Below are 72,089 nucleotides of genomic sequence, written 5' to 3'. Positions count from 1 at the left end.
AGCTGTGAGCTAGATAGGGGCAGACCAGTGGATTAATTTATAAAATAAGGTCTGCAGGTATCGACAGCAGGGTTTGCTCTTGGATACGAAACTGGCTTAAAAGCCGTGTCCAAAGGGTGGTAATAAACAGTGCATACTCAGACTGGTCTGAGGTAGTAAGCGGGGTGCCCCAGGGCTCAGTCCTGGGACCAACCTTGTTCAATTTATTCATAAACAGTATTGAGGTCGGGGTCAGTAGTTCATTATCAGTTTTTGCAGATGACACACAATTGGGCAGGGCAATAACTGCACAGCATGAAGCAGATATCCTACAGAATGACCTGGACAAAATTACGGAGTGGGCAGCGACATGGCAAATGAGGTTTAACGTGGAGAAGTGTAAGGTTTTGCACTTGGGGACTAAAAACATAAAAAAACACAATAAACGTTAGGAGGGGAACCCTTGGAGGAATCAAAAATGGAGAAAGATCTGGGAGTCTTGGTTGATGATAGATTAGATAACATCATGCAATGTCAAGCGGCAGCTGCCAAAGCCAGCAGATTATTAGCATGCATAAATAAAGGGATGTATTCCAGAGATAAGACTATAATCCTTCCACTTTATAAAACTCTGGTCCGACCACATCTGGAGTATTCTGTCCAGTTCTGGTCGCCAGTCCTCAGGAGGGATGTGTTGGAGCTGGAGAGAGTCCAGAGAAGGGCAACTAAACTGATTAGGGGGTTGGAGGACCTTAACTATGAAGAGCAGCTGCAATCGCTGAATTTATTCTCCCTGGAGAAGAGATGTCTGAGGGGGGACATGATAGCAATTTATAAATATCTTAATGGGGATCTCAGCTTAGAAAAAAAGCTGTTCATTCGAAGGAGTTGCATGAGGACTCGAGGACATACAATGCGATTAGAGGAGAAGCGTTTTAACCTCAGGCAACGAGGAGGGTTCTTTACTGTTAGGGCTACAAGATTGTGGAATTGTGTACCACAAGAGGTGGTTTCTGCGGGTAGTATGGTGGCTTTCAAAAGACTCTTAGACTTACATCTCAAGGATCAGGACATTAAGGGCTATGTTAGATGATTACAGCCACACACACCTACACAGGTTGAACTGGATGGACTATTGTCTTTATTCAACCTCACCTACTATGTAACTATGTAACTCTGACGGGGACACGGATGTGTCCCCGTCAGAGTCCTCCTTTACATCAGTGTCCCCGTCAGATTGCCCCTTTACATCCAGTGTCCCGCTCAGAGTTCCCCTTTAATATTTTAGTCAGAGTTCCCCTTTATTATTCCAGTCAGAGCTCCCCTTTATTATTTATTACATCGTGTCCCCAAGAGAGTGCCCCCTTACATCTTGTCCCCGTGAGGTTAGAGTGCCCCTTTACATTGTGTCCCCGTGCGGGGAGAGTGCCCCTTTACATTGTGTCCCTGTGCGGTGAGAGTTCCCCTTTAATGTGCCCCTGTGCGGTGAGAGTGCCCCTTTAATGTGTCCCCTGTGCGGTGAGAGTGCCCCTTTAATGTGCCCCCTGTGCGGTGAGAGTGCCCCTTTAATGTGCCCCGAGCTGTGTGACTGTTCTGTAATCAGATAATATTCTGCCATTTCTCACTATGAAAATCACAGAATAATAATCCGCTCCGTCCCCTTAGTGCAGAGAGCGAGGCAGAATCTGACATTACATTCTCTCCCCTCTGCTCTCTGACTATCGATGGATAATACATCCAATACACTGCCCCGCCCCACCCCGCCTCCTCTCAGTGAGTTCTACGGTATGTAATGCTTTCAGTCACTGAGAGGAGGCGGGGCAGAGGCAGGGCGGAGCACGGACTGAATGCAATACATCCCCGAGCACTGGAAATCACACGAGATTTCGTCAGTAGGCGAATTGCAAGGGCTGCAGGGATACATGTTCCATGAGCCCTTGCGAATCACTGAGTGACGTAATCGCCGAAAGCATCAGGACCCGGAAGTGCAGATGAATACAGAAGATTTAAGGCATTTCCTTAAAAAAAAAAAAACCACCAACATTGTTTACATTGGCATTAGCATATTTAAAGGGGATTACATAGGGCTCAACTTGCAAAAATGGGTGGAACTCCACTTTAAGACTCTCTCTGCCTAACTAACTTCTATCAGAGTTTGACAGCTCTTTTATAGGGCTCCGACATCACCAGTGCCCCATAATCCACTGCTCAGATGCAGTGAATTACTGATATCAGTAATTTATTCACTGAACCTGAGCAATGGATTATGGGGCACTGGTTAATCAGCTGGCTCAGTGGCGTAGCTGGTCCAGCGGGTGGTCAATATTAATTATGGATTTTAATTAAAACCTATTAATTTTCCCCGCCCCTTCTGACGTGACATCAGTCATTTATTCACTGTACCTGAGCAGTGGATTATAGGGCGCCGTTGACATCAGAGCCCTAAAAAAGAGCTGTCAAACTCAGATAGAAGTTAGGCAGAGAGAGTCTTGGGTTAAACAGCTGGCTCGGTGGCGTAGGTGCTAGAATAACGGGCTTGCAAATGAGAGGCTGTGGGTTTGATTCCCTGGCCAGTGTATGATTGATATTGATTATGGATATTAACTAAAACCTATTAAAATATGGATGCGAGGACTCTAAGTTCCCATGAAGAAGCCCATTTGTTCGCCATTTGGCGAACGGGCGAACAAGCAGTGTTCGAGACGAACTTAGGTTCGACTCGAACACGAAGCTCATCACTACTGGCCACACTGTAGCAATCATTCTTCTATAGCACAGTCAGCAAGTGGTTCAATTAAATGGAGGGATGTAGGGCAACTATGGGTGGAAGTGAGACATAAATAGTTTTGATGACAAAACAGGTTGAAAGTGATGTCAGAAACCAGAAGTGACATTATTACGTCCACTGGAAGTGCCACGGCGCCTATTTTAGAAGTGGTTACAATGCGTTTTTTCATTGAATGTATCACTGAAAGTGCATGGATTGTAATAAATAAATTATATTATATGGATGTACTGCACTATGGTCTCTGCATGATAATGTTTGCATGGGAACCCTGGAGAGATGCTGGAGTGAAGGAGGACTGCTGGAAGTGATTGACTTTTGTGGAAAGTGATTTAAGGAGCAGCAAACTAGTAAGGTGCATGGAGTGATACTATTACACATTTGCATAGTGTGTTAGATATGGATCACCTAAAGCAAGTCCAGCAAGTATGGGCAGAGACACTATATATTGTTTGCAGATCACTGGATAACTGTCGGCAGTCAGGAAGAATACAAGATGGGGGCACACCATTGGAGGTAACTGTGTCACCCAGCATCCTTATAGCTGATGACGGTAACCGTGCAGTCACCTTCATCTCGTCCTCCTCAATGTTCTCCTTAGGTGAGCTGTCCGTTGAAAAGCAATTCAAACGTCTATGCAATGACCCACACACACAAAAAAAAAAAGCCATACAATATTTAAGCCAGTATGCCTAGGGGAAGGGAATCACACTAAGCTTGAGATTCTGTTGGCTCCTCGGGGGCAGGTCATTCACACCAGTGCCGTGCCTCATCACTTCCTATCACTATATGATAAAAGAACATTTCTCTGTAGACTTTAGGTAAAAACATTCAGAGAAAAAAAATGTAACAAAATCTCAGGAAAGCAATGAGGAGGAGAATGTCGGGGTCTTCTCTCAACTCCGGGCAGATAGAGGAGAGAAATGAAGGCAGCTCTGTATACATAAATACAGCCCGGAGTTCAGCTTCAACAGGAAGTGAGAAGACCTTATTATTCCTCATACATCTTCCAGAGATTTCCCAGAATTCTCTCCTGTATGAAGGAGGTGTGCATTTCCAGAACTGAAAACTGCCGACATTGATAGAAAACAGGAAAATGAGGAACAAAATACCCGTCACCGATTATTATTACCACGAAGGTGAACTGACTCTGTAATACAAATCATAATAGAAAACATATACACAAATATGATTCAAATCAGCAACATTTCCAGGGACAAACCTCTAAATCCCGGGACTGTCCCTGGAATGCAGACACAGCTGGCACTTATCATGTCACTTATTGAATTACATTTCTTATATTTCATTCTTTCACCACCACCATACATTGTACAACTGTCAGATGGAAGCAATCAGGTGGCTGCACAGCCGCCCAATCACTTCCACATTCCCCCCTGGGCGTGCTCCCGCCATGTTTCCTGGCCTCATCGATGGACCTGTGACCGGCATGGTGGGGCCACCAAGTAGAGGGAATGGAGATCAGCAAATGTCCATTCTCTGATCTCCGCTTCCTGCTATGGACCCGGAAGTAATGTATAAAATGTCACTTCTGATCCTCTCTGTCACTTTCACCAGCCGGCAGGGAAGAAGCTAACAGAGTGCGATCTCTGCTCCATAAGCTATAATGGAAGATAGGTGGGACATTAGGGCTCTTTTATACCCCTGATGTCTCATTAAAGAGAACCTGTCACCCAAAAAGCATCACATTGTCCCCATGTGATGAAAAAAAAAAGTTTAGTCTAAGAGAAATGTAAAAACACCCAAGCACCTAAAGTCAGCCTCCAAAAAAATCTATGGGTGCCCCTCCCCCCATACATGCATGAATGTAAATGCACGCGTCAGGGACACCTACACACAAGGCCATTGATTGCACCACACATTACATATCACCACACACACCGGACTCAGATCAATAACTCTCCGCCCATTTCTCATGGTTATCCCTAAACTGATGACCTGTAGGGGATTATAAAGTGTCTCCTTTGGAAAATATAAGGCACCGAAGTTTTTCGCCACTTCACGGGCGCACACAATTTTAAGGTTTGCCATGTTAGGTATCCATTTACTTGGTACAACCTCATCTTTTACCAAAAATGTGGGTCATTTATTGTGTCTGTGTGCCCTAAAATTATTTTTAGTGTTTTATTTACTGAAATTTAGTGCTTAATAAACTGTTGTGCTAATATTGTGTGACATACAAAATTGGGACTAACACTATTTTATTCTCTGGGGTGTCTGCTTTCAGAAAATAGATCATGTTTGGGGGTTTTATCTAATCTTCAAGACTAAAATTATGTTTTATACATGAATGCAAAAAATGCAAAAAAGGTTCTGGCAGAGAAAGGGTTGAAGGGAATCCGTCATGAGAGAATCATGGGGGCTGCCATTGATGAACTCTCCTTGTGAGAATGCTAGTTTCCTGGCTGTCATGCTGATGCTTTCCCTTCAATACTGTCTCAGTCTCTGACCCAGAACAAGTATAGAGAGAAGGAATTCTGACACTTCTCTGATTCTTATTCCCAGCATGCTTGTTCCGGGTTGGAGACTCAAAGTGGAATAAAACCCAAAAACAAAAATAAGATATATTGGAGCTTACCAATCCTTAGATGTAGTGGCTGCATTCGTTTTCTGTTTTTCCCCTTTATTTTCCCCTGTTGATCCTGCCAGTAACACACTTCCTGTCTTAGGGTGGCTCCTCTATCTATGGAGGGGCAGTGGAGACCCCCTTGGACAGCAGCATTGTCTGGAGAGGGGGGTGACTAACAAATTAAAGGAGAACTCCAGATAACTTTATAAGCAGTTACACCAACATTTGTGTCTCATTTTGGGATAAAGGTTTTCCATCAATAAATGAAAGCTGATCACTGTAAGCACCCCTGTCAGTGGTAAATGGTTTGCCCCAATCCTCTAACTGCCACTTCTGCTGGACAGATTGTTCTGTTATAGGAAGTTGGGAAATAACAGCAGAACCAACAGGTAAAAGAAGGAAGTTACAGGGGGACTCGGAAAAACAAAGCCTGCGGTGTTCATGTCAGTGACAGACGCCATCATATCTGTCATTTTTTATTTTCTCTTTACTATCAATTTATATGTTCTTACATTACACATAGCCAGGGAACTAGCATTTTCAGAAGGAGGCCTGAAATTGCAGTCCTCATACTTCTCCCAGGAGTCACCACTTCCTCCAATTATTGGCTGATCAATAAACCAATCCCACCACCCATCCCTGTGATGTCACCAGACTGTGGGCGGAGTTCTCCCATCTCCCGCCTCCCCCCACATATCTTTATACAACCTTCCCGTACATATAACCCAGCATGGAGGGGCTCAGTGAAGGTGGTGGTGAAGGTGTGGAGGTGTCGGATCGGGTCACACAGATCATAAAAGGAGATCCGCCCGGCCTCATAATCCAGATCTATCCTGACTCTGTTACTGGAGAGATTGGTGGGTAAGGGAGTCTCTTTCCTATCATGTATCGCCCAATACTTATTATTATACCTGCCCAATCCCCAGGACTTCTTATTCCATCCAATCCATGACTCCTCCCCTCTCCTGTCTATACTAGGGTAACACATCCCGACTATCCAGTACTCTGATCCCCCGACATACGCATCCCAGTAATGTCTCCCTGAGGAGAAACTCTGACTGCTCATCACCTGAGACCAATACTGGAATCTCTCTGATGTTTCTAGGCGATTCTGGTTCCTATCTGACCTGGATACAGTTTTCCTGTCATCTGATATCTGTAGATAATTATGAGCGGTGTTTCTATCCAGTAATATGTCTGCAGCTCCCTGTATATAGAAGTATACATTTACCCCTTTTATTATATCAGATAAACCTGTGTGTAAGACCCCCGCCACACCCAGACCCCCTCCATCATGGAGGAGTTCCTCATGTCTCTCTCTGTCCTCATTATCTCCATCCTCACTATCACACAAGTCACCTGTGTCTGATTCCTGTAAGACAGTCAGTGGATCCGTCATGTTACACAGCTCCTCAATGTCCACCATCTTCCTGGACAGCTCCTCCTTCTTTATTTCCAGATCCCGGATGGAGATGGAGATCCGCTCTGCCCTCCCGGAGATCTCCCTCAGGACTCTCTTCTCCAGATCTTCCAGACGTCTCCTGAGATCTCTAAACAGGGCAGTGACTCTCTCGGTGTCACCAGCTGCTTCTTCTTCTACTTTCCTCCTGTGTTCCTGCAAACTCTGGACTCTTTCATCCGTCTCCTCTCTCTTTGTCAGAAGTTTCTGAAGAACATTCCTCAGTGTCGCCTTCTTCTTCTCAGAAGCCTCATTCAGTGACTCCATCTTATGTCCTGTATGTTCTCCAATCGCACAATACACACATATACAGGTCTCATCCTCCATGCAGTAATACTCCAGGATCTTCTTATGGAAGGAGCATTTCCTGCTCTCCATGGACAAGGTGGGGTCACATAAGATGTGTTCTGGGGACTTTTTGTGGACTCTCAGGTGTTTATCACACAAATAGGCCTCACAGTGTAGACAGGATCTAACAGCAGGTACTGGAGAGTCCACACAGTAAGTACAGAAGACCCCAGTTTTCTCCTGACCTGGCTGAGCAGACAGGAAAGTCTCTGCTATGTTACATAGTTTCATGTTCTTCTGCAGCGCAGGACGATCCGCAAACTTCTTTCTGCATTCAGGACAGGAATATCTTCCAGACCCCCCCTGTGTATCCAGCACACCATCAATACAGACCCGGCAGAAGTTGTGTCCACATCTCAGGGTTACAGGATCTGTATAAATGTTCAGACAGACGGAACATTCAAGCTCAGCTCTCAGATCTGCAAACGCCATCGCTGACAGCAGAAATGAAAGTGAAAGTCTGGAGCTAGAAATACAATTGAGATCGTTACAACTCGTCAGCACAGGGCGAGGCTGAGCTCAGCTCTCTGTTGATTTGTTATTTAACCTTTTGATGTCAGAATAAGACAAGCCCCATGATTGTGTACATTTACAATGATAAAAATCTATTTATTAATTGTGGAGTGGCATGGCATGCCTTTCTTCCAGCATTCATATCCACAGACCACATCAGGGGTGCAGCATCTAGATGTAGGGTACATGGACCTTTCTTTTCCAGCAGTAAGCCAGTTATACACCCAGAGATGAAGAGAAGGTGGTGGAGTGTCTAACCAAGTCTTTATCATCCTCCTCCTCCTCCTCCTCCTCTGTCTCCCAGGAGCAGAAACGCTTGAAGTCATCAGTAGCTGCTAAAGCTCCATGTTCTTCCTTCTCATCCACAGATACTCCTGTCATTGCCCCACCAATTGGCATGGAGGAGTCAGCTGAGCTATTTCAGCACAGTGTCAGTCATTGGCTGCAACAGGATCCACAGCAATTACGCACTTGCCGACCAGGCCATAGCCGAATGATGGTACAATGACGTCCTCCCAGAATCACTTTCCGCGCGCCCCCGCAACACGACGTATCTTTCATCACGGCGCATCACAAATCGTGGTAAAGGGCCAATGACAGCGACCCTTTACCACATGATGGCTCTGTCCAATGACGGAGCGATCAGTTGTCAACAAACCTGCGCATGTCCTGTTCAGGTCTCTCCTCTCCTTGACCCTGTACACAGCAATCGCTACAATGTGTGAAGAGAGGAGGAAGGCTGCAGCACCGCTCATCCTCTGCCTCCTACATTCCTCAATCATACCTTAGTCATGCTTTAATCATACCTCAGTCATGCCCATCCATGCCTCATCTATGCCACCTCAGTGCTCATCTGTGCCACATCAGTGCTCATCCGTGCCACATCTGTGCTCATCCGTGCCATATCTGTGCTCACTTGTACCACATCAGTGTTCATATGTGCCACGTCAGTGCTCATCCATGCCACATCAGTGCTCATCCGTGCCACATCCGTGCTCACTTGTGCCACATCCGTGCTCATCTATGCCACATCCATGCCACATCAGTGCTCCTCCGTGCCACATTCATGCTTCATCTGTGCCCACCCATGCCACGTCAGTGCTCATTCGTACCACATCAATGCTCATCTGTGCCACATCAGTGCTGATCCGTATTACATCCATGCCACATCCATGTCACATCAGTGCTCATCCATGCCACATCAGTGCTCATCCGTGCCACATCAGTTCTCATCCATGCCAAGTCAGTGCTCATCCATGCCAAGTCAGTGCTCATCCATGCCACATCTATGCAACCTCAGTGCTCATCCGTGCCACATTTATGCCACATTTATGCAACCGCAGTGCTTATCCGTGCCACATCCGTACCACATCAGTGCTCATCTGTGTCACATTAGTGCTCATCCGTGCCACATCAGTGCCACTACAGTGCTTATCATTGCCCTACAGTGTCTCACAAAATTGTAATGGGTAATCAGGAAATGACGGTGCTCCTTGCATGTTGGGCCTCTGTATTAGTGATGTCGCAAACCTAAAATTTGCCGTTCGTGAACGGCGAACATCGGCGAATGTTCGCGAACCGGGCGAACTGCCATAGAGTTCAATAGGCAGGCGAATTTTAAACCCACAGGGACTCTTTCTGGCCACAATAGTGATGGAAAAGTTGTTTCAAGGGGACTAACACCTGGACTGTGGCATGCCGGAGGGGGATCCATGGCAAAACTCCCATGGAAAATTACGTAGTTGACGCAGAGTCGGGTTTTAATCCATAAAGGGCATAAATCACCTAACATTCCTAAATTGTTTGGAATAACGTGCTTTAAAACATCCAGTGTGTGAATACGATCAGGTATGATTTTGTATCGATCAAGTAGTGTAAGGGTTACGCCCGCATTTAGTGACAGACCAAACTCTGACAGACCAAACTCCCCGTTTAACAGACAGTCAGTCAGTCCGTCCATTTGCACAACTGCAAACTCCCCCAAGGTTGGATACCAAGCTATCCATGTCCCGTTCCTTGTCCTCACTGACATCATTGAAGGTCTTTTCCTCCACCCAGCCAGCCACGTACAACACCAAGGGTCCCCGAAAGGTGACAACAAGCCCCCTGGGATGCCTGCTGTGGTTGGTCTTACACCTCCTCTGACTTCTCTTCTTCAGACTCTCTCTGCATTGCCACAGGTCCAGCAATCGACAACGACAAGGCTGCTTCTGGTGGTGATGGGGACCACAACTCTTCCTCTTAATGCTCATCTACGGCCTGATCCAATACTCTTCGCAGGGCACGTTCCAGAAAAAATGCATATGGGATGAGGTCGATGATGTTGCCTTGGGTTTGACTGACCAGGTTTGTCACCTCCGCAAAAGGACGCATGAGCCTACAGCCATTGTGCATGAGCATTCAGTAACGCGGCCAACAAATACCCAGCTCCGCAGAGGCTGTCCTCTTTTTTTTAAATGAAAGAAAATTAATTTTTTTCTATGAAAAATTATCCCGCGGATCGCTTTTGGTCTGTTCACAATGACCTTATCATCTGGGGTGTGCCAACACACTCCTAGAGGTGATTGCTTCATTGTGATACGCAAGCCCCTTCACCACAACAAGGTAACAATCACGAAGTGGAATTGACACATGTATGTGCCTTTTTTTTTTTGTTTTTTGCAGCCACAGTGTAGCACCAGAGGCCAGAAAACTTAGGCATGTACACATGCATGAAAAACTAGGTATTGTTGCAGCCGCTGCTGTAGCAGCAGCCGGAAAAATTGAGGTTTTCAAGGCAGAAAGTACACTAAAAAATTGCGGCTTGAACCGTAGTTGGTGGCGGAGACGTCACGCAAGTCATCCGGCATGCAGAGATTAAATACAGCAGCGTGTGGACCATTTTTAGCCCAAGGCATCTCATCAGGCCTTTTTTAGTCAAATGCATCCCCCACTGTCAGTCCCTTCGGGATCCATGCCTCATGACTCATTCATCTTAATAAAAGGTGAGGTAATCGAGACTTTTTTGACCTAGGCGACTTCTCTTCTCAGTGACAATACCTCCTGCTGCGCTGAAGGTCCTTTCTGACAGGACACTTGAAACGGGGCAGGCCAGAAGTTCAATGGCAAATTGGGATAGCTCAGGCCACAGGTCAAGCCTGCACACCCAGTAGTCAAGGGGTTCATCGCTCCTTAGAGTGTCGATATCTGCAGTTAAGGCACGGTAGTCTGCTACCTGTCGGTCGAGTCGTTCTCTGAGGGTGGACCCCGAAGGGCTGTGGCGATGCGTAGGACTAAAAAAGCTCCGCATGTCCCCCATCAACAAGACGTCTGTAAAGCGTCCTGTCCTTGCCGGCGTGGTTGTGGTGGTAGGAGGAGGATTACTTTCACCTCTTCCCCTGTTGGATTCCCGTTGTGCTGTGACATCACCCTTATATGCTGTGTAAAGCATACTTTTCAACTTATTTTGTAGCTGCTGCATCCTTTGCGACTGCCGGTAATTAGGTAACATATCAGAGACTTTCTGCTTATACCGGGGGTCTAGTAGCGTGGCCACCCAGTACAAGTCGTTCTCCTTCAGCCTTTTTATACGAGGGTTCCTCAACAGGCATGACAGCATGAAAGACCCCATTTGCACAAGGTTGGATGCCGAGCTACTCATGTCCAATTCCTCGTCCTCACTGATGTCATTGAAGGTGTGTTCTTCCCCCCAGCCACGTACAACACCACGGGTACCAGATAGGTGACAACGAGCACCCTGGGATGCCTGCTGTGGTTGGTGTTCCTCCTCCTCAAAGCCACATTCCTCCTCTGACTCCTCTTCCTCAGACTCCTCTTCCAGTGTTGCCGCAGGTCCAGCAAGCGATGGTAAGGCGGTTTCTGGTGGTGGTGATGGTGACCACAACTCTTCCTCTTCACGCTCATCTACGGCCTGATCCAGCACTCTTCGCAGGGCACGCTCCAGGAAGAAAACATATGGGATGATGTCGTTGATGGTGCCTCTGGTGCGACTGACTAGCTTTGTCACCTCCTCAAAAGGACGCATGAGCCTACAGGCATTGCGCATGAGCGTCCAGTAACGTGGCAAAAAAAATACCCAGCCCTGCAGAGGCTGTCCTAGCACCCCGGTCATACAAATACTCGTTGACCGCTTTTTCTTGTTGGAGCAGGCGGTCGAACATTAGCAGCGTTGAATTCCAACGTGTCGGGCTGTCGCAAATCAAGCGCCTCACAGGCATGTTGTTTCGCCGCTGAATATCTGAAAAGTGTGCCATGGCCATGTAGGAACGCCTGAAATGGCCACACACCTTCCTGGCCTGCTTGAGGACGTCCTGTAAGCCTGGGTACTTCTGCACAAAGCGTTTTACAATCAGATTCAACACATGTGCCATGCACGGCACATGTGTCAACTTGCCCAAATTCAATGCTGCCAACAAATTGCTTCCATTGTCACACACCACTTTGCCGATCTCCAGTTGGTGCTGGGTCAGCCACTGATCCACCTGTGCGTTCAGGGCGGACAGTAGTGCTGGTCCGGTGTGACTCTCTGCTTTCAGGCAAGTCAACCCCAAGACAGCGTGACACTGTTGTATCCGGCATGTGGAATAGCCCCTGGAGAGCTGGGGGGGTGCAGTTGGTGTGGAGCAAGATGCAACAGCAGAAGAGGACTCAGCCGAGGAGGTTAGCAAAGAGGATGGAGTAGGAGGAGTAGAGGAGGTGGCAGCAGGCCTGGCTGCAAGTCGTGGCGGTGTCAGCAACTCCTCAGCAGAGCCATGCATTCCATGCTTGGCAGCCGCCAGCAGGTTTACCCAATGCGCAGTGTAAGTGATATACCTGCCCTGACCGTGCTTTGCAGACCAGCTATCAGTGGTCAGATGGACCCTTGCCCCAACACTGTGTGCCAGACATGACATGACTTCCTTTTCCACAATAGAGTACAGGTTGGGGATTGCCTTTTGTGAAAAATAATTTCGGCCGGGTACCTTCCACTGCGGTGTCCCAATAGCGACAAATTTTTTGAAGGCCTCAGACTCCACCAGCTTGTATGGTAAAAGCTGGCGGGCTAAGAGTTCCGACAAGCCAGCTGTCAGACGCCGGGCAAGGGGGTGACTCTGTGAGATTGGCTTCTTACGCTCAAACATTTCCTTGACAGACACCTGACTGTGGGCAGGAACTGCTGAAGGTGAGAGGCGGAGGGGCGGGTTGTTGATAGGGGGCAAGGAGGACAGCAGTGGTTGACGTGGCTGAAGATGCTGGACCAGGAGGAGGATGGTGGCTTTGAGTTCAGGCGTTTGTGATGTGAGATCATGTGCCTTCGCAAAGCAGTTGTACCTGGGTGTTGTACCTGGGTGTTGGACTTCCCACGACTCAGTTTCTTTTGGCACAGGTTACAAAGGGCATCGCTGATATCAGAGGCAGACACACAAAAAAAATGCCACACTGCTGAGCTTTGCAATGACGGCATTCTGGTGGTGGCAACAGCTTGCGTTGAATGGCGTGCTGTCTGGCTGACCCCGGGTGCCGAATCTACATGCTGTCTGACTGTGCCACTAGCTCCTTGCGATGACCTCCCCCTGCTTCCAACTCGTCGTCTCCTCCTACTCTGTCTCCCCATCTGAACTTTCCCCCTCTTCTTCTGCTCTTCTTCGAGCAGGCACCCAGGTGACATCCACGGACACATCGTCATCATCAGCCGCTTCACTTGACAACTCAGCAGAGGCAGCAGCAGCAGGTACAACATCATCATCACAATGTACGTCCATGTGTATAATGCTGCCTGACTGAGACATATCCCCGTTATCTACATCCTCTGGCACTAATGGTTGCGCATCACTTATTTCTTCCAACTGATGTGTAAATAACTCCTCTGACAGATCAAGTGAAGCGGCTGTGGTGCTAGTGTTGGTGGTGGTGCCGGCGGGCGGGCGAGAGGTAACTTGAGAGGTGCCCGAAGTTGAGCTGGAGGAGGATGGTGCATTAAGGTTCCGAGCGGAAGCTGTAGACGATTGGGTGTCCTGTGTAAGCCAGTCAACTATGTCCTCAGAATTTTTTTCAGGGTCTGTGGCCTCTGAATACTGGGCATTATTCTAGGGCCAAAGGAAATCACAGCACCACGACCACGACGGCCCTTGCAGGGTGGCCTGCCTCTGCCTGTCATTTTTTTTTAATGTGTTGTACTATGAGTGCAAGGTGCTGTGCCACCCTATAGGAGTGTTGGGCAGTGGATACAGTACACTCTGTGGACCTGACAGTCACTGGCAGCCCAGGCAACTGCAATTATATAAAAAAAATATATATATATTTAATTTGCAAGCTGCTGTGCCACCGTATATATCAGTGGTGGGTGGGCACGCAGTGGCACTGCAGTGGGCACAGTACACTCTGTGGACCTGACAGTCACACTGGCAGCCCAGGCAACTGCAATTATAAAAAAATATATATATACATATTTAATTTGCAAGCTGCTGTGGCACCGTATATATCAGTGGTGGGTGAGCACACAGTGGCACTGCAGTGGGCACAGTACAATCTGTGGACCTGACAGTCACTGGCAGCCCAGGCAACTGCAATAATAAAAAATATTTTTTTTTTCAATTTGCAACAAGATGCTGTGCCACCATATATATATCAGTGGTGGGCAGTGCACTGCAGTGGGTACAGTACACTCTGTGGACCTGACACAGCACTCACTGCAATTATGACAGAGGAAAAAAAAAAATATATTTTTTAAAATGCAAGGTACTGTGCCTGTGCCACCCGAAATGAGTGTGGTGTGCACACAGTACAGTCTGTGGTGGGTCTGTGTCCTCTCACACACAGCGGGCAGGTAACTGCAGTGCACAATATATATATATATATATATATATATATATATATATATATATATATATATATATATATAAAAAATACTCAAATACCAGCCCTCAAAAGGCTTTTGGGGACAATATATCACAGAACAAAAAAAAATACACAAATACCAGCCCTCAAAAGGGCTTTTTGGGGACTATATATATATATATATATATATATATATATATATATATATATATATATATATATATATATATATATATATATATATATATATATATAGTGGGAGATTAGCTCACAGGGATCACCTTTCACAGGAACTTAAGGCCAGCACGCAGGTAGTTTCTTTAAAGTCTGGTGGATTGCCAGCTTTATTTCAGCAGAGGTTTGCAAAGATACAAAAACAACAAAACAATAAAATAAATCCTTGCCGTCCGGCACTAAACTAAACAACGGTTATCCTCACTATACAGTGTGGGGCTGGTCCCCATCACCCACAAAAACACATAGTAAAGCAAACCTGTTCTTTTGAAAGTCCACACACAGCTCCTCTCTCAGATTCCCTTCTGAGTCTCAGGCAGGCCGGAGCATTTCTGTGCTCTTTTCCTGTTAATTTAAAGTCCACCTGAGCATGGACTCAGGTAACTCACAATCTCCGGACCGGAACCTAGCCTGTCACAGAGGCTGGAAAAACCCGGGCCGGATTCCGGTTCAGTCTCTCACCACAGAACGTATGCGAGGTGAAATATAGCGATTATCCACTATCTCACCTCGCATACCGTCACAATATATATATATATATCCAAAAAAACCTCAAATACCAGCCCTAGGAAGGGCTTTTTGGGGTGCTGTCCTTACAGCAGCAGTGTACCAAGAACACTGGCTAACAACAAGACCGGGAACACTGACTAACTGTCCCTAGCTATAACAGCAGCAGCAGCAGCAGCAGCAGCAGCAGCACTTTCCCTGCTCTCAGTAACACACTGCTTCAGAAATTATCTAAGATGGATGCTGCCCTTGCTTATTTATAGGAGGTGGGAGGGTGTGGGAGGGAGGTATGCTGATTGGCCTGGAATGTGTCTGCTGACTGTGAGGTTCAGGGTCAAAGTTTGCCTCAATGATGATGTATAGGAGGCGGACCGAACATCGCATATGTTCGCCCGCAGCGGCGAACGCGAACATGCTAAGTTCGCCGGGAACTGTCCGCCGGCGAACAGTTCGGTACATCACTACTCTGTATGTGGCCAGGCTGTGGAAAAGTGTCACACATGGGGTATCGCCATACTCAGGAGGAGTTGCAGAATATATTTTGGGGGTCATTTTTGCTATGTACATGCTATGTATCAGAAATATGTTATAAATGGACAACTTTGTGTAAAAAGGAATTGAGTTTTCATTTTCTTTCCACATTTTCCTGGTGCTCCAGGGCTTTCAAAAGTGTGATGGGTTGTCAGAAATGATATGTAATTTTTGCTCCTAGAACGCCAGCAGGTGCTACTTGGATATTGGGCCTCTGTGGAAAAGTCTCACACATGTGGTATGGCCATACTCAGGAGGAGTAGCAGGATGTATTTTGGGGTGTAGTTCCAAGTATGCCTATACAGTGTGTGAGAAATAACTTCGTAATATGATCATTTTTTTTTGGGGGGGGGGGGGGGGACACTCTTCATTTTGCAAAGAATTGTGGGAAAAAATTACAACTTCAAAAAACTCACCATGCCTCTTACTAAATACCTTGGAATGTATACTTTCCAAAAAGGGGTAATTTGTGGGGTATTTGTACTTTCCTGGCTTGTTAAGACCCCAAGAAATGAGCCCGTCAGTGCATCAGGTGTGATTAATTTTCAATCATTGGCACCATAGCTTGTAGACTCTATAACCTTCACAAAGACCAAATAATATATAATTATTTGGGTTATTTTTACCATCGATATGTAGCAGTATAATTTTTGGCCTACATTTATGAATAAAAATGACTAAATTTGCAAAATTTTAAAACCGAAACAAAGAAAAATGCATTTGTTTAAAAAAATTTTAGTCTTTTTTCATTTATAATGCAAATTATAAAAAACCCAATGATGATTAAATACCCCCAAAAGAAAGCTCCGTTTGTGTGAAAAAAAGGACAAAAATGTCATATGGGTACAGCGTTGCATGACTGAGTAATTGTCATTCAAATTGTGAGAGCGCTGAAAGCTGAAAATTGGTCTGGTTAGGAAGGGGGTTTAGGTGCCACGTGGGTAAGTGGTTAATGAACTGAGAGGTTGGGAAGGAGAGCAATGGGAGCTGAGTGGGAGGTAAAATAAGGCAAGATGAACCAATTGGCACAAATGTTCCTGCAGCTGAGACCTACTGCCACATTGTCCCCTTGTTAAAAGGGGCTTCCAGATTCTGATAAGTCCCCCCCCTGCAGACCTCCACAACCACTGGTCCAGGGTTGTGGAAAAGAGGCCCTTGTCCCCATCAGAATGGGGACATGGTGCTTTGGGGGGAACCCCCTTGCTCAAAAGTATTCCCCCATGTTGGCCTGGTATAATTTAGGAGAGGGGCGATCACTCACCCCCCCCCCTTTCCTGGCCTGCATGCTCAGATAAGGGGCTGGTATGTATTTTGGGGGGACCCCATGCCATATTTTGTTTAAATTTTGGCATGGGCTTCCCCTCAAAACCAAAATGGGGAGCCCCTATGCAGTTTTTTTTTCTAATGTTAGCAATTGTTTTGTTTACATTCTGCTGTCAGGAGGTGAGTCATGGTTGTTAAGGACCCTCCACGGCCGACCGGTCCTTAACAATCTATTGTGATTAGTAGACATACAAAACAAATGTTGAAGATACAAAATTAATTCTAAAATTTGTTTCATATCTTCAGCATTCATTTTCTTTGTTAGGAATGGCATTAAATATTATATAAAAAAAAACAACAACAACGTGACCCCCCTCCCAAAATTGCAAAACCCACCAATTTATTCTCTAGGGCCTCTGCTTTAAAAACAAATATAAAATGTTTGGGGGTTCTAAGTAATTTTCTAGAACAAAATCCTGATTTTTATATGTGAATAAAAAGTTCCAGAAAAGGCCGGGACTGGAGGAGGTGAAAGTTATTTGGGACCTCTCATTCCCTCCCAACCACAATTCATATATCGTAAGGCTAGGAAAATGAAAACTAAACTTGTAAAGAATGAAGTGTCTCCACCCAAAAGGAAAAGTGGAATGATATAAAAGGTTTTTTATGTGCCCCCCCGTTCTGCCGCTTGCCTCACCATTTTCACCGGCGCGCCCAAGAAACAATCCAATGGTGCATCCGGCTGCTCACAGAGGCAATGCGAGACTGGATCATCTCTGCTCACCTCTATGGCCTTGGAGGACCGGAGCCACATCATGACATCACTTCCGATATAAGGCAGAAGTAAACACATTTTTAAAAAATAAAAAAAGCAAATATATATTTTTTTTTATATTTTGCTTTTAAAGGTAAAGAAGAAATTTGGGATCTCTCCATAAAGAGAATCTGTCATCCTTATTTATATCACGATAGATGTTTTTCATTTCTTCTAGTCAGGCCCGGACCGGCCATAGGGCAGACCGGGCATATGCCCGGTGGGCCGAGGCCTCCACTCCGGGCGCATGATGGGACTACAGTACAGTGTGTCACGACTCCCTCCAATGCCAGTTGCCGCTGGCCTCTCCGCAGCCGATTCCGCAGAGAGGGCTGCATTAGTTACTGGCCGCATACTTCTGGCCACCCGGGTATGTCCCCAACTCCCTGCCACTCCCCACTCCTAAGGCATTGGGCTGGCAGCTGGGCTGATGCTGAGCCCAGCGCCTCTCACTGCAGCCGGCTTTGCAGCAGCCATCCAGCGTAACTCAGGAGGGGTGGACCGTGGAGCGAAGGGATCAGGTGACTCACTGTGAAGGGGGTGGAGCTAGAGGGGACCCCTTCTGCTTGTCGGGAAGAAGCGGGAACAGTGTCTCTGCAACGCAGCCGCACCACAGACAACAACATTACACCACCCAAGCCAAGGCCTGCGCTGCTGCAAGGTAAGGAAAGGGCACAACACATCCCTCTGCCTGATCCCATCTCTCCCACCACCATTCCTCTGCCTGATCCCATCCCTCCCACTGCCATCTCTCTGCCTCATCCCATTCCTCCCCTCGCCATCAATCTGCCTTTTCCCATCTCTCCAACCACCATCCCTCTGCCTGATCCCATCCCTCCCACTGCCATCCCTCTGCCTCATCCCATCTCTCCCACCGCCATCCCTCTGCCTCATCCCATCTTTCCCACCGCCATCCCTCTGCCTCATCCCATCTCTCCTATCGCCATCCCTCTGCCTCACCCCATCCCTCCCACTGCCATCCCTCTGCCTGATCCCATCCCTCCCATCGCCATCCCTCTGCCTGATCCCATCCCTCCCACTGCCATCCCTCTGCCTCACCCCATCCCTCCCACTGCCATCCTTCTGCCTCATCCCATCTCTCCCACCGCCATGCCTCTGCCTGATCCCATCTCTCCCACTGCCATCCCTCTGCCTCATCCAATCTCTCCCACTGCCATCCCTCTGTCTCAACCCATCCCTCCCACTGCCATCCCTCTGCCTCATCCCATCTCTCCAAACGCCATGCCTCTGCCTGATCCCATCCCTCCCACCGCCATCCCTCTGCCTCATCCCATCTCTCCCATCACCATCCCTCTGCTCTGCCTCATCCCATCCCTCCCACTGCCATCCCTCTGCCTCATCCCATCTCTCCCACTGCCATCCCTCTGCCTCATCCCATCTCTCCCCCTGTCCCCCTGCCATCCCTCTGCCTCATCCCATCTCTCCAACTGCCATCCCTCTGCCTCATCCCATCTCTCCCAATGCCATCCCTCTGCCTCATCCCATCTCTCCCACCGCCATGCCTCTGCCTGATCCCATCCCTCCCACCGCCATCCCTCTGCCTAATCCCATCTCTCCCATCACCATCCCTCTGCTCTGCCTTATCCCATCCCTCCCACTGCCATCCCTCTGCCTCATCCCATCTCTCCCACTGCCATCCCGCTGCCTCATCCCATCTCTCCCACTGCCATCCCTCTGCCTGATCCCATCTCTCCCACCGCCATCCCTCTGCCTTATCCCATCTCTCCCACTGCCATCCCTCTGCCTGATCCCATCTCTCCCACCGCCATCCCTCTGCTCTGCCTCATCCAATTTCTCCCACCGCCATCCCTCTGCCTAATCCCATCTCTCCCACCGCCATCCCTCTGCCTCATCCCATCTCTCCCACCGCCATCCCTCTGCTCTGCCTCATCCCATTTCTCCCACCACCTTCCCTCTGCCTCATCCCATCTCTTCCACCACCATCCCTCTGCCTCATCCAATCTCTCCCACCGCCATCCCTCTGCCTCCTCCCATCTCTCCCACCGCCATCCCTCTGCTCTGCCTCATCCCATCTCTCCCACCACCATCCCTCTGCTCTGCCTCCTCCCATCTCTCCCACCGCCATCCCTCTGCTCTACCTCATCCCATTTCTCCCACTGCCATCCCTCTGCCTTATCCCCTCTCTCCCACCGCCATCCCTCTGCTTGATCCTATCTCTCCCACCGCCATCCCTCAGCTCTGCCTCATCCCATATCTCCCACTGCCATCCCTCTGCCTGATCCAATCCCTCCCACTGCCATCCCTCTGCACTGCCTCATCTCATCTCTCCCACTGCCATCCCTCTGCTCTGCCTCATCCCATTTCTCCCACCGCCATTCCTCTGCCTGATCCCATCTCTCCCACCGCCATCCCTCTGCCTGATCCCATCTCTCCAACCGCCATCCCTCTGCTCTGCCTCATCCCATCTCTCCCCCCACCATCCCTCTGCCTTATCTCATCTCTTCCACCACCATCCCTCTGCCTGATCCTATCTCTCCCACCACCATCCTTCTACTCTGCCTCATCCCATTTCTCCCACCACCATCCCTCTGCCTGATCCCATCCCTCCCACCGCCATCTCTCTGCCTGATCCAATCCCTCCCACCGCCATCCCTATGCTCTGCCTCATCTAATCTCTCCCACCGCCATCTCTCTGCTCTGCCTGATCCCATCTCTCCCACCGCCATCCCTCTGCTCTGCCTGATCCCATCCCTCCCACTGACATCCCTCTGCTCTGCCTGATCCCATCTCTCCCACCGCCATCCCTCTGCCTTATCCCATCTCTCCCACCGCCATCCCTCTGCCTTATCCCATCTCTCCCACCGCCATAACTCTGCCTCATCCCATCTCTCCAACCGCCATCTCTCTGCCTGATCCAATCCCTCCCACCACCATCCCTCTGCTCTGCCTCATCTCATCTCTCCCACTGCCATCCCTCTGCTCTGCCTCATCCCATTTCTCCCACCGCCATTCCTCTGCCTGATCCCATCTCTCCCACCGCCATCCCTCTGCCTGATCCCATCTCTCCAACCGCCATCCCTCTGCTCTGCCTCATCCCATCTCTCCCCCCACCATCCCTCTGCCTTATCTCATCTCTTCCACCACCATCCCTCTGCCTGATCCTATCTCTCCCACCACCATCCTTCTACTCTGCCTCATCCCATTTCTCCCACCGCCATCCCTCTGCCTGATCCCATCCCTCCCACCGCCATCTCTCTGCCTGATCCAATCCCTCCCACCGCCATCCCTATGCTCTGCCTCATCTAATCTCTCCCACCGCCATCTCTCTGCTCTGCCTGATCCCATCTCTCCCACCGCCATCCCTCTGCTCTGCCTGATCCCATCCCTCCCACTGACATCCCTCTGCTCTGCCTGATCCCATCTCTCCCACCGCCATCCCTCTGCCTTATCCCATCTCTCCCACCGCCATCCCTCTGCCTTATCCCATCTCTCCCACCGCCATAACTCTGCCTCATCCCATCTCTCCAACCGCCATCTCTCTGCCTGATCCAATCCCTCCCACCACCATCCCTCTGCTCTGCCTCATCTCATCTCTCCCACCGCCATCTCTCTGCTCTGCCTGATCCCATCTCTTCCACCGCCATCCCTCTGCCTCATCCCATCTCTCCCACCGCCATCCCATCTCTCCCACTGCCATCCCTCTGCCTCATCCCATCTCTCCCACCCCCATCTCTCTGCTCTGCCTGATCCAATCCCTCCCACTGCCATCCCTCTGCTCTGCCTGATCCCATCTCTCCCACCGCCATCCCTCTGCCTGATCCCATCTCTCCCACCGCCATCCCTCTGCCTTATCCCATCTCTCCCACCGCCATCCCTCTGCCTCATCCCATCTCTCCCACCACCATCCATCTGCCTGATCCAATCACTCCCACCGCCATCCCTCTGCTCTGCCTCATCTCATCTCTCCCACCGCCATCCCTCTGCTCTGCCTCATCCCATCTCTCCCACCACCATCCCTCTGCTCTGCCTCCTCCCATCTCTCCCACCGCCATCCCTCTGCTCTACCTCATCCCATTTCTCCCACTGCCATCCCTCTGCCTTATCCCCTCTCTCCCACCGCCATCCCTCTGCTTGATCCTATCTCTCCCACCGCCATCCCTCTGCTCTGCCTTATCCCATATCTCCCACTGCCATCCCTCTGCCTGATCCAATCCCTCCCACTGCCATCCCTCTGCACTGCCTCATCTCATCTCTCCCACTGCCATCCCTCTGCTCTGCCTCATCCCATTTCTCCCACCGCCATTCCTCTGCCTGATCCCATCTCTCCCACCGCCATCCCTCTGCCTGATCCCATCTCTCCAACCGCCATCCCTCTGCTCTTCCTGATCCCATCCCTCCCACCGCCATCCCTCTGCTCTGCCTCATCCCATTTCTCCCACCGCCATCCCTCTGCTCTGCCTGATCCCATCTCTCCCACCACCATCCCTTTGCTCTGCCTCATACCATCTCTCCCACCGCCATCCCTCTGCCTGATCCAATCCCTCCCACCGCCATCCCTCTGCTCTGCCCAATCTCATCTCTCCCACCGCTATCCCTCTGCTTGATCCCATCTCTCCCACAAACATCCCTTTGCCTGATCCCATCTCTCCAACTACCATCCCTCTGCTCTTCCTGATCCCATCTCTCCAACCGCCATCCCTCTGCTCTGCCTGATCCAATCCCTCCAATCACCATCCCTCTGCTCTGCCTCATCTCATCTCTCCCACCGCCATCCCTCTGCTCTGCCTCATCCCATCTCTCCCACCGCCATCCCTCTGCCTCATCCCATCTCTCCCACCGCCATCCCTCTGCCTCATCCCATCTCTCCCATCGCCATCCCTCTGCCTCACCCCATCCCTCCCACTGCCATCCCTCTGCCTGATCCCATCCCTCACATCGCCATCCCTCTGCCTGATCCCATCCCTCCCACTGCCATCCCTCTGCCTCACCCCATCCCTCCCACTGCCATCCTTCTGCCTCATCCCATCTCTCCCACCGCCATGCCTCTGCCTGATCCCATCTCTCCCACTGCCATCCCTCTGCCTCATCCAATCTCTCCCACTGCAACCCCTCTGCCTCAACCCATCCCTCCCACTGCCAACCCTCTGCCTCATCCCATCTCTCCAAACGCCATGCCTCTGCCTGATCCCATCCCTCCCACCGCCATCCCTCTGCCTCATCCCATCTCTCCCATCACCATCCCTCTGCTCTGCCTCATCCCATCCCTCCCACTGCCATCCCTCTGCCTCATCCCATCTCTCACACTGCCATCCCTCTGCCTCATCCCATCTCTCCCCCTGTCCCCCTGCCATCCCTCTGCCTCATCCCATCTCTCCAACTGCCATCCCTCTGCCTCATCCCATCTCTCCCAATGCCATCCCTCTGCCTAATCCCATCTCTCCCACCGCCATGCCTCTGCCTGATCCCATCCCTCCCATCACCATCCCTCTGCTCTGCCTCATCCCATCCCTCCCACTGCCATCCCTTTGCCTTATCCCATCTCTCCCACTGCCATCCCTCTGCCTGATCCCATCTTTACAACTGCCATCCCTCTGCCTCATCCCATCTCTCCCACTGCCATCCCTCTGCCTGATCCCATCTCTCCCACTGCCATCCCTCTGCCTTATCCCATCTCTCCCACTGCCATCCCTCTGCCTGATCCCATCTCTCCCACCGCCATCCCTCTGCTCTGCCTCATCCAATTTCTCCCACCGCCATCCCTCTGCCTAATCCCATCTCTCCCACCGCCATACCTCTGTCTTATCCCATCTCTCTCACCCCCATCCCTCTGCTCTGCCTCATCCCATTTCTCCCACCACCTTCCCTCTGCCTCATCCCATCTCTCCCACCACCATCCCTCTGCCTCATCCCATCTCTCCCACCGCCATCCCTCTGCCTCATCCCATCTCTCCCACCGCCATCCCTCTGCCTGATCCAATCCCTCCCACCGCCATCCCTCTGCTCTGCCTCATCTCATCTCTCCTACGGCCATCCCTCTGCTCTGCCTCATCCCATCTCTCCCCCCACCATCCCTCTGCTCTGCCTCATCCCATTTCTCCCACCGGCATCCCTCTGCCTTATCCCATCTCTCCCACCGCCATCCCTCTGCCTGATCCTATCTCTCCCCCCACCATCCCTCTACTCTGCCTCATCCCATTTCTCCCACCGCCATCCCTCTGCCTGATCCCATCCCTCACACCGCCATCTTTCTGCCTGATCCAATCCCTCCCACCACCATCCCTCTGCTCTGCCTCATCTCACCTCTCCCACCGCTATCTCTCTGCTCTGCCTGATCCCATCTCTTCCACCGCCATCCCTCTGCCTCATCCCATCTCTACCACCACCATCCCATCTCTCCCACTGCCATCCCTCTGCCTCATCCCATCTCTCCCACCCCCATCTCTCTGCTCTGCCTGATCCAATCCCTCCCACTGCCATCCCTCTGCTCTGCCTGATCCCATCTCTCCCACCGCCATCCCTCTGCCTGATCCCATCTCTCCCACCGCCATCCCTCTGCCTTATCCCATCTCTCCCACCGCCATCCCTCTGCCTCATCCCATCTCTCCCACCACCATCCCTCTGCCTGATCCAATCTCTCCCACCGCCATCCCTCTGCTCTGCCTGATCCAATCCCTCCAATCGCCATCCCTCTGCTCTGCCTCATCTCATCTCTCCCACCGCCATCCCTCTGCTCTGCCTCATCCCATCTCTCCCACCGCCATCCCTCTGCCTCATCCCATCTCTCCCACCGCCATCCCTCTGCCTCATCCCATCTCTCCCATCGCCATCAATCTGCCTCACCCCATCCCTTCCACTGCCATCCCTCTGCCTGATCCCATCCCTCCCATCGTCATCCCTCTGCCTGATCCCATCCCTCCCACTGCCATCCCTCTGCCTCACCCCATCCCTCCCACTGCCATCCTTCTGCCTCAACCCATCCCTCCCACTGCCATCCCTCTGCCTCATCCCATCTCTCCAAACGCCATGCCTCTGCCTGATCCCATCCCTCCCAACGCCATCCCTCTGCCTCATCCCATCTCTCCCATCACCATCCCTCTGCTCTGCCTCATCCCATCCCTCCCACTGCCATCCCTCTGCCTCATCCCATCTCTCACACTGCCATCCCTCTGCCTCATCCCATCTCTCCCCCTGTCCCCCTGCCATCCCTCTGCCTCATCCCATCTCTCAAACTGCCATCCCTCTGCCTCATCCCATCTCTCCCATTGCCATCCCTCTGCCTGATCCCATCTCTCCCACTGCCATCCCTCTGCCTTATCCCATCTCTCCCACTGCCATCCCTCTGCCTGATCCCATCTCTCCCACCGCCATCCCTCTGCTCTGCCTCATCCAATTTCTCCCACCGCCATCCCTCTACCTAATCCCATCTCTCCCACCGCCATCCCTCTGTCTCATCCCATCTCTCCCACCGCCATCCCTCTGCTCTGCCTCATCCCATTTCTCCCACCACCTTCCCTCTGCCTCATCCCATCTCTCCCACCACCATCCCTCTGCCTCATCCCATCTCTCCCACCGCCATCCCTCTGCCTCATCCCATCTCTCCCACCGCCATCCCTCTGCCTGATCCAATCCCTCCCACCGCCATCCCTCTGCTCTGCCTCATCTCATCTCTCCTACGGCCATCCCTCTGCTCTGCCTCATCCCATCTCTCCCACCGCCATCCCTCTGCCTCATCCCATCTCTCCCACCGCCATCCCTCTGCCTCATCCCATCTCTCCCATCGCCATCAATCTGCCTCACCCCATCCCTTCCACTGCCATCCCTCTGCCTGATCCCATCCCTCCCATCGCCATCCCTCTGCCTGATTCCATCCCTCCCACTGCCATCCCTCTGCCTCACCCCATCCCTCCCACTGCCATCCTTCTGCCTCAACCCATCCCTCCCACTGCCATCCCTCTGCCTCATCCCATCTCTCCAAACGCCATGCCTCTGCCTGATCCCATCCCTCCCAACGCCATCCCTCTGCCTCATCCCATCTCTCCCATCACCATCCCTCTGCTCTGCCTCATCCCATCCCTCCCACTGCCATCCCTCTGCCTCATCCCATCTCTCCCCCTGTCCCCCTGCCATCCCTCTGCCTCATCCCATCTCTCAAACTGCCATCCCTCTGCCTCATCCCATCTCTCCCAATGCCATCCCTCTGCCTAATCCCATCTCTCCCACCGCCATGCCTCTGCCTGATCCCATCTCTCCCACCGCCATGCCTCTGCCTGATCCCATCCCTCCCACCGCCATCCCTCTGCCTAATCCCATCTCTCCCATCACCATCCGTCTGCTCTGCCTCATCCCATCCCTTCCACTGCCATCCCTCTGCCTTATCCCATCTCTCCCACTGCCATCCCTCTGCCTGATCCCATCTCTCCCACTGCCATCCCTCTGCCTCATCCCATCTCTCCCACTGCCATCCCTCTGCCTGATCCCATCTCTCCCACTGCCATCCCTCTGCCTTATCCCATCTCTCCCACTGCCATCCCTCTGCCTGATCCCATCTCTCCCACCGCCATCCCTCTGCTCTGCCTCATCCAATTTCTCCCACCGCCATCCCTCTACCTAATCCCATCTCTCCCACCGCCATCCCTCTGTCTCATCCCATCTCTCCCACCGCCATCCCTCTGCTCTGCCTCATCCCATTTCTCCCACCACCTTCCCTCTGCCTCATCTCATCTCTCCCACCACCATCCCTCTGCCTCATCCCATCTCTCCCACCGCCATCCCTCTGCCTCATCCCATCTCTCCCACCGCCATCCCTCTGCCTGATCCAATCCCTCCCACCACCATCCCTCTGCTCTGCCTCATCTCATCTCTCCTACGGCCATCCCTCTGCTCTGCCTCATCCCATCTCTCCCCCCACCATCCCTCTGCTCTGCCTCATCCCATTTCTCCCATCGCCATCCCTCTGCCTTATCCCATCTCTCCCACCGCCATCCCTCTGCCTGATCCTATCTCTCCCACCACCATCCCTCTACTCTGCCTCATCCCATTTCTCCCACCGCCATCCCTCTGCCTGATCCAATCCCTCCCACCACCATCCCTCTGCTCTGCCTCATCTCACCTCTCCCACCGCTATCTCTCTGCTCTGCCTGATCCCATCTCTTCCACCGCCATCCCTCTGCCTCATCCCATCTCTACCACCGCCATCCCATCTCTCCCACTGCCATCCCTCTGCCTCATCCCATCTCTCCCACCCCCATCTCTCTGCTCTGCCTATTCCAATCCCTCCCACTGCCATCCCTCTGCTCTGCCTGATCCCATCTCTCCCAACGCCATCCCTCTGCCTGATCCAATCCCTCCCACCGCCATCCCTCTGCTCTGCCCAATCTCATCTCTCCCACCGCCATCCCTCTGCCTGATCCCATCTCTCCCACAAACATCCCTTTGCCTGATCCCATCTCTCCAACTACCACCCCTCTGCTCTTCCTGATCCCATCTCTCCCACCGCCATCCCTCTGCTCTGCCTGATCCAATCCCTCCAATCGCCATCCCTCTGCTCTGCCTCATCTCATCTCTCCCACCACCATCCCTCTGCTCTGCCTCATCCCATCTCTCCCACCGCCATCCCTCTGCTCTGCCTCATCCCATCTCTCCCACCACCATCCCTCTGCTCTGCCTGATCCCATCCCTCCCACTGCCATCCCTTTGCTCTGCCTGATCCTATCTCTCCCACCGCCATCCCTCTGCCTGATCCCATCTCTCCCACCGCCATCCCTCTGCCTTATCCCATCTCTCCCACCGCCATCCCTCTGCCTCATCCCATCTCTCCAACCGCCATCTCTCTGCCTGATCCAATCCCTCCCACCACCATCCTTCTGCTCTGCCTCATCTCATCTCTCCCACCACCATCTCTCTGCTCTACCTGATCATATCCCTCCCACCGCCATCCCTCCCCATATGGAAGAAAAATATATTTCCAATATATTTAGGGAAAAAAAAATTAGAAATATATTGAAAATGGCCAAAATTGTAGCATTTCAAATATATTTCCAATATATTTGTGAAAAATTTTCTAGAAATATATTGAATATGGCCAAAATTGTAGCATTTCAAATATATTTCCAATATATTTGGGAAAAATAAAAAATGATTTTTTAAAATATATTTTATATATATTTTTCATCCATGTGGGTCTACTCTGCCTCATCTCATCTCTCCCACCGCCATCCCTCTGCTCTGCCTCATCCCATCTCTCCCACCACCATCCCTCTGCTCTGCCTCCTCCCATCTCTCCCACCGCCATCCCTCTCTTCTACCTCATCCAATTTCTCCCACCGCCATCCCTCTTCCTTATCCCCTCTCTCCCACCGCCATCTCTCTGCCTGATCCTATCTCTCCCACCGCCATCCCTCTGCTCTGCCTCATCCCATCTCTCCCACTGCCATCCCTCTGCCTGATCAAATACCTCCCACCGCCATCCCTCTGCTCTGCCTCATCTCATCTCTCCCACTGCCATCCCTCTGCTCTGCCTCATCCCATCTCTCCCACTGCCATCCCTCTGCCTGAATCCATCCCTCCCACTGCTATCCCTCTGCCTCATCCCATCCCTTCCACCGCCATCCCTCTGCCTGATCCCATCCCTTCCACCGCCATCCCTCTGCCTCATCCCATCCCTCCCACCGCCATCCCTCTGCCTCATCCCATCTCTCCCACCACCATCCCTCTGCTCTGCCTCATCCCATCTCTCCCACCGCAATCCCTCTGCTCTGCCTCATCCCATCTCTCCCACCACCATCCCTCTGCTCTGCCTCATCCCATCTCTCCCACCACCATCCCTCTGCTCTACCTCATCCCATTTCTCCCACCGCCATCCCTCTGCCTTATCCCCTCTCTCCCACTGCCATCCATCTGCCTGATCCTATCTCTCCCACCACCATCCCTCTGCTCTGCCTCATCCTATCTCTCCCACTGGCATCCCTCTGCCAGATCCAATCCCTCCCACCGCCATCCCTCTGCTCAGCCTCATTTCATCTCTCCCACTGCCATCCCTCTGCTCTGCCTCAATCCAATCCCTCCCACTGCCATCCCTCTGCTCTGCCTGATCCCATCTCTCCCACCGCCATCCGTCTGCCTGATCCCATCTCTCCCACAAACATCCCTTTGCCTGATCCCATCTCTCCAACTACCACCCCTCTGCTCTTCCTGATCCCATCTCTCCCACCGCCATCCCTTTGCTCTGCCTCATCCCATCTCTCCAACCGCCATCCCTCTGCCTGGTCCAATCCCTCCCACCGCCATCCCTCTGCTCTGCCTCATCCCATCTCTCCCACCACCATCCCTCTGCTCTGCCTCATCCCATCTCTCCCACCGCCATCCCTCTGCTCTGCCTCATCCCATCTCTCCCACCGCAATCCCTCTGGTCTGCCTGATCCCATCCCTCCCACTGACATCCCTATGCTCTGCCTGATCCCATCTCTCCCACCGCCATCCCTCCGCCTGATCCCATCTCTCCCACCGCTATCCCTCTGCCCTATCCCATTTCTCCCACCGCCATCCCTCTGCCTCATCCCATCTCTCCCACCGCCATCCCTCTGCCTAATCCAATCCCTCCCACCGCCATCCCTCTGCCTCATCCCATCTCTCCCACCGCCATCCCTCTGCTCTGCCTCATCTAATCTCTCCCACCACCATCTCTCTGCTCTGCCTCATCCCATTTCTCCCACCGCCATCCTTCTGCCTGATCCCATCTCTCCCACCACCATCCCTCTGCCTCATCCCATCCCTCCCACCGCCATCCCTCTGCCTCATCCCATCTCTCCCACCGCCATCCCTCTGCCTGATCCAATCCCTCCCACCGCTATCCCTCTGCCTCATCCCATCTCTCCCACCGCCATCCCTCTGCCTCTCCCACCGCCATCCCTCTGCCTGATCCCATCCCTCCAACAGCCATCCTTCTGCCTGATCCCATCCCTCCCACTGCCATCCCTCTGTCTGATCTCCACCCCTCCCATGAGGCAGTGGTGATGGGGGGATAGGGATAACATCATTAGCTGTGGTGGTGGGGATAGGGATGACATCAGTGGCAATGGTGGTGAGGATAAGGATGACATCAGTGGCAGTGAACATTGTCATTCCTATCCCCACCACCACTGCCACTGATGTCATCCTTATCCCCACCACCACTCCCACTGATGTTATCCCTATCCTTACCTCTACTCCCACTGATGTAAACCCTATCCTCATCATTCCCATTGATGTCATCCCTATCCTCAACACCGCCACTGAAATCTCTTTCCTCACCACCACCGCCACTGATGTCATCCCTATCCCCACTACTGCCACTGATGTCATTCCTACTCCCAATCCCACTGATGTCACCCCTATCCCCACCACCACTGCCACTGATGTCACCCCTATCCCCACCACCACTGCTACTGATGTCATCCCTATCCCCACCACCACTGCCACTGATGTCACCCCTATCCCCACCACCACTGCTACTGATGTCATCCCTATCCCACCACCACCATACAAAACTACATACAAATTTTGGGGGCGCCTGTGAACAAAAACCTTGATTTTACTACACGTGTAATATATGACCCTGCACACTGGAATGAGGGCAATAATTATAGGATCATCATTATTCATGGTTAACTCTGAACTGATGACCTCTATGATCTTTAATAGCTTTGCCTATGGAAAGTATAGGGTACTGAAATGTGTTGCTATTTTCGGGCATGCATAGTCTTAAGGTTTGACATGTTGGGTATTTATTTACTTGACACAAACTCATCTTTTATATTTTACCCAAAAATTAGGTAATATATTTTAATTGTACCCTAAAATTACCTGTTATCTCTTAGCCTGGGTTCACACTAAATGCGGACTGCATCTAAATAGCAACCCGTCCATGCAAACAGATTGCGGAGTGTATGTTAGGTTAACAACACCCCGCAATCGGTTTTCAAAACGCAGCGTGATTTTCAGAATCGGATTGCATGGGTGTGCAGGCTAAATATAACCGATAGTTGTTTATTATTGGTCATTTTGTTTAAAAAAAAAAAAATGGGCTGCTCAGCCTAAAATGCCCGGGCCTATATTTTGTCTCAGTCCGGGCCTGCTTCTAATAGGAATAAAAGTGATTAAAAAAATAAATAAAAACGGGACAGTGTAAAAGAAAAAATAAATAAATAAATTAAAGCCCCCCCACCCCCCGTGCTCACGCGCAGAAGCAAATGCATACGTAATTTGGGCACGCATACGTAAAAGGTGTTCACACCACACATGTGAGGTATCGCCACAAACTTTAGAGCGAGATCAATAATTCTAGTGTTACACCTCCTCTGTAACTCTAAACAGGTAACCTGGTAATTTTTAAATCCCCACCAATGGAGATTTTTAAATATAGTTTGTCGCCTATTCAAGAGTGTGAGAATTTTTAAAGCGTGACATGTTAGGTATCGATTTACTCGACGTAACATCATCTTTCATATTTAACAAAAAAAAATATATAAATTTTTTTATTCATTAAAAGGTATCCGTTCCCAAAAAAACTTGCGTTTGAAAAGCCGCTGTGCAAATACTGTATGACTTAAAAAAATTCCAACAATCACCATTTTAGGGGCTCTGCTCCAAAAAAAAAAAAAAAAAAAAAATATATATATATATATATATATATATATATATATATATATATATATATATATATACATATATACATACACACAGTATATATATATATATATATATATATATATATATATATATATATATATATATATATAAAATGTTTGGGGTTTCTGTGTTCTTTTCTAGCAAAAAATATTGATTTAAACTAGTAAACAAAAAGTGCCAGAAAAGGTCGGGTCTTCAAGTGGCTAAATTGTTTTACTGCAGATTTTTTATTATATTTATTTTAGAATGATGTTTGATGGTATTTTGAGTTTCACCACTAGGGGGGGGGGGGGGGGGGGGAAGGATGGTTGTTGGGAATTTGGTTATTAGTTGTGGGATAAGGGAATTTTAGCTTCCACCATCAGGGGGTGACATTATATAAGGGATAATGAGGGACCTGAGAGAAGTTTGGTGGAATGTAATAGAACATGTCCTATTAGAGGGAATAGTAAGGAATTATAGGTGGATATAATATAGGAGTTTATAGTACTTTGGAGATAAGAGTTGTATGTGAGGATTGTATTCATAACTGTGGAATCATCAGCATCCTTTCCCCAGCTTGGTGTAGTGATTAGCATATGGGAGTGTCCCTTTTTTACCTTCTTGGACCATTTAACCCAGGGATCCTTAAACTACGGCCCTCTAGCTGTTGCGGAACTACACATCCCATGAGGCATTGTAAAACCTTGACATTCACAGACAGGACTAGGCATGATGGGAATTGTAGTTCCAGAACAACTGGAGGGCCATAAGACCCCTGATTTTGCCCATGTGTGGATTACCCTACACTCACTGGCCACTTTATTAAGTACACCTTGCTTGTAGCGGGTTGGACCCCCTTTTGCCTTCATTCTTGGTGGCATAGATACAACAAGGTGTTGGAAACATTCCTCAGAGATTTTGCTCCATAGTGACATGATAGCTTCACACAGTTGCTGCAGATTTGCCGGCTGCACATCCATGATGCCGATTTCCCGTTCCACCCCATCCCAAATGTGATCTATTGGATGAGATGTGGTGAGTGTGGAGGCCATTGGAGGACAGTGACCTCATTGTCATGGTGAAGAAACCAGTGGTGGGAGGATTGGAGCTTTGTGACATGGTGCATTATCCTGCTGGAAGGAGCCATCAGAAGATGGGGACACTGTAGTAATAAAGGGATGGACATGGTCAGCAACAATACTTTGTTGGTTATCTATGGCATTTAAACCATTCTCATCCCCCACACCATTAAACCACCAGCCTGAATCATTACTCCCCCTCCTCCTCCCCCACACCATTACACCACCAGCCTGAATCATTACTCCCCCTCCTCCCCTAAACCATTACACCACCAGCCTGAACCATTACCACCCTCCCTCACACCATTACACCACCACCACCACCAGCTTGAACCATTACCCCCCTCCTCCCCCCACACCATTACACCACCACCACCGGCCTGAACCGGTGATACAAGGCAGGATGGATCTATGCGTTAAATTCTGACCCCGCCATCTGAATGTCGCAGCTGAAATCCAGACTCATCAGACCAGGCAACTTTTTTCCAATCTTCTTTTGTCCAATTTTGGTGATCCTGTGTGAATTGTGGCCTTGGTTTCCTGTTCTTAGCTGACAGGAGTGGCACCCGGTGTGGTCTTCTGCTGCTGTAGCCCATCTGGGTCAAGGTTGGATGTGTTGTGCATTCAGAGATGGTATTCTGCATACCTTGGGTATCACGATTGTTATTTGAGTTATTGTTTCCTTTCTATCATCTGGAACCAGTCTGCCCATTCTCCTCTGACCTCAACAAGGCATTTTCCTCCACACCCGCCACTTACTGGATATTTTCTCTTTAATCCCGAGAGATGGTTGTGTGTGAAAATCCCAAAGATACTCAGACCGGCCCATCTACCACCAACAACCATGCCACATTCACAGTCACTTCAATCCCCTTTCTTCCCCATTCTGATGCTCGGTTTGAACCTCAGCAAGTCGTCTTCCCCACATCTAGATGCCCAAATGCATTGAGTTGCTGCCATGTGATTGGCTGATTAGCAATTTGTGTTACCAAGCAATTGAACAGTTGTACTTAATAATGTGGCCAGTGAGTTTATACAATTGATTAGAGCTGCACAATTCTGGATAAAATGAGAATCAGGATTTTTTTGCTTAGAATAAAGATCCTGATTCTCGGGGTGACATCATCTTTTACATTATACAAAAATTGTGCTAACTTTACTGTTTAGTTTTTTTTTAATTCATTAAAGTGTATTTTTATTTTTTCAAAAAACTGCATTTGAAAGACTTCTGCGCAAATACAGTGTGACATAAAAGATTGCAATGATCGCCATTTTATTCTCTAGGGTCTCTGCTAAATATATATATAATGTTTGGGGGTTCTGAGTAATTTTCTAGCAAAAAATACTGATTTAACTTGTAAGCAACAAATGTCAGAAATTTTTTTAGTCTTTAAGAGGTTAAACTGCCCTCACTTACAGACGGAAGTTCATTCCTTTGATGTAAAAGAAGGAAAATGATACATTGTAACACATTGTGTTTATAGTTATCTCCCAGCCTTAAAGCATTCCGGGCACAGAAAAAAAATTTCACTGAACATACCCCCTGGACAGTCAGGGCTAGTACATTCCACAATGGATAGCCTCTGATCTGTCCCGGTTCGCACTTACCTTTTAGAAGAAATACTCACTTATAAAATTTCTTCCACAGCGTTGCCATCTCTCTTGTGGGCAGCTGAAGCCGGCGCGATCCTCTTCGGCGTCCTCTTCCGTGTCTTCTTCTCCCAGAATGCGCCTGCACCGCCCCTCTCATCACTTCCGGTGTGGCGCCGCATTCCCTGCTAAACAGCTTCTGGGCATGCCCAGAAGCTGTGGAGGAATGCGGCGCCCCGGAAGTGACGAGCGGGGCCGGTGCCGTCGCATTGATTCCTGGGAGCGATGACGTTCAGCTCCCAGGAATCATTGCAAGACAGGAAGTGACGGCGGAGCCGCGGCGCAGAGGGAGGACGTGAAGAATAGGTGAGTATATTCGATCTACAATTACAAGGTGAGTACAAAAAAAAAAACCTAACTATCCAATTCTGTTTCAGGTGAAGGAGAACAAGCGGACGGGCACAAAAAAAAAAAAAAAAAAAAAGATCGATTTTGTTCCCGGAACTCCGCTTTAACAATCATCAGAAACATTTGCTGGAGCCTCTCTTTTTCAATCGAGATTGCGATTTATTAACAAATAACGGTGCAGCTCTACAATTGATCCCGCCCACTGGCATTATCCAAGCTTCTTAGAGGAAATTGATGTTTTCCCTTAACCCCTTCAATACCGAAAACTTTCACCTCTCAGGCCAATTATCAGCTTTCAGCGCTCTAACATTTTGAATGACAATTACGCGGTCATGTAACACTGTACCCATATGACGTTTTTATCATTTTTTGCACACAAATAGAACTTTCATTTGGTGGTATTTAATTACCACTGGGGGTTTTATTCATTTATTTATTTTTGCTAAATAAATGAATAAAGACCAAAAATTTTGAAAAAAAAAATAAAATTTTTATAGTTTGTTACAAAATTTTGCAAACAAGTAATTTTTCTCCTTTACTGATGTGTGCTGATGAGGTAGCACTAGTGGGCATTAATGTACACTGATGGGCACTGATGAGCATTGATGGGCACTAATAAGATGGCATTGATGGGCACTGGTGGGCACTAATGAAGCAACACTGATAAACATTGATGGGCACTGATGAGGCAGCACTGATGGGAATTGATGGGCACTGAGGAAGCAGCACTGATGGGCATTGATGGGCACTGATGGGCACTAATGGGTATTGATGGGCACTGATGAGGCAGCATTGATGGGCACTGATGAGGCAACACTGATGGGCATTGATGGGCACTGATGAGGTGGCACTGGTGGGCACCGATGAGGAAGCACTGTTGAGGCTGCACTGATGGGCATTAATGGGCACTTATGAGGCGGCACTGATGGCCACTAATGAGGCAGCACCGATGGGCATTGATGGACACAGATGAGGCGGGGTTTTTATTCATTTATTTATTTTTGCTAAATAAATGAATAAAGACCAAAAATTTTGAAAAAAAAAACAAAAACATTTTTATAGTTTGTTACAAAATTTTGCAAACAAGTAATTTTTCTCCTTTACTGATGTGTGCTGATGAGGTAGCACTGGCGGGCATTATTGTACACTGATGGGCATTGATGGGCACTGATGAGGCGGCACTGATGGGCACTAATGAGATGGCATTGATGGACACTGATGGGCACTAATGAGACAGCACTGATGAGCATTGATGGGCACTGATGAGGCAGCACTGATGAGCACTGAGGAAGCAGCACTGATGGGTATTGATAGGTACTGATGAGGCAGCACTGATGGAATTGATGGGCACTGATGAGGCGACACTGATGGGCATTGATGGGCACTGATGAGATGGCAATGGTATGCACCGATGAGGAAGCACTGTTGAGGCTGCACTGATGGGCATTAATGGGCACTGATGAGGCGGCACTGATGGACACTAATGAGGCAGCACTGATGGGCATTGATGGACACTGATAGGCATTGAAGGGCACTGATGAGATGCACTGGTAGGCATTGATGGGCACTGATAGGATGGCACTGATGAGGAAGCACTGATGGATAATAATAGGCGGCACTGATAGACAGCCCAAATAGGCAATGATTGGCAGTACTGGTGGCCACTTATTGGTAGCACTGGTTGGCACTGGTGGGACTGCACTGATAATCAGTGTAGATGTTCCTTTTTCAAAGGACAGTATGGGCTCTCTTCTCCTCTCCTCATACTGTCAGTGTGAGGAAAGGAATGCTGATAACCGGCTTCTGCTTACATCCATGATCAGCTGTGATTGGACACTGTTGATCACATGGTAATTGTCAGAGACTCAATACCCTGCGCAGGCGCTGTTAGGAACGCTTCCTGAGCACACTGATGTGCTGTCATGAGTCTGCAACCTAAAGGGTTACCCTACAGCAGACTAATTGCCATAATTGGCAAACAGGCTGCCTTATTTAAACAGCTCAGCAGCACTGCACTTTGCTGTGTTGTCTTCAGCTCTCCTGTATCCTGTGCCTGTTATATCTGCTGTTCCTGTTTACCTGACCCGGCTTGTCTTTGGATTCAGATTACCTGCTGCCCGCCCTGACCTTGGCTTGTCCTGACTATCCTCCTGTCTCGTCCTGATCTGTTTACCTGCTACCGGCTGTTGGTCCTGGACCTGTTCCTGGCTCTCCCAGGGAATCCGGGGGGCCGTGACCTGGTGTTAGCAAGCAGCCAAATCCATCCCCACCATCTGGGGCCCTGGTGAAAACCGGCTTACACTTAGACTCCGCGCCTCTGGTGAACCTGTGCCATGCCAGTTACCCGGTAAGCCACTCCTCTTACGTCAGGCTCTGCCACGTTACCCCGTGACAGTAATGAGCCACTGATTGGCTCTTTACCTCAATCTGTGATCAGCAATGTCCCCTGGACACTGCAATCACAGAGCACTCCGCCAGCGCCCAGCTGTGGACGTGCGGCAGGCGCATATACAGCATGTCACCATATGATGGCATCCCAGAACTTGCTGGCCACTGGTGATGAGCCGAACACCCCCTGTTCGGTTCGCACCAGAACATCTCAAACAGGGGAAATGTTCTAGTGAACATACGAACATGAACAATCACAAGTCCTCATTTTAAAGGCTTAAATGTAAGTGACTATTAATCACCCACTGGCCAGGGGAGATTCAAATCCATAGCCTCTAACTGGTAAGCCCGTTATTTTACCAGCTACGTCACCGAGCCAGCTGATTAACCTAAGACTATCTCTGCTTAACTAACTTCTATCTGAGTTTGACAGCTCTTTTATAGGGCTCTAATGTCACCAGTGCCCCCATAATCCACTGCTCAGGTACAGTGAATAAATTACTGATGTCACGTCAGAAGGGAGGGGGAAAATTAATAGGTTTTAATTAAAATCCATAATTAATAATAATCACCCGCTGGCCAGGTTTGAACCCACAGCCTCTCACTTACAAGCCCTTTATTCTACCAGCTACACCATCGAACCAGCTGATTAATTTAAAGCGGAGTTCCACCCTCAGAATATTTTTTTAAACAAAACTAGCCCATTAATATTAAAGTGGAAGTAAACCCATAGATTTCAGTTTCAAAACCGTTTTCAGAACAGTTTAAAAAAACTGTTACATTTCTGGCATGTGCCGGAAATGTAACTGTCACATTGATTGTGCTCCCAACCAAACTGTCAAACCATCCAATGGCTTGTGTCATAACTGATCACATGTGCAGCAGCATTGCAGTTGAAGTTTAAACAGAGGCCAAGATGGCAGCTTCCTTGGCTGAAAACAATAGGAGGGTTTACTTCCACTTTAATACATCTTGCTTGACAAAACCACTATTTGCATATTTATGAGTTGAACAGTGTATTTGTTTAGTGAAAATCTTACTTTTAAAATCGCTGCCTGTGCGTGGCCATCTTTAGTAAGGGCACCTGAAGCTGCAGTGTCCTTCCTGATTGCTGTTCATTCTGGCTACCCAGAATGCAGCAGGCAATCCCGCACATGGGCAGTACTATGCTTTAGGCATACTACAGGTTGCTATAGAGACGTTGGCTGAGGAGGAAGATGCCGCCCTCTATATCCCTTCCCCGCCTCCAGAAAGACACAAGTGCAGGAGACAGAGAGAGAGAGAGAGAGAGAGAGAGAGAGAGAAGAGTCACACACAATGCAAACTGTTTTTTTTGTAAGGAAATACCATTTTTCTTCTTTATTCATCCGCACTTCCGGGTCCTGCCGCCTATAGGCGATTACATCACTCGGCGATTTGCAAGCGCTCCTGGGATAGCGGCATCATGTATCCCAATAGCCCTTGCGAATCGCCTAATGACAAAATCTTGCGTTATTTCCAGACCGGTGTCCTGTGGAATAATGCATGGCGGGACAGAACGGATTATTCTTATGTGAGATTCATAGTGAGAAATGGCGGAATATTATCTGATTACAGAACACAGCTCTTATCGGGGGACAATAAAGGGGAACTCTCACTGCACGGGGACACTGATGTAAAGGAGATAATAAATATATATACTGATAAATATAATATTTATATACTGATGTATATAAATAATAAAGGGGAACTCTGACTGGACACATAAAGGGGAACTCTGACTGGACACATAAAGGGGAGCTCTGACTGGAATATTAAAGGGGAGCACTGACAGGTATATATTAAAGGAGGAGCACTGACTGGAACATTAAAGGGGGACCTCTGACTGGAACATTAAAGGGGGACCTCTGACTGGAACATTAAAGGGGGACCTCTGACTGGAACATTAAAGGGGGACCTCTGACTGGAACATTAAAGGGGGACCTCTGACCGGAACATTAAAGGGGGACCTCTGACCGGAACATTAAAGGGGGACTCTGACCGGAACATTAAAGGGGGACTCTGACCGGAACATTAAAGGGGGACTCTGACCTCAATAATAAAGGGGAACTCTGACCTCAATAATAAAGGGGAACTCTGACCTCAATAATAAAGGGGAACTCTGACCTCAATAATAAAAGGGGAACTATGACTAGAATAATAAAGGTGAACTCTGACTGCGACACATAAAGGGGCACTCTGACTGGGACATTGGATGTAAAGGAGGACTCTGATGGGGACATGGATGTAAAGGAGGACTCTGACGGGGACACACTGGATATAAAGGAGCATCCTTTAAACTAGGAGACGGGGGGAGGGCTCAGAAGTAGAATCAGTCAGGAGGGAGCAAAGGACTGAAGGCAGTTGTAGGGTCAGCAGCGACAGTAGGTCCACAACATCAATTGGCAGGTCTGTGCGGGAGAACCTCAGACCAAACAGGAATAAACATAACCGCCAATCAGGTTTAACTTCCGTAAAACTAAGAGGGGTATATGCTAATGCCAGGAGCCTAGCTAATAAAATGGATGAATTGAAATGTTAGTACATGAGGATGACATAGACCTTGTGGGAATAACAGAGACTTGGTTCGACCCCTCACATGACTGGCTGGCCAATATCCAAGGGTATTCGGTGTACCGGAAGGACAGGGTAGGAAAAAGAGGGGGAGGGGTATGTCTCTATGTCAAGAACAATATAAAGGTGATAGAAAGGAGTGACATTACGGATGGGATGAGCATGGATTTAGGGTTTAACTCCATAGGGAAGGAGAAAAGGGAAAAGTAGTTGTGGGGGTTTGCTATAGGCCACCTAACCAAGGGGAGGAGGTAGAGCTGGAATTTTTAGCACTAATGGGTAAAGTGGCAAGATTGGGATCAGTCATCATATTGGGGGACTTCAATTATCCCGACATTGACTGGGAAGAGGGGACTGCACACTCACAGAAGGCCCGTCTATTCACGGAAACCTTACAGGACAACTACATGTCACAGTTGGTGGATTCCCCTACCAGAGAAAACGCAGTCCTGGATCTATTGATCACTAATGACCCAGACATAATCTCGGAGGTAGGAGTCCAGGACAACCTGGGCTCTAGCGATCACAGGATGATCACATTTAATATAAATAACAATATAACAAGGCAAGTGGGGAACATAAGAACCCTTAATTTCAGAAGGGCAAACTTTCCAAAATTGTACTCATTGATGGAAAGGGTAAACTGGGACCAAACCCTGGGATCACTGACCACAGAGGAAAAATGGGAATGCTTTAGGAACATATTAAGCAAATGCATCTTGCAGTGCATTCCTATGGGAAATAAATTTAGAAGAGACAAAGCCAAACCTGGCTGGCTAAACCGTAGCGTTAAAAAACTTATTAGGGGGAAAAAATTGGCCTTCAAGAAATATAAATCAGAGGGCACAGTATCGGCTTTCGAGCAATACAAGGAGGCAAATAAGAAAAGTAAACAAGAAATCAAGATGGCTAAAATCAACTTTGAGAGACAAATAGCGGAGGATAGTAAAAAAAACCCAAAGAAATTCTTTAAATATATCAACAGCAAAAAAACTAGGGCAGAGCATATTGCATAAATAATTAACGATGATGGGAGGATGGTTACAGAGGACACTGAAAAAGCAACCGTGCTGAATGCTTTTTTCTCGTTAGTCTTTACACAGGAAAAGGAGGGGTACACTGACCATGACTGTATGGTTAGTAGTAATACACAGGACTTGCCACTATGGCTAACAGAGGGTGAAATCAGGGAAAGGCTGGATAAACTTAACACAAACAAATCACCAGGCCCGGATGGCATACATCCGAGAGTACTCAAGGAACTCAGTAAGGTTATATCTAGACCACTGTTCCTGATCTTTGCTGACAGTATTAGGACAGGAGATGTACCAGGGGATTGGAGGAAGGCTAACGTGATTCCGATATTCAAAAAGGGCCAGAGGCATATCCCGGGAAATTATAGGCCTGTCAGTTTGACATCAATAATATGTAAACTTCTGGAAGGGATGATAAGGGACTATATCGTAGAGTTTGCTAAAAATAACATCCTCAGCAGTAACCAGCACGGGTTTACAAATGGGCGTTTTTGTCAAACCAATCTCTTAACATACTGCGAGGAGGTGAGCTATGAGCTAGATAGGGGCAGACCAGTGGATGTGGTGTACTTGGATTTCGCTAAGGCGTTTGATACAGTTCCCCACAAGCGCTTAATTTATAAAATAAGGTCTGCAGGTATCGACAGCAGGGTTTGCTCTTGGATACGAAACTGGCTTAAAAGCCGTGTCCAAAGGGTGGTAATAAACAGTGCATACTCAGACTGGTCTGAGGTAGTAAGCGGGGTGCCCCAGGGCTCAGTCCTGGGACCAACCTTGTTCAATTTATTCATAAACAGCATTGAGGACGGGATCAGTAGTTCATTATCAGTTTTTGCAGATGACACAAAATTGGCCAGGGCAATAACTGCACAGCATGAAGCAGATATCCTACAGAATGACCTGGACAAAATAACAGAGTGGGCAGCGACATGGCAAATGAGGTTTAACGTGGAGAAGTGTAAGGTTTTGCACTTGGGGACTAAAAACATAAAAACACAATAAACGTTAGGAGGGGAACCCTTGGAGGAATCAAAAATGGAGAAAGATCTGGGAGTCTTGGTTGATGATAGATTAGGTAACAGCATGCAATGTCAAGCGGCAGCTGCCAAAGCCAGCAGATTATTAGCATGCATAAAGAAAGGGATGTATTCCAGAGATAAGACCATAATCCTTCCACTTTATAAAACTCTGGTCCAAACGCATCAGGAGTATTCTGTCCAGTTCTGGTCGCCAGTCCTCAGGAGGGATGTGTTGGAGCTGGAGAGAGTCCAGAGAAGGGCAACTAAACTGATTAGGGGGTTGGAGGACCTTAACTATGAAGAGCAGCTGCAATCGCTCGATTTATTCTCCCTGGAGAAGAGACATCTGAGGGGGGACATGATAGCAATTTATAAATATCTTAATGGGGATCTCAGCTTAGAAAAAAAGCTGTTCATTCGAAGGAATTGCATGAGGACTCGAGGACATACAATGCGATTAGAGGAGAAGCGTTTTAACCTCAGGCAACGAGGAGGGTTCTTTACTGTTAGGGCTACAAGATTGTGGAATTGTCTACCACAAGAGGTGGTTTCTGCGGGTAGTATGGTGGCTTTCAAAAGACTCAGACTTACATCTCAAGCATCAGGACATTAAGGGCTATGTTAGATGATTACAGCCACACACACCTACACAGGTTGAACTGGATGGACTATTGTCTTTATTCAACCTCACCTACTATGTAACTATGTAACTCTGACGGGGACACGGATGTGTCCCCGTCAGAGTCCTCCTTTACATCAGTGTCCCCGTCAGAGTGCCCCTTTACATCCAGTGTCCCGCTCAGAGTTCCCCTTTAATATTTCAGTCAGAGTTCCCCTTTAATATTTCAGTCAGAGTTCCCCTTTAATATTCCAGTCAGAGCTTACCTTTATTATTTATTACATCGTGTCCCCAAGAGAGTGCCCCTTACATCTTGTCCCCGTGAGGTGAGAGTGCCCCTTTACATTGTGTCCCCGTGCGGTGAGAGTGCCCCTTTACATCGTGTCCCCGTGTGGTGAGAGTGCCCCCTTACATCGTGTCCCCGTGCGGGGAGAGTGCCCCTTTACATTGTGTCCCTGTGCGGTGAGAGTTCCCCTTTAATGTGCCCCTGTGCGGTAAGAGTGCCCCTTTAATGTGCCCCCGTGCGGTAAGAGTGCCCCTTTAATGTGCCCCCGTGCGGTAAGAGTGCCCCTTTAATGTGTCCCCTGTGCGGTGAGAGTGCCCCTTTAATGTGCCCCCTGTGCGGTGAGAGTTCCCCTTTAATGTGCCCCCGTGCGGTAAGAGTGCCCCTTTAATGTGCCCCCGTGCGGTAAGAGTGCCCCTTTAATGTGTCCCCTGTGCGGTGAGAGTGCCCCTTTAATGTGCCCCCTGTGCGGTGAGAGTGTCCCTTTATTGTGCCCCCTGTGCGGTGAGAGTGCCCCTTTAATGTGCCCCCGTGCGGTGAGAGTGCCCCTTTATTGTGCCCCCGTGCGGTTAGAGTGCCCCTTTAATGTGTCCTCTGTGCGATGAGAGTGCCCCTTTAATGTGTCCCCTGTGCAGTGAGAGTGCCCCTTTAATGTGCCCCCTGTGCGGTGAGAGTGCCCCTTTAATGTGCCCCGAGCTGTGTGACTGTTCTGTAATCAGATAATATTCCTCCATTTCTCACTATGAAAATCACAGAATAATAATCCGCTCCGTCCCCTTAGATAGTGCAGAGAGCGAGGCAGAATCTGACATCACATTCTCTCCCCTCTGCTCTCTGACTATCGTTGGATAATACATCCAATACACTGCCCCGCCCCACCCTGCCTCCGTCCCGCCTCCTCTCAGTGAGTTCTACGGGATTTAATGCTTTCAGTCACTGAGAGGAGGCGGGGCAGAGGCAGGGCGGAGCACAGACTGAATGCAATACATCCCTGAGCACTGGAAATCACACGAGATTTCGTCAGTAGGCGAATTGCAAGGGCTGCTGGGATACATGTTCCACGAGCCCTTGCGAATCACTGAGTGACGTAATAGCCGAAAGCATCAGGACCCGGAAGTGCAGATGAATACAGAAGATTTAAGGCATTTCCTTAAAAAAAAAAAAACTAACAACATTGTTTACATTGGCATTAGCATATTTAAAGGGGATTACATAGAGCTCAACTTGCAAAAATGGGTGGAACTCCACTTTAAGACTCTCTCTGCCTAACTAACTTCTATCGGAGTTTGACAGCTCTTTTATAGGGCTCTGACATCACCAGTGCCCCATAATCCACTGCTCAGATGCAGTGAATTACTGATATCAGTAATTTATTCACTGAACCTGAGCAATGGATTATGGGGCACTGGTTAATCAGCTGGCTCAGTGGCGTAGCTGGTCCAGCGGGCGGTCAATATTAATTATGGATTTTAATTAAAACCTATTAATTGTCGTTGACATCAGAACCCTAAAAAAGAGCTGTCAAACTCAGATAGAAGTTAGACAGAGAGAGTCTGGCTCGGTGGCGTAGGTGCTAGAATAACGGGCTTGCAAATGAGAGGCTGTGGGTTTGATTCCCTGGCCAGTGGATGATTGATATGGATTATGGATATTAACTAAAACCTATTAAATTATGGATGCGGGGACTCGAAGTTCCCATGAAGAAGCCCATTGAACGGGCGAACAAGCAGTGTTCGAGACGAACTTAGGTTCGACTCGAACACGAAGCTCATCACAACTGGCCACACTGTAGCCATCATTCTTCTATAGCACAGTCAGCAAGTGGTTCAATTAAATGGAGGGATGTAGGGCAACTATGGGTGGAAGTGAGATATAAACAAAACAGGTTGAAAGTGATGTCAGACACCAGAAGTGACATTATTACGTCCACTGGAAGTGCCACGGCGCCTATTTTAGAAGTGGTTACAATGCGTTTTTTCATTGAATGTCTCACTGAAAGTGCATGGATTGTAATAAATAAATTATATTATAAGGATGCACTGCACTATGGTCTCTGCATGATAATGATTGCATGGGAACCCTGGAGAGATGCTGGAGTGAAGGAGGACAGTTGGAAGTGGATGACTTTTGTGGAAAGTGATTTAAGGAGCAGCGATCTGGTAAGGTGCATGGAGTGATACTATTACACATTTGCATGTGTTAGATATGGATCACCTAAAGCAAGTCCAGCAAGTATGGGCAGAGACACTATATATTGTTTGCAGATCACTGGATAACTCTGTCGGCAGTCAGGAAGAATACAAGATGGGGGCACACCATTGGAGGTAACTGTGTCACCCAGCATCCTTACAGCTGATGACGGTAACCGTGCAGTCACCTTCATCTCGTCCTCCTCAATGCTTTCCTTAGGTGAGCTGTCCGATGAAAAGCAATTCAAACGTCTATGCAATGACCCACAAAAAAAAAAAAAAAAAAAAAGCCATACAATATTTAAGCCAGTATGCCTAGGGGAAGGGAGTCACTCTAAGCTTGAGATTCTGTTGGCTCCTCGGGGGCAGGCCATTCACACCAGTGCCGTGCCTCATCACTTCCTATCACTATATGATAAAAGAACATTTCTCTGTAGACTTTAGGAGAAAACATTCAGAGAACAAAAATGTAACAAAATCTCAGGAAAGCAATGAGGAGGAGAATGTCAGGGGTTCTTCTCTGATTTAAAGCTGAACTCTGGGCAGATAGAAGAGAGAAATGAAGGCAGCTCTGTATACATAAATACAGCCCGGAGTTCAGCTTCAACAGGAAGTGAGAAGACCTTATTATTCCTCATATATCTTCCAGAGATTTCCCAGAATTCTCTCCTGTATGAAGGAGATGTGCATTTCCAGAACTGAAAACTGCCAACAGTGATAGAAACAGGAAAATGAGGAATAAAATACCGGCCACTGATTATTATTACCACGAAGGTGAACTGACTCTGTAATACAAATCATAATAGAAAACATATACACAAATATGATTCAAATCAGCAACATTTCCAGGGACAAACCTCTAAATCCCAGGACAGTCCCTGGAATGCAGACACAGCTGGCACTTATCATTGTGTCACTTATTGAATTACATTTCTTATATTTAATCCTTTCACCACCACCATAAATAGTACAACTGTCAGATGGAAGCAATCACAGCCGCCCAATCACTTCCACATTCCCCCCTGGGCGTGCTCCCGCCATGTTTCCTGGCCTCATCTGTGGACCTGTGACCGGCATGGTGGGGCCACCAAGCAGAGGGAATGGAGATCAGCAAATGTCCATTCTCTGATCTCCACTTCCTGCTAATAACCCGGAAGTGATGTATAAAATGTCACTTCCGATCCTCGCTGTCACTTTCACCAGCCGGCAGGTTATACCCCAGATGTCTCATTAAAGAGAACCTGTCCCCCAAAAAAGCATCACAGTGTCCCCATGTGATGAAAAAAAAAGTTTAGTCAAAGAGAAATGTAAAAACACCCAAGCACCTAAAGTCAGCCCCCAAAAAAATCTTTGGGTGCCCCTCCCCCCATACATGCATGAATGTAAATGCGCATGTCAGGGACACCTACAAACAAGGCCATTGATTGAACCACACATTACATATCGCCACACACACCAGATCAATAACTCTCCGCCCATTTCTCACAGTTATCTCTAAACTGATGACCTGTAGGGGATTATAAAGTGTCTCCTATGGAAAATATAAGGCACCAAAGTTTTTCCCCACTTCACAGGCGCACACAATTTTAAGGTTTGCCATGTTGGGTATCTATTTACTCGGTACAAACTCATCTTTTATCCTTTACCAAAAATGTGGGTCATTTATTGGGTCTGTGTGCCCTAAAATTATTTTTAGTGTTTTATTTACTGAAATTTAGTGCTTAATAAACTGTTGTGCTAATATGGTGTGACATACAAAATTGGGACTAACACTATTTTATTCTCTGGGGTGTCTGCTTTCAGAAAATAGATCATGTTTGGGGGTTTTATCAAATCTTCAAGACTAAAATTATGTTTTATACATGAATGCAAAAAATGCAAAAAAGGTTCTGGCAGAGAAAGGGTTGAAGGGAATCCGTCATGAGAGAATCATGGGGGCTGCCATTGATGAACTCTCCTTGTGAGAATGCTAGTTCTCTGGCTGTCATGCTGATGCTTTCCCTTCTATACTGTCTCAGTCTCTGACCCGGGAACAAGTATAGAGATAAGGAATTCTGACACTTCTCTGATTCTTATTCCCAGCATGCTTGTTCCGGGTTGGAGACTCAAAGAGGAAAAAAAAAAACAAAAATAAAAATAAGATATATTGGAGCTTACTAATCCTTAGATGTGGTGGCTGCATTAGTTTTCTGTTTTTCCCCTTTATTTTCCCCTGGTGATCCTGCCAGTAACACACTTCCTGTCTTAGGGTGGCTCCTCTATCTATGGAGGGGCAGTGGAGACCCCCTTAGACAGCAGCATTATCTGGAGAGGGGGATGACTAACAAATTAAAGGAGAACTCTGGACAACACGTTTTAAGCCGTTACACCAAAATTTGTGTCTCCTTTTGGGATAAAGGCTTTCCATCAATGAATAAAAGCTGATCATTGTAAGCACCCTTGTCAGTAGTAAATGGTTTATCCCAACCCTCTAACTGCCACTTCTGCTGGACAGATTGGTCTGTCATAGAAAGCTGGGAAATAACAGCAGAACCAACAGGCAAAAGAAGGAAGTTACAGGGGAACTCCGAAAAACAAAGACAGCGGTGTTCATGTCAGTGACAGACGCCATCATATCTGTCATTTTTTTTTTTCTCTTTACTATCACTTTATATGTTCTTACATTACACACAGCCAGGGAACTAGCATTTTCAGAGGGAGGCCTGTAATGGCAGCCATCATACTTCTCCCAGGAGTCACCACTTCCTCCAATCATTGGCTGATCAATGAACCAATCCCACCACCCGTCCCTGTGATGTCACCAGACTGTGGGCGGAGTTCTCACATCGCCCACCTCCCCCCACATATCTTGATACAACCTACCCATACACCTAATCCAGCATGGAGGGGCTCAATGAAGGTGGTGGTGAAGGTGTGGAGGTGTCGGATCGGGTCACACAGATCATAAAAGGAGATCCGCCCGGCCTCATAATCCAGATCTATCCTGACTCTGTTACTGGAGAGATTGGGGGGTAAGAGGGTCAATTTATTGTCATGTATCACCCAATACTCATTATTATACCTGTGCATTCCCCAGGACTTCTTATTTCTTCCAATCCCTGACTCCTCCCCTCTCCTGTCTATACTGGGGTAACAAATCCCGACTCTCCAGATCTCTGACCCCCCGACATCCACATCCCAGTAATGTCTCCCTGAGGAGAAACTCTGACTGCTCATCACCTGAGAATAATTCTGGAATCTCTCTGACGTTTCTGGGTGATTCTGGTCTATATCTGACCAGGATACAGTTTTCCTGTCATCTGATATCTGTAGCTTATTATGGGCTGTGTTTCTATCCAGTAATATGTCTGCAGCTCCCTGTATATAGAAGTATACATTTACCTCTCTTATTATATCAGATAAACCGGTGTGTAAGATCCCCGCCACACCCAGACCCCCTCCATCATGGAGGAGTTCCTCATGTCTCTCTCTGTCCTCATTATCTCCATCCTCAGTATCACACAAGTCACCTGTGTCTGATTCCTGTAAGACAGTCAGTGGATCCGTCATGTTACACAGCTCCTCAATGTCCACCATCTTCCTGGACAGCTCCTCCTTCTTTATTTCCAGATCCCGGATGGAGATGGAGATCCGCTCTGCCCTTCCGGAGATCTCCCTCAGGGCTCTCTTCTCCAGGTCTTCCAGACGTCTCCTGAGATCTCTAAACAGGGCAGTGACTCTCTCGGTGTCACCAGCTGCTTCTTCTTCTACTTTCGTTCTGTGTTCCTGCAGACTCTGGACTCTTTCCTCCATCTCCTCTCTCTTTGTCAGAAGTTTCTGCAGAACATTCCTCAGTGTCTCCTTCTTCCTCCCAGAAGCCTCATCCATCATATCCATCTGGTGTCCCCGATGTTCTCCAGTCACACAAAACTTACAGACACAGGTCTCATCCTCAGTGCAGTAATACTCCAGGATCTTCTTATGGACGGAGCATTTCCTGCTCTCCATGGACAAGGTGGGGTCACATAAGATGTGTTCTGGGGACTTTTTGTGGACTCTCAGGTGTTTCTCGCACAGAGAAACCTCACAGAGCAGACAGGATCTAACAGCAGGTACAGGAGAGTCCACACAGTGAGTACAGAAGACCCCGGACTCCTCGTGACCTGGCTGAGCAGACAGGAAAGTCTCTGCTATGTTACGTAGTTTCATGTTCTTCTGCAGTGCAGGACGATCCGGAAACTTATCTCTGCATTCAGGACAGGAATATCCTCCAGACCCCCCCTGTGTATCCAGCACACCATCAATACAGACCCGGCAGAAGTTGTGTCCACATCTCAGGGTTACAGGATCTGTATAAATGTTCAGACAGACGGAACATTCCAGCTCAGCTCTCAGACCAGCAGACGCCATCGCTGACAGCAGAAATGAAAGTGAAAGTCTGGAGCTAGAAATACAATTGAACTCGTTACAACTCGTCTGCACAGGGCGAGGCTGAGCTCAGCTCTCTGTTGATTTGTTATTTAACCTTTTGATGTCAGAATAAGACAAGCCCCATGATTGTGTACATTTACAATGATAAAAATGTATTTATTTAATTGTGGAGTGGCATGGCATGCCTTTCTTCCAGCATTCATATCCACAGACCACATCAGGGGTGCAGCATCTAGATGTAGGGTACATGGGCCTTTCTTTTCCAGCAGCAAGCCTGTTATACACCCAGAGATGAAGAGAAGGTGGTGGAGTGTCTAACCAAGTCTTCATCCTCCTCCTCCTCTGTCTCCCAGAAGCAGAAATGCTTGAAGTCATCAGTAGCTGCTAAAGCTCCATGTTCTTCCTCCTCATCCACAGATACTCCTGTCATTGCCCCACCAATTGTCATGGAGGAGTCAGCTGAGATATTTCAGCACAGTGTCAGTCACTTGCTGCAGGAGGATGCACAGCAATTACCCACTTGCTGACTGGGCCATAGCCGAATGATGGTACAATGACGTCCACCCAGAATTGTACTTCCTGTGCGCCCCCGCAAGACGACGCATCTTTCATCACGGCACATCACAGATCGCGGTAAAGGACCAATGCCATCTGCCTTTTACCATGTGATCGCTCCGTCCAATGACGGAGCGATCAGTTGTCAACAAACTGGCACATGTCCGGCTCAGTTCTCTCCGCGCACCCTGTACACAACGATTGGTACAGCGTGCGAGGAGAGGAGGGAGGCTGCAGCACTGCTCACCCCCTGCCACCTCCACTCCTCAATCATACCTCAGTCATGCCCATCCATGTCTCAATCATGCCTCATCCATGTTTCATCTGTGCCCACCCATGCCACCTCAGTGCTCATCCGTGCCACATCCATGTCACGTCAGTGCACATCCATGCCACATCAGTGCTTATCTGTGCCACGTCAGTGCTCATCCATGCCACGTCAGTGCTCATCCATGCCACATCAGTGCTCATCCGTGCCACATCCATGCCACCTTATTGCTCATCCATGCCACATCCATTCCACCTCAGTGCTCATCCTTGCCACATCCATTTCACTTCAGTGCTCATCCGTGCCACATCCATACCATGTCAGTGCTCATCCGTGCCACATCAGTGCTCATCCATGTCACATCCATGCCACATCAGTGCTCATCCGGGCCATATCCATGTCACATCAGTGCTCATCGGGGCCACATCCATGCCACATCAGTGCTCATCCGTGCCACATCCATTCCACCTCAGTGCTCATCAGAGCCACTACAGTGCTTATCATTGCCATACAGTACCTCGAAATTCGTAATGGGAAGTCAGGAAATGACGGTGCTCCCTCCATGTTGGGCCTCTTTATGTGGCCAGGCTGTGTAAAAGTCTCACATATGTGGTATCGCCATACTCAGGAGGAGTAGCAGAATGTATTTTGGGGTGTAATTTTTGCTATGTACATGCTATGTGTTAGAAATATCTTATAAATGGACAACTTTGTGTAAAAAAGAAAATGCGTTTTCATTTTCTTTCCACATTTTCCAAAAACTTTGAAAAAATGACATGTTTAAAAGACGCATTATGCCCTCTAGATTATGTGTTGGGGTGTTTTCTTTGCAAAATGGGGTCATTTTGTGGGCGTTTCCATTGTCCTGGTGCTCCAGGGCCTTCAAATTGTGATAGGTTGTCTGAAAATTATATGCGTTAGTTTTGCTCCTAGAACGCCTGGAGGCAGGGCCGGTGCTAGACTATTTTGCGCCCTAGGCAAGACCAGCTGATTACACCCCTCCCTCCCCACCCCCCCCCCCCCCCCCCAAAAAAAAGACAGGGAGGGATGAAAATGACAAGGGGTGGGATAGTAGCAAGCTGACAGGGGGGATGAAGATGACAGGGGGTGGGATGGTAGAAACATGACAGGGGGGATGAAAATGACAGGGGGTGAGATGGTAGAAAGCTGACAGGGAGAGGATGAAAATGACAGGGGGGGTGAAGGTGACAGGAGGGATGATAGTGACAGGGGGGGATGAAGGGGACAGGGGGGGATGAAGGGGACAGGGGGTGGGATGGTAGGAAGCTGACAGTGGGGTACAGGGGGATGAAGATGACAGGGGGTGGGGTGGTAGAAAGCTGACAAGGGGGGACGAAGATTACAGGGGGTGGGATGGTAGGAAGCTGACAGTGGGGTACAGGGGGGATGAAGATAAAAAGTATGATGACAGGAGGTAGGGTGGGATGCCAGGAACAGGAGGATGATGAGTAAGATAATGATGATGACAGGGTAACAGTAGGTGACATCACATGCTGGATGGCATACATATTGTTAGGTCTGTGAGGGTGCCCTCGGTCATGGAGTGACATCATGGGATGCTGTCAGTGTCGGAGAGCAGGACCATCATGCAGTACCTTAAGACTCCGGCAGACTGTCTCCCTGATGATCGCTACTCCTTCTCTGGCAGGTCCTTCGCTACGGCCGTCCATCCTGGAGATCTCAGGGAGCTGCTATCACGTACCTGGTGGAGACCAAGCTGTAGAGGGGGCTTCTCTTGCACCTCCTGTCCAACACCCCTGATAGTGATGACAGGCGGTGTAGGACACAGAGTGGCACGAGGGCCGGTATAGCAGGTGATGTCTTGGCAGAAGACTGATGGCTGTGGATCACCGGATGAACACCTGGAACTGGAACTCGGTGATGCTGGATGAGAAGGCAGGAGCGAAGTCGGAACACAAGCCAAGGAGTTGTCAACAGCCGGACAGCACGGGTACAGGAACGTGAGGCAAAAGCGGAGTCAGGATACAGGCCGAAGTCGGTACACAGTCTGGCAGCAAGGTACAAAGGCATAAGGCAAGGCAGGGTCAAACACAGGCTGAGGTCACAGGTAGGCAGGCAGGAATCCAAGGAGAGTCAAAGGCAAGCCGGGTCAGTATAACGGGAAATCCACAAGCAGGTCAGGGCACAGGTAGACAGGAACACAAGCTGAAAGACCACTCAGCAATGTGCTCCTGTCACCGCTTGGTATAAATAGGCCGTTTGGCGCCAATTGCGTGCGCATTTTGCGTACGCACGTTCGCGCATTGGCGCATGCGCATTCGCACATTCCTTCCCGTGTGCCTGCGCACTGAGCGTCTCTTACATTGCCCCCCCCCCAATGGGCGGCCTCCGGATGCCCATCTGCAACATCTTCTCAGGATGAAACTGAAAAAAGGTTTGTATTAGATCCGTAGCATGGAGGTTGGCTTCTGGTTCCCATGAATTTTCTTCCGGGCCATAGCCCTTCCATTTAATCAGGTACTGGACAGTACCTCCTCTTTTCCTACAGTCCAATATTGCTTCAACCTCGTATTCTTCGTTGCCATCAATAATTTCAGGCGGGGGTGGATCCGACTCACGGTCAGGAAATGGATTGGGTCTGGTAGGCTTCAGTAAGGACACATGGAAGACAGGGTGAATCTTGTATGTTTCCGGGAGTGAAAGTTCGTAGGCAGCAGGATTGATCTGTCTCTTAATAGAGAATGGACCGATATATCTAGGTCCCAATTTTTTAGATGGACATGACAGTTTCAAATTAATGGTGGATAACCAAACCTTGTCTCCCGGTCTGAGGTTCAGATCTCCCCTTCTCTTCCTATCAAAAATTTTTTTGTTGTCTTGCTGTGCTTTGACAATGGCGTCTTGCAATAGCTTGTTGTTGGTTTGCAAAAATGTGGCTCTTTCCTGGACTGCAGGAACCAAGGAATCAGGCATCACATCAGGTATAAAAGCTGGGAAGTACCCATAGTTTGCAAAAAACGGGGCTTGACCCGTGGCCGAATGCACTGCGTCATTATATGCAAACTCTGCCAGGGGTAAAAGTGAGGCCCAGTCATCCTGTGAGAATGAAGAAAAACACCGGAGATACTGCTCCAGGGTCTGGTTTGTACGCTCCATTTGCCCGTTCGTTTGTGGATGATAGGCAGAGGAAAAGTACGTGTCGATTTTCAAAGTTCTGCAGAGGTCTCTCCAGAATCTGGAAGTAAATTGCACCCCCCGGTCTGAGGTGATGTTGCTAGGTACCCCGTGGAGCCGAACCACTTCCTTGATAAAAGTTTGGGCGGTTTCCATTGCTGAGGGAGTTCCTGACATAGGGATAAAGTGGGCCATCTTTGTTAATCTGTCGACCACCACAAAGATGGTCGTGAATCCTTCAGAAGGAGGAAGCTCAACTATAAAATCCATATTTATCATCTCCCAAGGCCTCTTGGGAATGGGCAAGGGCCTTAGTAGACCCCAGGCTTTGGCCTTGTCATTCTTGTTCCGAATGCAGATTCCACAAGTGCTAACATAATTATGGCAGTCAGACCTTAGACCAGGCCACCAAAAGGACCGTTGTACCAGGTCAACCGTCTTAGATATTCCAAAGTGCCCTGCCAAGGGGTGATCATGGCACAGGCCGAGGACCTTGGCACGTAGACTTGGGGGTACGAACACTTTTTGGTTGTAAAAAAAACAGTCCCTCTTGTTCCTGAAGGCACATACCTGATGGTAGAACATCCCTTGTGGACGCCTGCTTCGGCTGTGTTAACAGATCTGTTTGCAACAGTAGAAAACTTTGGGCCGGCAGGATTGTGTCTACTTGACTACACTCTTCGTCCTCTGGGTACATGCGGGATAGCGCATCAGGTTTGCCATTCTTGGAGCCCGGCCTGTAGGTGATATGGAAGATAAAACGAGAAAAGAACAGTGCCCACCTAGCTTGACGTGGTTTCAGTCTTTTAGCTGTTCGGAGGTACTCCAGATTTTTGTGATCGGTAAAGATCAGGATAGGGTGGGATGCTCCTTCTAACAGGTAGCGCCATTCTTCCAAGGCTACCTTGATGGCCAGTAGTTCCCGGTCTCCAACATCGTAGTTCCTTTCTGCTGGGCTGAGCTTCCTGGAAAAGAAGGCAACAGGGTGAAGAAGAGATTTCGTACCTGAACGCTGTGACAGGATCGCACCAACGGCATTTTCTGAAGCATCCACCTCAAGAACATAGGGTAATGCAGGATTTGGGTGTTGTAAGATAGGTGCAGTAGTAAATAGGACCTTTAACTGGTCAAACGCAGCTTGTGCTGCCGGTGTCCATTGGAAACGGGTACCTTGCCTTGTTAGCTGGGTGACCGGAAGGATAATAGCGGAGAAGTTCTTGATAAACTTGCGGTAGAAATTAGCGAATCCAATGAACCTCTGTGTGCTCTTCCTGTCTGTGGGAGTGGGCCATTCGAGGATCGATTTGACCTTTTGGGGGTCCATGGAGATCCCAGAAGTGGAAATGACGAGTCCCAAGAATTGGATTGATTCCTTTTCGAACTCGCATTTCTCGGCCTTCGCGTATAATCCATGGTCTTTTAGGCGGCCGAGAACCTTCTTGACATGTTCACGGTGTACTTGAATGGAATCTGAAAAGATAAGAATGTCATCAAGGTAGACAATCATAAATAGATCAAGAAAGTCTCTGAAAATGTTGTTTACAAAATGCTGAAAAGTGGCTGGAGCATTGCACAATCCAAAGGGCATGACAAGATACTCGAAGTGTCCGAATCTTGTGCGAAAGGCGGTCTTCCACTCGTCGCCCTCGCGGATCCGTACTAGATTGTATGCTCCTCGTAGGTCAAGTTTTGTGAATACCGTGGCTGCCCTGAAACATTGGAATAGTTCAGGAACCAAGGGCAGAGGATATCTGTTTTTGACAGTAACCTTGTTCAACTCCCGATAATCAACACAGGGGCGTAGAGAATGATCCTTCTTTTCAACAAAGAAAATACCAGCCCCCGCGGGGGACGTAGAGGGCCGGATGAAGCCTTTTTTCAGGTTTTCATCAATGTAAAGGCGTAATGCCTCGAGCTCCAGTTCAGAGAGGGGGAAGATACGCCCAAACGGTATCTCAGCACCTGGTAAAAGTTCAATTGGGCAGTCATACGGCCGGTGAGGTGGTAGGATGTCTGCTTTCTGTTTATCAAAGACTTCCAAGAACTCATGGTAAGCTGCGGGCACAAGTTGGGATGCAGAGGGATCAGGTTGCAGGCCCAAAAGTGATGCAGGTTTCCCAGGACTGGGCTGGAAGCAGTTTTGTTGACAGTAGGTGGATGGAAATGCCACTTCTCCTGACTTCCAGTTTATCTGAGGATTGTGTGCTTGTAGCCATGGAATACCGAGAATGATAGGGAACAGAGGAGATGGGATAATGTCCAAACATAAGTATTCTCGGTGGCCTTTATTAGAGATAGCCAGTAATGGGCAGGTTTCTTGGGTTATAGGCCCAGACTTGAGATGGGATCCGTCAGCTATATGGATAGATAGCTGGCGGGTCTTTGCTTGCAGAGGGATTTGATGACGCTGAGCAAAGTCACTGTCCATGAAGCAGCTGCAAGCGCCGGAGTCAATAATGACTGGGACTTGGATGGTCTTTCCGAGAATCTGTAGCGAGAGAGGTAGGGTGATGTGAGTGGACAGATCTCTCCTATAAGTGTTTGCAAGGTAAGAAGGGAAAGCAAACTGAGACTTACTAGGCCGCACCGGGCAGGTCTGAAGGTAATGTCCGGCCTCCCCACAATAGAGGCATAAGTTGTTCCGGCGTCTTCGCAATCTCTCCTCAGTGGTTAGTGGAGAGCGTAAAAGTCCGAGTTGCATGGGCTCCACACTGGAGGTTGTGGGGAAAGAGACAGGTGGACGAAAAGCTGGAGGTGACGGCACTTGAGGCAACATCCAGGTAGGTCTGGAACTTCCAGCTCTTTCCACTCTCCGTTCCCTGAGCCTGCGGTCAAGCTGGATAGTAAGACTAATAAGGTCATCAAGAGAATCAGGCGTACCCACTCTGGCAAGTTCATCCTTAAGGCCCTCTGATAGGCCGAGACGGAATTGATGCCGTAAGGCTGCATCATTCCAGCCTGTATCGGAAGCCCATCTGCGGAATTCGGCGACATAGTCCTCAGCAGGGCGGCGGCCTTGTTGTAACGTATGTAGGGTTGCTTCGGCTGTAACAGATCGCTGGGGGTCGTCATAAAGCTGCGCCATTGCTTCGAAGAATGATGAGATGGTGTTCAGGGCTATACTATTTTGTTCCAGCAGACGGTGGGCCCAGGATTGCGGCTCTCCGAGAAGTAGAGAGATCACGAACCCCACCTTGGTGGATTCAAGTGAGAAAGTCCGTGGCTGCAGGGCAAAGTATAGCTCACAAGAATTCCTGAAAGCCCGGAATTTGTGTCGAGATTCTGGTGGTGGCAAAACCACTGCAGGTGTAGATAGAGCCTGTTCGGGCATGGAGGACCCAGGTGCCGGGGTTGCCGGGATAGAAGCCATGGATTGGATACGACCCTCTAATTGGAAGTAGCCCTCTTGCAAGGATTTAACTGCTTGGGTAAGCGAAGCAAGTTGCTGGCATAATGTCTCTAGAGGTGAAGCCCCTCTCTCGGTCTCCGACATCTGGCTGAGTGGTACTATCACGTACCTGGTGGAGACCAAGCTGTAGAGGGGGCTTCTCTTGCACCTCCTGTCCAACACCCCTGATAGAGATGACAGGCGGTGTAGGACACAGAGTGGCACGAGGGCCGGTATAGCAGGTGATGTCTTGGCAGAAGACTGATGGCTGTGGATCACCGGATGAACACCTGGAACTGGAACTCGGTGATGCTGGATGAGAAGGCAGGAGCGAAGTCGGAACACAAGCCAAGGAGTTGTCAACAGCCGGACAGCACGGGTACAGAAACGTGAGGCAAAAGCGGAGTCAGGATACAGGCCGAAGTCGGTACACAGTCTGGCAGCAAGGTAAAAAGGCATAAGGCAAGGCAGGGTCAAACACAGGCTGAGGTCACAGGTAGGCAGGCAGGAATCCAAGGAGAGTCAAAGGCAAGCCGGGTCAGTATAACGGGAAATCCACAAGCAGGTCAGGGCACGGGTAGACAGGAACACAAGCTGAAAGACCACTCAGCAATGTGCTCCTGTCACCGCTTGGTATAAATAGGCCGTTTGGCGCCAATTGCGTGCGCACGTTGCGTATGCACGTTCGCGCCTTCGCGCATTGGCGCATGCGCATTCGCACATTCCTTCCCGTGTGCCTGGGCATGCGCACTGAGCGTCTCTTACAGCTGCTCAGCCACGGTGGCCATTATCTGGGCTCTGCACATGGCAGGAGATCAGCAGAGCATGGGAGAAGGGGAGGAGCCAGGGGAGGGGAGCCCATGGAACCACCCAATGATCAAACAGCTGTTGGATCGAGGTTCTGACAATCTCCCAGTGCCTCCCCCTCCTCCTCCTCCACAGGACTGCATGGGACTTTGCTCCCTAAAAGGACTACTACTGTCACACAGCAAGATAGAGAACTAGTGGCCGTGGCTGCGTCCTAGGCGGCTGCTTATTTCGCACAGTAGGAGCGCTGGCCCTGCCTGGAGGTGCTACTTGGATGTTGGGCCTCTTTATGTGGCTAGGCTGTGTAAAAGTCTCACACATGTGGTATCGCCATACTCAGGAGTAGTAGTAGAACGTGTTTTGGGGTGTAGTTGCAAGTATGCTGTAACATAAATGTCAGATATGGAATAGCTTTGCGTTAGCGAAATATGAAGTGATCTGTAGAAATATGTAGCGAATTGTAGATGTAAAGACAGGCCCGAAGCAAAAAAAATAAATAAATAATCGTAGGGCCTCATGAAGGGGTTTACTGGGCCACGGGCAGTCAGGGGTTAATGACAGAGGTCCATGTTTAGGTCAAGGTCAAGGATTGGGCAGTTACAGGTAGGTGGGGTCTTCAGCAAAGTAAGTGGGGGGGACTTACGTTTTTCCATCACATTCTTTGGTGCAGCCAAGAAGAAAGGATCCACGTTCTCCCTGTTTTTTGCTGGTTGGGATCGCGGCTGCAATGGGGGATCTGGAGGCCGTTATCGCTCGTCTGCGGGAGGCGGCTGCTTCCCGTGGGACACTGTGGCTGGAGCAGCGCCTGGATTCGGCCTTGGCGGTGGACGATTCAGAGAGGGGGGAGCGGCATTCCCGCGCTCGGCGGTCACGGCCGCCGGAGCGTTATAGGCCCGCATCATCCCCCGGAGCTCAGCGCCACGATGGGAGCCCCTGTGTGGAACCTCCAGGGCTTCCGTCCCAGCGCTCGCCTGCTGGGCGCGGCGGGGCCTCTGGGAGGAATCCCCGGCATCGGCGGTGCTCCAGCGGGCGGGGCCATACTCGTGCTGGGCCTCCGGCCCCGCCTGCTCGTCAGAATGCGAGAAGCACGGCGGCTGCCCGTGGCGGTGAGGACCAGCCGCCCGGGTCAGCTCGGCATGGGAGAGGAGCGAGCAGGTGCTCTGGCCAGTCGGGGGAGCTCCAGCGGGCGGGGCCATACTCATGCTGGGCCTCCCGCCCCGCCCGCTCGTCAGGATGCGAGAAGCACGGCGGCTGCCCGTGGCGGTGAGGACCGGCCGCCCGGGTCAGCTCGGCATGGGAGAGGAGCGAGCAGGCGCTCTGGCCAATTGGGGGAGCTCCAGCGGGCAGGGCCATACTCGTGCTGGGCCTCCGGCCCCGCCCGCTCGTCAGGATGTGAGAAGCACGGCGGCTGCCCGTGGCGGTGAGGACCGGCCGCCCAGGTCAGCTCGGCATGGGAGAGGAGCGAACAGGTGCTCTGGCCAGTCGGGGGGGCCAGTCGGGGGGAGCTGCACCGCGCATGCCCGCGCATGCCCAGTGCGGCGGTGTCCCCGGAAGCGGGCACGGCAGGAAGCGGCAGCGGAGGTCGGTTGAGGACGCCAGTTCCGGTCATTGGCGGGTGGGAGGCTGTGCGGAGCGCCCCCCCCTGTGCTTTCCAGTTCAAGGTCAGTTGAAGAGGACGAAGATCCAGAGGTCCGGTTGGAGGGTGAGCTGTCCGGTTCCGAGGAGGGGGATGCTCCAGGACCATCGTCAGCTGTGGCTGCAGGACCCGCGGCCACGGGGTCTCTGTCAGGTGAGCCTTTGTCTTTACACCCTTTGTCTGTCCGGTCTGCTTTGTCTGCGTTGGTGGGGGCGTTGGGGGTGGAGCAGAACCGGGGGGGGCCCGCTGGGGCTGTGGGGGCTCTGGGGGGGTTGGCTCTCCACCGGTCGCGGAGGGGAGGGTCCCGGGGCCTGCTGCACCAGTTGCGGCGGGGGGCCTGGGGGACTTGCTGGCGGGACTGCGGTCCTTGATCCAGCGTTTTGATGGATGCGTGGCGGGTTCGGCGCCGGTGGCGGCGTGGGGTCCGGTAGGGGTTCCGGCTGCGGCGGCGTCCGGCGTGGTGCCTTCAGGGGCTGGTGTGGCCCCTGCCGCTTCGGGGACAAGGTGGTGACGCCGGGGGAGCCGTCTCCCGCGGCGCCTGCGGTGGACAAGGTTGCGGAGCCCAAGACGACAGGTAAGGATGATGCGATTCGTTTGGCGGATTCAGCGAAGTGTGAGGTGTACATCTGTTTTGAGGGCCCCTTAGGGGCGCACCTCAAGGTAGAGGTCCGGGAGAAGATCTGGAAGGACGAGTATGTTGAGATATTTACGTTACTTCCTTTGGAGAAGTTTAACCTGGATAGGGTGAAGCCGGAAGAATCGAAGAAGGAGGATGAGGAACGGCGGCATTTCCGTTTGATTCCGCGCACGTTCAGCAATTGGCTCCAAGCTTTTGCTATCTTTGCGAGTGTGGTGGGGGAGAAGCATCCGGAGCATTGCTCCGCTTTGTTTTGTTATTTGGACGCGATCGGGGAGGCCCATAGGGTCTTTGGGGGGGTGGCGTGGCTCCGTTATGACGAGCAATTCCGTCAGCGCAAGGCGGTTCGCCCGTCGTTGCGGTGGGACCACAAGGACATCAGTTTGTGGATGCGCCTTATGATGTCGGCCCGGGCGGCACCGTCTTCCTTTCAGAGCGGGGTCGGCGGTCCGTCTACCCCCGGACAGCCGGCCGCGAAGCGTCGGGGTTTCTGTTGGCAGTTCAACGAAGGGACGTGCCGCTTCGGAACTGCCTGTAGGTTCAAGCATGAGTGCTCCGGTTGTGGGGGCTCTCACCCATTCTCCCGTTGTTTCAAGCAGGGTAAGCCCCATGCCGGGACGCTCAGAACAAGAGGGACGACGCCGGTAAGATGGCGGCGGGAGACCGCCCTCACCGCCGATTGCTTTACCTCTAGAGGCGGAGGCTACGATCACAGAGCGGGCGCCGATGGAGTTTACAGACGCCAGTTCCCACCGCTCCCGGTCTCCACACACAGAATCTGGGGACAGTACTCCCTCATTCAGGAGTCCCTTGAAATCCAAGCCTCGCACAGAACCAGACCTACAGAAGGGTGTGATGGACACAGGGACCCATGACACATCTCAGGTATTATCACCTGAACCTTCACCTATGCCTGATCCTATAGCTCAATTCCCTACTACTGGCCAATTGATATCAGACGTGACCATGAAAGAAATGATGCTCTCCCTAAAAGCCTCTCTGCATGCAGATCTCTTCACGGCAGTTCGCCAGTGCCGAGCTGAGGTACAGGATCTGGGCCAAAGAGTCCATGCGAATGAAACTAAATTGTCTGAAGTTGCAGTCTCTTATAACGTATTGGTGGACTCCCACAATTCCCATAAGGATGACATCCATATGATTAAAAACAAGCTGGCGGACCTAGAGGACAGGTCACGTAGAAACAACATTAAAATAAGGGGGATCCCCGAATCAGTCACTCCACAACAATTACCCCACTACGTGCACTCTCTTTTTAAGGACCTGGTCCCTTCTCTGACAACTGCAGACCTGACGGTTGACAGAGTCCACCGCATACCAAAGCCCTCCTTCCTTCCACAGGAAGTTCCGAGGGACGTCATCCTGAGAATCCACTTCTATCAAGTGAAAGAGAAAATTATGGAAGCCTTCAGACGCAAGGATTCTATTCCTCCACATTCACAGTCCTTGCAACTGCTCCCAGATTACTCTAAGCATACCCTTCAACAGAGACGGGATATGTCCACCATCACTAAGGCTCTACGCAATCATAACGTGGCCTACAAATGGAAGTATCCCGCCAAATTGAGCGTGACATACAACGGCTCCACGCACATGATCACTTCGGACGACAGTGGTATCAGAGCTCTGCGGGAGTGGGGAATTGTCCCCCAGGACCACCAACAACCTCCGTCGGAAGACCACCGCCGTCCATTTGCAGATCCCAGGCACGTCCTCCCAGACTGGCAAGTCGCTCGCCATGGGCGCAAAAACAAACACAAGTGACCACCATAGGTGTCACATGTTTACCACTACTCATATGTCCTCCCTGGGCACCCTTTATGGTACACTCCAACGTACCTGTCCCCTGCTAGAAAAGGCAGCTCCGGCTGCATGGACTATGTGTGGTCCACCCTTTTTATCCTGTTTTGCTTTTTTTTTTGTTGCTCATTTTGCTCTCGCCTTGATGCTGGCAAGCACAAATGTCCTCGACCCTGTAGTTTCTCCGGGACACTCGACTTCGAATTGAGCATCTCTTGGCACTCCCAACTGCTTTGTGCCCTGCCTGCTATGACCGTCCAGATGTTCCAGCTGACACGACGTAACCGATTCAACATCTCTACAATCTCCAGATGCTACCTTATCAATCCACTCCAAGGAATATCCCTGCTTTCCCCCTACCCGATCCAGATCCATTTTTGTCCTCCCTGTGGGCCCGTGCGATATGCCCGCCTGAGACTGTCCTCTGATACCCAGGCTATTGTACTGTTTATGAGCCATGTCGATTAACTTCATGTCCATTAATGCGCGGGGTTTGAACCAGCCGCTAAGCGGAGATCACTTTGGAAAGATGCCAAGAAACATTCTGCTGACATTGTGGCTGTGCAAGAAACCCACTTTCACAGGGACAAGACTCCCTTCTGTTCCCATGGGGATTTTCCACATATCTTCCTCGCTTCTAGGACAGAGAAGAAAGGGGGGGTCTTGCTGGCTGTTAGTGTTAAAATCACGTTTGAATTACTGGAATCGCATTTGGACCCCAATGGACGGTATATTATTTTAGTATGTAAGCTTAACAATGTTTTATACACTCTAATTACTACCTATGCTCCCAACTCGCACCAATTGAGATTTCTGAAACGCCTCTTTAATCTGATCTCTAAGGTGCGACAGGGTAATGTGATTTTATGCGGAGACCTCAACATGGTTCTTGACCCCGCCTTGGACTCGTCCGCCCCAGGCAGGAGGGGCCCACATCTTTACGTGGACTCCTTCTTGCTGAGGGTCTGTATGATGCCTGGCAGTGTTAACATGCCGAAGAACGTTCCTATACCTTCTACTCCTCGAGACACAATTCTTATTCTAGAATTGACTACGCACTGGTGGACAGACTGTCACTACAACGGGTCACAAACTCTGATATACATGACATACTGTGGTCCGATCACGCGGCGATTACAATGTCTATCTCCACTGGGCCCAAAGCTGGCTCCTCCCGTATTTGGAGGTGTGACAACTCTGTCCTCCAGGATGCGGAATGTAAACAGAAGTTGACTCGAGAATTGGAACACTATTTTGAAAGGAACTGTCCCTCGGATACAAATCCCTTTATCAATTGGAACGCCCATAAGGCATTTGTGAGGGGACTGCTGCTGCAGGCTGCATTTCGCAAAAGGAAGTCCCGTACCGCTGCATTTGACTCCCTTCTTGCAGAGATTAGAGAGACTGATAGATTGAACCAGACCCGACCTTCACCAGCCCTAGCCTCTCAACTGTCCAAGTTACGGTACCGCCTCAGAGAACTCTTCTGTGCAGAGCATGATCTGTATATCCGCCGCCTTAAACTAAAATACTATGCTAACCATAACAAAGCGGGGACATTTTTGGCACAAAAACTTAAGACACGACGGACTAAATCTACTATTCCCCATATAATCCACCATGCCTCCAAAGTAAAAATAGAAAACCCTCAAATGATAGCAAACACGTTTGCGGAATACTATGGGTCATTATATAACCTCCAAGACGATCCCCAAACCCCTCAACCCCCGGCAACCTTAATATCTGACTTTCTAGATTCCCTCCACCTCCCACAACTGTCAACACAGAACTTAGACTTCCTCAACAGTGCCTTCACACCCGACGAAATCCTACAAATGATCCGTTCGCTTCCTTTAGGTAAATCTCCCAGTCCTGACGGCCTTACAAACAAATATTATAAGTCCTTCCACCCCATATTGCTTCCCCACTTATTATCCTTATTTACGACAGCCGCTTCCACTGGAGAATTTCCCTCGGAAATGCTCACTGCTCATATTGTAACCTTGCCCAAACCGGGCAAACCCCCTGACTCGCCACCTAACTTCCGCCCCATTTCACTTTTAAATTTGGACATAAAGATCTATGCAAAAATTTTAGCTAAACGACTATTTGAAGTTATCCCCTGTATAGTTAAACCTGATCAAACGGGTTTTACAAAAGGCAGACAGGCACCGGACGCGACTAGAAGAATACTCAATGTTATTCATCATGCACGACATCACAAATCCCAATCCCTCTTACTATCGATAGACGCTGAAAAAGCGTTCGATAGAATACACTGGGGATATATGAGGGCCGCTCTCACGAAATTTGGGTTTCACGGACCTATTGTTTTGGCTATATTAGCCCTGTATTCTAGACCTTCAGCGAGGGTCTTCACATCTGGGTTCTTGTCTAAAGAGTTTGTTATTCGAAATGGGACCAGACAGGGATGCCCTCTCTCCCCCGCCATCTTTAACTTGATGATGGAACCCCTCGCTGAAGCAGTCAGATCCCATCCCCTCATTAACGGTACAATGGCTAATCGTATCTCCCATGTGATAAATCTCTTTGCGGACGATGTAGTTCTGATTGTCCACAACCCCCTGGTTTCTCTCCCGATCATTCACGACCTTCTCACCCACTTCAGCTCATTGTCATACTATAAAGTGAACTTCCACAAATCCTTAATATTGGACCTAGGACTGAATGTCCACACCAAACGCCACCTGCAGCAGCCGTTCCCTTACACTTGGGCAGCCGAATCGATACCTTACCTGGGTATCCACCTTGCGGCTGATCTATCCAAAATCATTGAGCTCAACTTCAAACCTCTTATTGCAAATATCCGTCAAAATTTACTCCGCATGTCTAAAGTTGAAATGTCATGGATAGGTAGGATAACGTCATTTAAGATGATGGAATTACCCAAAATCTTATACCTATTTCGAACTATTCCCCTCCCTATCCACCAAAGATATTTCAAAGAGCTCACAACCCTCCTTAAACACTATGTATGGCTAGGAAAGAAGCCCAGATGCGCACAGGCCCACCTTGTGAAACACAAAACGGTGGGAGGGGTTTGCTGGCCAGTGCTGGCAGATTATTACACGGCATCCCTACTGTCCCAAGCTAAAAAATGGTTCCTTGAGTCACCAGAAGCCCTCTGGGTACAACTAGAGACAGTGCTGATGCAGGCTCCCTCATTACAGTTACTGCTTCTGGCGGACTCCTGGAGACCCCTATCACTCTAATCGCTACCTCCCACAGCTCAGGCTACCATACTAGCGTGGAGGAAAATCATAAACCCCAAATCCCGCCAACCATACTTCGCAAGTTTACGCCTACCGATTCAGACTCTAGAAATCTTAATACCTTATTTGAAAATGAACAAGTGGAGAGAACGTGATATATATTGGATGGATAAAATTGTGTCCGGTCACGTCCTTAGACCCTACATACAACCTTCCCTCCGCGGCCCGCCACACCTACCTACAAGTCAGTACGTTCCTTCGCAAGCACCCCCTCCTGGATGTTCTAATACCCACCAAGGCCCGAGATTTCCTTACAAATCTGGATGAGAAAACGAAGGGCATCTCACTGTTCTACAGTTTATTGGGAGACAAATCTATATTTACCAAAACCCCACCCATGTTACTCTGGGAATCAGATCTAGGTAAACAGTTCCACCCAGACTTATGGACCAAGGCGTTCCGAGCTGTAGCAGCAGCGACGCATTGTACCAACCATTGGGATCTCTCCCAAAAGATTGTAGCAAGATGGTATAAAACGCCAGTCCTATTGGCAAAATTTATGCCGTCATGCTCACCGTTATGTTGGAGGGGCTGCGGTCAGCCAGCCAACATTTCTCATGTCTTTTGGTCTTGCGTAGGTATATCTAGCTACTGGAAAAAAGTTTTCCAAGTTATGGCTGAAGTATCTGGTATATTGAAACAGCCCGACCCAGCCTTATCCATTCTCCATATAGGCGTACAGGACTACCCGTGGGAATATCGTAACATCATGATCCACTTACTGTTAGCCGCCAAACTATGTATAGCTAGGCACTGGAAAGATAGTTTGGCGCCCAGCCACAGTGAAGTTTTAGTTCAGGTTAACCTGAACTACCACTACGAGCATCTACTGGCAGCTAGAACGAAAGATTCAACCTCTTCCTTTGATAAACAATGGGCAGCATGGGTTAATTGGTATTCCTCCTAATATGACTGGCATTATGCCGATCTTGTTGTGTTCTTGTTTACGTTGCACGTAGAGTGGTACACTAAATGACCCATTGGAAAGTAATTACTATGGTATTTACATGTTATTATTGTTTGAATGAACATTGTTGATTGTAACATGTCACTGACTACCTTGATGGTTACACTTCATCCTGAGCGAGAGCCTATTTGGCTTATGTTTGTTTGATTTATGTTCTTTGTATTTTGAAAATCTCAATAAAAATTATTTGGAAAAAAAAATTTGGTTATTTTGTTAATAAATGGCCCACCGGGCCAATTTTCTCCAAAACTGGTGTCACTGGTAATTTGTTTAGGTTAAGCATATGGTTGTGGTTAACAGGGAGTAAGCATCAGGAATACCCTAATCATGTCATTTTGGGTTAATTAATGTATTATCACTAGTGTTGAGCGAACACGGACTGTATTATTCGTGTTCGTACCGAATAATTGGATTTTTTTTACCCGAACACGGACACGGACACTTTACTGTATGTTCGGGTAAAAATCCGTGTTCGGTCGTTTTATTTCCGGGTTTTGCATGCTTTGGCGCTCTTTTCATGGCGGGCTTTCAACAGCCAATCAACAATCGTTTAACTGGTGTGCCTTAAGCCATCCCAGCCATGCCTGCAAATGTCTTAGTAGCTGTGATTGGCCGTCTGAAGCATGTGACCAAGTCTTTATAAGTTCGAGGCAGCCGCCGCAGCAGCGTCATTCTGCTGCTTAGCTAAGGGACAGAGCACACATCAATGTGCTGGCTGCTGATTAGGGAAAGATAGGCAGGAAAAAACCATTTGTGTCCGGATAGAATTGAGGGACAGGTCGGAGTGTTTAGGCAGGGCGAGTTGTAGGCATTTTAGGGATAGAGTCTGCTGAATTATAGGGTCAGTGTCTTCTACAAACTACAATCGATATTGCTGTGTGGGGGGTGGGGTGAATCTGCACTCAATCCTGATCTACGATCTCTTCTCAATCCTGTTAGGGACAGAGTCTGCTGAATTTTAGGGAAACTGTGTTCTACAAACTACAATCGATATTGCTGTGTGGTGTGGGATTGGAGATAGGCAGGTGTCAGTGATCCACATCCATTTTTCTGTGTGTGAGCTGCAGTGAACACAATCTTTTTGGGCTGCAGTGAACACAATCTTTTTGGGCTGCAGTGAACACAATCTTTTTGGGCTGCAGTGAACACAATCTTTTTGGGGTGCAGTGAACAAAATCTTTTTGGGGTGCAGTGAACACAATCCTTTTTGGTGTGCAGTGAACACAATCTTTGTGGGGTGCAGTGAACAAAATCCTTTGTGGGGTGCAGTGAACACAATCTTTTTGGGGTGCAGTGAACAAAATCCTTTTTGGGGTGCAGTGAACAACATCCTTTTTGGGGTGCAGTGAACACAATCTTTTTGGGGTGCAGTGAACAAAATCCTTTGTGGGGTGCAGTGAACACAATCTTTTTGGGGTGCAGTGAACACAATCTTTTTGGGGTGGAGTGAACAACATCCTTTTTGGGGTGCAGTGAACAAAATCCTTTTTGGGGTGCAGTGAACACAATCTTTTTGGGGTGCAGTGAACACAATCTTTGTGGGGTGCAGTGAACACAATCTTTTTGGGGTGGAGTGAACAACATCCTTTTTGGGTTGCAGTGAACAACATCCTTTTTGGGGTGCAGTGAACACAATCTTTTTGGGGTGCAGTGAACACAATCTTTGTGGGGTACAGTGAACAGAATCTTTGTGGGGTGCAGTGAACACAATCTTTGGGGGGTACAGTGAACACAATCTTTTTGGGGTGCAGTGAACACAATCTTTGTGGGGTGCAGTGAACACAATCTTTTTGCGGTGGAGTGAACAAAATCATTTTTGGGGTGCAGTGAACAACATCCTTTTTGGGGTGCAGTGATCAAAATCCTTTTTGGGGTGCAGTGAACACAATCTTTTTGGGGTGCAGTGAACAAAATCCTTTGTGGGGTGCAGTGAACAGAATCTTTGTGGGGTGCAGTGAACACAATCTTTGGGGGGGTACAGTGAACACAATCTTTTTGGGGTGCAGTGAACACAATCTTTGTGGGGTACAGTGAACAGAATCTTTGTGGGGTGCAGTGAACACAATCTTTGGGGGGTACAGTGAACACAATCTTTTTGGGGTGCAGTGAACACAATCTTTGGGGGGTACAGTGAACACAATCTTTTTGGGGTGCAGTGAACACAATCTTTGTGGGGTGCAGTGAACACAATCTTTGGGGGGGTACAGTGAACACAATCTTTTTGGGGTGCAGTGAACAACATCCTTTTAGGGTGCAGTGAACACAATCTTTGTGGGGTGCAGTGAACAACATCCTTTTAGGGTGCAGTGAACACAATCTGTGTGGGGTACAGTGAACAGAATCTTTGTGGGGTGCAGTGAACACAATCTTTGGGGGGTACAGTGAACACAATCTTTGTGAGGTGCAGTGAACACAATCTTTGTGGGGTGCAGTGAACACAATCATTGTGGGGTGCAGTGAACTCAATCTTTGTGGGGTACAGTGAACACAATCTCATACTTCTGAAGATTTGAGGGTGCTGCCTGTTCCATACTCCCCCTACTCCTCATCTAGCCTTTTAGGGGTACAAACAATAGTAATTGGGGCCTAGTGTGGTTGTGTACGTGTGATATACATACACTTTTTTTGGATCATATTTTCTATTCCGCTATTTAATCAAAAACCTTTGGGGATCAGTTAAATTGGGGGATAGTCTGTGTTGGTACGTGTGAGAGAGATCCACCTTTCCAAGTTGTTGGGGTTCATCTCATACTTCTGAAGGTTTGAGGGTGCTGCCTGTTCCATACTCCCCCTACTCCTAGCCTTTTAGGGGTACAAACAATAGTAATTGGGGCCTAGTGTGGTTGTGTACGTGTGATATACATACACTTTTTTTGGATCATATTTTCTATTCCGCTATTTAATCAAAAACCTTTGGGGATCAGTTAAATTGGGGGATAGTCTGTGTTGGTACGTGTGAGAGAGATCCACCTTTCCAAGTTGTTGGGGTTCATCTCATACTTCTGAAGGTTTGAGGGTGCTGCCTGTTCCATACCCCCCCTACTCCTCATCTAGCCTTTTAGGGGTACAAACAATAGTAATTGGGGCCTAGTGTGGTTGTGTACGTGTGATATACATACACTTTTTTTGGATCATATTTTCTATTCCGCTATTTAATCAAAAACCTTTGGGGATCAGTTAAATTGGGGGATAGTCTGTGTTGGTACGTGTGAGAGAGATCCACCTTTCCAAGTTGTTGGGGTTCATCTCATACTTCTGAAGGTTTGAGGGTGCTGCCTGTTCCATACTCCCCCTACTCCTCATCTAGCCTTTTAGGGGTACAAACAATAGTAATTGGGGCCTAGTGTGGTTGTGTACGTGTGATATACATACACTTTTTTTGGATCATATTTTCTATTCCGCTATTTAATCAAAAACCTTTGGGGATCAGTTAAATTGGGGGATAGTCTGTGTTGGTACGTGTGAGAGAGATCCACCTTTCCAAGTTGTTGGGGTTCATCTCATACTTCTGAAGGTTTGAGGGTGCTGCCTGTTCCATACTCCCCCTACTCCTCATCTAGCCTTTTAGGGGTACAAACAATAGTAATTGGGGCCCAGTGTGGTTGTGTACGTGTGATATACATACACTTTTTTTGGATCATATTTTCTATTCCGCTATTTAATCAAAAACCTTTGGGGATCAGTTAAATTGGGGGATAGTCTGTGTTGGTACGTGTGAGAGAGATCCACCTTTCCAAGTTGTTGGGGTTCATCTCATACTTCTGAAGGTTTGAGGGTGCTGCCTGTTCCATACTCCCCCTACTCCTCATCTAGCCTTTTAGGGGTACAAACAATAGTAATTGGGGCCCAGTGTGGTTGTGTACGTGTGATATACATACACTTTTTTTGGATCATATTTTCTATTCCGCTATTTAATCAAAAACCTTTGGGGATCAGTTAAATTGGGGGATAGTCTGTGTTGGTACGTGTGAGAGAGATCCACCTTTCCAAGTTGTTGGGGTTCATCTCATACTTCTGAAGGTTTGAGGGTGCTGCCTGTTCCATACCCCCCCTACTCCTCATCTAGCCTTTTAGGGGTACAAACAATAGTAATTGGGGCCTAGTGTGGTTGTGTACGTGTGATATACATACACTTTTTTTGGATCATATTTTCTATTCCGCTATTTAATCAAAAACCTTTGGGGATCAGTTAAATTGGGGGATAGTCTGTGTTGGTACGTGTGAGAGAGATCCACCTTTCCAAGTTGTTGGGGTTCATCTCATACTTCTGAAGGTTTGAGGGTGCTGCCTGTTCCATACCCCCCCTACTCCTCATCTAGCCTTTTAGGGGTACAAACAATAGTAATTGGGGCCTAGTGTGGTTGTGTACGTGTGATATACATACACTTTTTTTGGATCATATTTTCTATTCCGCTATTTAATCAAAAACCTTTGGGGATCAGTTAAATTGGGGGATAGTCTGTGTTGGTACGTGTGAGAGAGATCCACCTTTCCAAGTTGTTGGGGTTCATCTCATACTTCTGAAGGTTTGAGGGTGCTGCCTGTTCCATACTCCCCCTACTCCTCATCTAGCCTTTTAGGGGTACAAACAATAGTAATTGGGGCCCAGTGTGGTTGTGTACGTGTGATATACATACACTTTTTTTGGATCATATTTTCTATTCCGCTATTTAATCAAAAACCTTTGGGGATCAGTTAAATTGGGGGATAGTCTGTGTTGGTACGTGTGAGAGAGATCCACCTTTCCAAGTTGTTGGGGTTCATCTCATACTTCTGAAGGTTTGAGGGTGCTGCCTGTTCCATACCCCCCCTACTCCTCATCTAGCCTTTTAGGGGTACAAACAATAGTAATTGGGGCCTAGTGTGGTTGTGTACGTGTGATATACATACACTTTTTTTGGATCATATTTTCTATTCCGCTATTTAATCAAAAACCTTTGGGGATCAGTTAAATTGGGGGATAGTCTGTGTTGGTACGTGTGAGAGAGATCCACCTTTCCAAGTTGTTGGGGTTCATCTCATACTTCTGAAGGTTTGAGGGTGCTGCCTGTTCCATACTCCCCCTACTCCTCATCTAGCCTTTTAGGGGTACAAACAATAGTAATTGGGGCCCAGTGTGGTTGTGTACGTGTGATATACATACACTTTTTTTGGATCATATTTTCTATTCCGCTATTTAATCAAAAACCTTTGGGGATCAGTTAAATTGGGGGATAGTCTGTGTTGGTACGTGTGAGAGAGATCCACCTTTCCAAGTTGTTGGGGTTCATCTCATACTTCTGAAGGTTTGAGGGTGCTGCCTGTTCCATACTCCCCCTACTCCTAGCCTTTTAGGGGTACAAACAATAGTAATTGGGGCCTAGTGTGGTTGTGTACGTGTGATATACATACACTTTTTTTGGATCATATTTTCTATTCCGCTATTTAATCAAAAACCTTTGGGGATCAGTTAAATTGGGGGATAGTCTGTGTTGGTACGTGTGAGAGAGATCCACCTTTCCAAGTTGTTGGGGTTCATCTCATACTTCTGAAGGTTTGAGGGTGCTGCCTGTTCCATACCCCCCCTACTCCTCATCTAGCCTTTTAGGGGTACAAACAATAGTAATTGGGGCCTAGTGTGGTTGTGTACGTGTGATATACATACACTTTTTTTGGATCATATTTTCTATTCCGCTATTTAATCAAAAACCTTTGGGGATCAGTTAAATTGGGGGATAGTCTGTGTTGGTACGTGTGAGAGAGATCCACCTTTCCAAGTTGTTGGGGTTCATCTCATACTTCTGAAGGTTTGAGGGTGCTGCCTGTTCCATACTCCCCCTACTCCTCATCTAGCCTTTTAGGGGTACAAACAATAGTAATTGGGGCCTAGTGTGGTTGTGTACGTGTGATATACATACACTTTTTTTGGATCATATTTTCTATTCCGCTATTTAATCAAAAACCTTTGGGGATCAGTTAAATTGGGGGATAGTCTGTGTTGGTACGTGTGAGAGAGATCCACCTTTCCAAGTTGTTGGGGTTCATCTCATACTTCTGAAGGTTTGAGGGTGCTGCCTGTTCCATACTCCCCCTACTCCTCATCTAGCCTTTTAGGGGTACAAACAATAGTAATTGGGGCCTAGTGTGGTTGTGTACGTGTGATATACATACACTTTTTTTGGATCATATTTTCTATTCCGCTATTTAATCAAAAACCTTTGGGGATCAGTTAAATTGGGGGATAGTCTGTGTTGGTACGTGTGAGAGAGATCCACCTTTCCAAGTTGTTGGGGTTCATCTCATACTTCTGAAGGTTTGAGGGTGCTGCCTGTTCCATACTCCCCCTACTCCTAGCCTTTTAGGGGTACAAACAATAGTAATTGGGGCCCAGTGTGGTTGTGTACGTGTGATATACATACACTTTTTTTGGATCATATTTTCTATTCCGCTATTTAATCAAAAACCTTTGGGGATCAGTTAAATTGGGGGATAGTCTGTGTTGGTACGTG

The 72,089-nt window shown here is 48.8% G+C and overlaps 2 protein-coding genes across 2 annotated transcripts; both read right to left on the bottom strand.

Moving 5' to 3' along the window:
• Positions 1 to 5,952: 5,952 nt before the first annotated feature.
• On the bottom strand, positions 5,953 to 7,590 carry LOC309553100 (E3 ubiquitin/ISG15 ligase TRIM25-like; the record flags this gene model as incomplete). Its single annotated transcript, XM_082253997.1, has 1 exon — positions 5,953 to 7,590. The coding sequence occupies one exon, from the start codon at positions 7,588 to 7,590 to the stop codon at positions 5,953 to 5,955; it is 1,638 nt and encodes a 545-aa protein (XP_082110123.1).
• A 39,704-nt stretch (positions 7,591 to 47,294) lies between these two features.
• On the bottom strand, positions 47,295 to 49,055 carry LOC309554209 (E3 ubiquitin/ISG15 ligase TRIM25-like; the record flags this gene model as incomplete). Its single annotated transcript, XM_082255843.1, has 1 exon — positions 47,295 to 49,055. The coding sequence occupies one exon, from the start codon at positions 49,053 to 49,055 to the stop codon at positions 47,487 to 47,489; it is 1,569 nt and encodes a 522-aa protein (XP_082111969.1). The 3' UTR covers positions 47,295 to 47,486.
• Positions 49,056 to 72,089: the final 23,034 nt, after the last annotated feature.

This window comes from Pelophylax lessonae (assembly GCF_965119305.1).
Source record: "Pelophylax lessonae genome assembly, chromosome: 4".
Classification (NCBI taxonomy): Eukaryota; Metazoa; Chordata; class Amphibia; order Anura; family Ranidae; genus Pelophylax; species Pelophylax lessonae.
The sequence above is the reverse complement of the archived record's forward strand: the minus strand, read 5'-3'. Positions and strand labels throughout refer to the sequence as shown.